The sequence below is a fragment of the Triturus cristatus genome, chromosome 3_2 (assembly GCF_964204655.1).
Source record: "Triturus cristatus chromosome 3_2, aTriCri1.1, whole genome shotgun sequence".
Lineage (NCBI taxonomy): Eukaryota > Metazoa > Chordata > Amphibia > Caudata > Salamandridae > Triturus > Triturus cristatus.
The window spans coordinates 372,912,745-372,984,833 of record NC_140584.1 but is presented as its reverse complement, the minus strand read 5'-3'; positions in this window follow the sequence as shown (position 1 = coordinate 372,984,833).

Genomic DNA, 72,089 nt, shown 5'->3' with positions numbered 1-72,089 from the left:
AATGCAAAGGTCTCACTTTCCCTGTTTGCACTCAGCGCACCTTAAAACTGGTGCACCGGGCACAAACAGGGAAAGTGTGCTGTATTGCATGGAATGCGCTGCCCCCAGGGCAGCCGCAAACTCGTGCTGTCCTGGGGGCAGTGCATTTAGGTGAAAAACAGAGCAGCTGCTTTGAAGCCACTCCGTGTTCCACTGTGCAGGGGGCAACCAGCCTGCACTTTTTGTAGGGTCCATGGGACACCCTTTCCCCCACCAGAGGGCTGCAATCAGGTGGTGCACTGACAGCGCACCCACTTTTAGGTCAGTGCGCCTCCTGGCAGCTTCTTTGCACAGAAAAGAATTCCCTCATTTGCATGCGGTTTCGCCCCCATGCAAATTAGAGAACGCCCTCCGAAGATAGCGTTGGCTTTTTTTGTGCACTAATACTACCAGTATTACGGAAGGGGTCGTCTGTAATGCCAAAGTGCCCCAGGGGCATGCACAGTGGGTGCAAATGCCCGTTGTACCCCCGGGCACTTCCATAATATGGCCTCTGGAGTAGCTAAATGAGCAAACACAAACTGACTGGAATGCAGCCTAAAGAAATTGCAACTAGCTCTGATTATTGCAAATATTACACCCATCACTTACATTTTTGTTTTTGTCTTTGCTTTCTTATATTGATTGGGCATACCATCATCCTGCAATTAAATTGGCTTGTCTTCAGTGTTGGAGAATTAATGATGATCACCGACAAACACACATGAAGGCAAACATAAACCTGGAAGTTCTTCGATGTAATCTGTGCAAAGTTTGAGACTGTCTCAAAAAGTATAATGTTCTTGATAAAGGCTCACTTGCATGGTATCATGCAGAGCATTATAGAACATAAAGGAAAGACAGAAGAGAAGCAGAAGAGTGAAAGGACTATAATGAATGCGATGATCTGCTTGCATTTGTTCAAGATCCTCTTTGATCTTCAAGGCACAGGATGCATGTAGAAACAAGGACAAAAGTTCAGATACAGAACAAAAGAATTTAAAATGAAGCAAATGAGGCTCATTCTAATTTTGTATCTGAAATACAGTGAACGCACTGGTGACAGTGGATACGGTGGTGTTTATACATTACATCAAACAGCAGAGTGAGTCTAAGTCATCCTTCAGCATTCCATAATGCCAGCTGTATTTGCATATTAAAGCATTACTTCTTACTTTCAAAAGTGGAAAGATAAAATCTTATTATATATGCATTTGGAACATCAACGGCCTAACTACCAAAACCGATGAACAAGAAGTTCAAATTATTTAAAAACCTTTGACATGTTCTTGCTCCAGGAGACCTGGGAAGAAAAACCCTTTGATCTCCAAGATTATACCTCCCAATTTATTCCAGCTATAAAGGGATCTGACTTCGGCCACCACTCGGGGCGACTAATGTTTCTAGCCTCAATAACTGTAATAGGAGAAATTTCTCCAGTAAAGGTTTATATTACCCCTCCAAGCTGCATCCAGGCTACCATAGTAATGCTCAAGTTCAATCAGACTCACCAGAAAGTAATAATAATTAATGTCTATGTGCATCCCAACTAAAAATTAAAGGCAGCCAAGGAGCTGGCTGTAGAACTAAAAAGAGTAACGGAAGAAGAGGACACAGTGCATATTATCTTGGCAGGCGATTTTAATTTGCACCACTTGGGGAATGGTCAAGATGAGGACTCAATGCAAGACTTAACTGTTGCCTGGGGAATTCCAACAGAGGGTCCTTCAAAAATTAACAAAACTACAAGATGCTCGAAGTACACCTGCTCCAGGAATTGGAACATCTAAATTTGAGAGCACTAAATGGCTGCTTCGAGGGGGAAAATTCAGCAGTCGCAGCATACCATTCATCCAAAGACTCCTCTCATTTAGACTTCACCTTCACAACCCTAACCTTGTTTAATAAAATCGCCTCCTTCAGGATAGGCAACAATGAACACAGCGACCTCTTGCCCCAAGAAGTGAGTCTTAAAGCAACATCAACCTTCTCATTAAAGGAGTGTTAAACAATCAGCTCCGAAGAAATTACAAAGCTAACGAATAAGGTGCAACCCCAGTAATATAGAGACAATATCAGCAACTACCAAAGGTTTATATAACCAAGAGAAGGGCATATTAGTCAAGCCATTAAATGCTTTGGTAAATTTCATCACGACCCTCATTGAAAAACTTGCAACCAAGACAGGGCCAAAGTCGAGTAAAACGGTGGTCACCTCAACAAGGATGGCGAATAGCCCAATTTCAAAAAAACTTAAGAACACCATAAACCAAACTTTAAGGCGACTCCGCAAATCACCACAAGACCTGAGCTTGCAATGCACCCTTCGAGAATCAAAGGCACTTATAAAGCGAAGGAAATGGAGAAAAAAAGAACTAAGGACGACAAACTTTGGGCGAAATTGCTTCATGATGCAAAACAAAATAACAGTGCCAAGTTTGGCACAGTCAATAGACTACGGCAGCCCAGCCATTCCGGTATAAACTCCAACATAACCGACACAGATAGGGTTGATTTATTTTTCAATCATTTCAACGATAATGTGCAAAACGTAGATGCCGCCTCTAAAACTCCGCAGAACGCAAGTGCTGGTGGTCCCAACAGGGAAGTAACAACTCACAATCCCGTAACTCTAGTGCAGAGCGATTCCCCTAGGATAATACAACAACAACAGGTGACAGAAACAGCATTAGGCACATACTGCTCATTACTTACAACAGAGGAGCGAAGTGGCCCATCAGCATTGCAGATAATGAAACAAATTGCCAGGGGCAGACCTGCAGGAGCTCCCAGCCCCAACGGCATACCCCCAATGTTGTATAAACATGACACGGAATTTTGGATTAAGGCACTACTCCCAGTTTTTGGGTATGTATCCAGCACAGCCATAATCCCAGAGTCCTGGAAAGGATCAATCATTAGCCCAATTTTTTAACAAGGCGAAAGGAGTGCTCTGAACAATTACATACTTATCGCCCTTATTGATATTGAGGCTAAATATTATTACGCTGGGACAATCCTGAATGAACTAGCTTCCTGGGCATCAGAAAATCGTATAATTCCACCAACGCAAACAGGGTTCTGCTAAGGGCTAGGCACCATAACCAATATTATGGCATTAACCTTGCTAATGTACACAGCTAGCAAGGGAAAATATCCCCTATTTCTCTGCTTTATAGACTATGCAGCAGCTTTTGACCACGTAAATCGCACCAAGCTCTGGCAAAAACTGGAAGTATGGGGGATACCCACACCTCTCTTAGATCAATTCAGGCAGTTGCACACCGATACTTGGATAAGGATAAAACTTGGTGCTGGGACACACATATCAAAACTAATCCCCTCTTCAAAGGGGTTAAAACAAGGGTGCATCCTGGCCCCATTGCTTTTTAACCTTTCCCTAGCGGACCTTCCAGGAGAACTCGACAGATGTGCATCCCACGCCCGAAGCTTGGAAAAATGATGCTGTCAAACCTGCTTTATGCGGACGATCTAGTGCTGATAAGCCGGACCCCCATTGGACTCCAACACCTCCTGGACACGACACATAGCTTCTCGCTACTGAATGCCTTAAAAATAAATCTAAAAAAATCTACAATTATGGCAGTAAATTACCATATGAAGAAAAACATCAACTGGTACCTTGACAGGCAGCACTTAGACCAGACAACAAGTTATAAATACCTTAGAATACTTTTAGATCATAAAAGCACTTTCAAACCGTAGTTGGAGTCCTTGCGGAGAAATGGAGTCATGACTTACTTAGCAATAAAGCCTCTGCAGAAAAAGCTGCAGGACTTAACATTTGACCCCCTGTTAAAGGTTCTGCAAGCCTTACTACAGCCATCAATAACTTACAGGAGTGAACCCATCAAAGGGAAAGATGCTGTAGTCCTGAACATAATGACAGCTAACTGCTACAGAGCAATTTTTAATCTTCCCAGATATGTTTCGCCGGCCCAAATACGATTGGAATTTGGGCTTCAAAAACAATCAGTGGAAAGAAGGGGTGCCTATATAAAATGTTGGCATAAAATCCGAAGAGCCGAAGAAGGGTCCCTAAACTTCCACCTCAGGCTTGAGCTGTTTCGCCTCGGAAAATCGCCAGCCAGAGTATATCTTTTAGACTCCATTAAACTCCTGGGACTGACAGATCTCTGGAGCACTTCAATGGAGCACCTTTCATTTACAAAAACAGTGACAAAGGCAACTCAATTTATATCTGCTGTAGGAGAGTAGGATCTGTTTCACATGGGTACCCCCACTTTTTGCTGGTGTTTCACTGTTTTTCGACCTTAGTCTGGCTGCGGCCCTGCTAATTAGGACCTAGCTGCTTCCTCTCTAAAATGGTTACCATGTACATTAGGTACATCTCTAATTGGATTCTGGAGTGCCTTATAAGCCCCTAGTATATGGTATACTATGTACCTAGGGCATAGCTACTTGAGAGGCCTACCAGGGGCTGAAGCATTTATTATGCCACCCCTGGGAAGCACTCCAAAATGACACCACAGGTCTGCTACTGCAGCCTGGGTAAGGTGGTGCATGCACCCCTTACTGTGGTATAGGCTACCTATATCACTACCATTGCACACACATATAAAACCTATAAGTCACTCCTATGGCACGCCTTAACAATCCTGAAGGCAGAGTGCTTGGTTTTTATGTGAGAGGGTGCCCCTGCATGAGCAGAGCCCCTCTGCAGCGTTCAGAATACCTCCTCTGATGCTGTTTGTGGTGCAGCCTGACCATATACTCTTAAGTGCATTATAACCTCGCGGTAAATGCCAACTTTGGACTGGCTGCACAGAAACATGTCGTGTTTGGTGTCAAACACTTTGGAATACTAGCCCCCTGTAGGAGAGTAGGATCTGCACTTATGTTGCCCCCACTTTTTTTCTGATGTATACACTGGTTTCTGGCTATAGTCTAGCTGGGTCCCTGCTAATCAGGGCCCCAGTCTCTCTGTTCGCCCTAAACAACTTGGTGTGCATATTAGATGCACTAGTGATTGGATACTGTGGTACCTTATGAACCCCTAGTTTATGGTACCTTAGGTATCTAGGGCATAGGTACTTCACAGGCCTACCAGGGGCTGAAGCATGTCTTATGCCACCCCTGGGAAGCATTCTCAATCTGACACCACAGGCCTGCTACTGCAGCCTGTGTGACGAGGAACAGCAATACCCAGGGACCGTGCACTATTGTCAAGTGCTAACCCTTCATGACGTCCTACGGACTTGTGCATTGGACCATTTATGGCCCAAGCCTCCAGCAGGTTTTGCAGCGAAAATCAGAGGCCTACCCCATCCCGAGTGACCGTGGGCTCCTGTGAAGCATTTTCTGAAGAGGCATCTTTGCGATCACTTGCCCATTAGCTAGTGGGTCCCCCGAAGACTTTCCAATCAACTCAAAGGGATCCCCTGGTTGCCACAGGCCTGCCCTCACTTACCCTTGCTGGGTGAGTCCCTCAGACCTTGCTGATCTGCACCATCGACTTTCTTCAGTCTACACAAGACTTGCAGTTGCCAAGGCTTGTTGGCTCCAATCCGGGTGCCGACACCGCCATCAGCCGCAGACGTTATGGGACACTCCTAATCCAGCTGCTGGTCATCGTCGACCTCTCCTGGACCTCATGAGCAAAGAGTCAAAACACCATCGACGACCTGAAATCACCAGACATCCGTGGTCAGCCATCTTCCTGGCCACCGGTCACTGGCAAGTGACTTTGAACACTGTCCCTTCAATTTTCAGGTCGACTCCATCTTGAATCCAACTTTGGATTCCACCGGACACTTCTTCAGTCGACGCAAGCAGCAAGTCTTCTTTGGTCTCCATAGAAAACAGCGACGCGACCCGACACCAAACGACACCTATGCACCCCGCTTCCCTGGGTGAGGTAAGTCATGCACTCCGGTGCCCTATTGTGTGTTGGCCCTCGAAGTACTTACCTTGTAAGTGGCTTGCTTGTAGGCTTCCTCGAAGTACCCTAGAACTTTAAAAATTCAACTGCGACTTGCACCATTATAATCAATAGGGAACCCGCGGCTGTGTTCACACACTGCACGTGTCTCCCGTGGGCCTGTTACTTACCTGCTAACACTGCAGTAGTGAAGCCCCAGTGATTCCCCAGGCCCTAGGCCTTGTTATTTTGCAAGTCGACATTCTGTTACCATTTTTTTAGTATACGGTCTGGCACGCCCCTAGGGCTCCAGCCATATTTGTGCTTAATTTATTGTGAAACGTTGACATTTGAATGTGTATCTGGCTTCCAATCTCATAAAGAGATTAGTAGAGTGTGTCTAGTAATAAATACATATATATTTGATTTATATACCTGTGTGATATCCTTTCATTTGGTAATTCAAGAGATTATAAGGTAAAACAAGCTGCTTTACATTCCTCTGAGACTTAGCCTGAAGGCTGCTCTCCACAGCTACCACTAGGATACCTTTCTTTAAAAGGTTGTCTTAAACCTATCTACCATAAGAGTCGAATTGGACTGGTGCAAGGTGGCCACTATAACTAGTGACCAGCATATGCCAGTCCAACTTCTCACACCCCACGACCAGTTCTGGTGGGGGGGTAGAATTCCACCCTTCAGAGAGACATGTTCACACTGGTCTGCCCGGTAAAGACTTTCTAAAGCCCTGGCATCACAAAATGGATGCCACTGCCACAGACATGGGTCTGGCCTCCTGCTGCAGACCGAAACGCCGGCAGGGGAGGCCTGGACAATAGGTTTCCTGTCCCAGGGCCCAGACAGGCAGATGTGTATTGGGGCTGGGAGGGAGCACTCTCTGGTGCTTTGAAGTCCTGCACTGGGGGCACACTTGGTGTCCCTGTGCATAGTCCAGTTCAAACCGGTTGCAGGGGCTACCTGCCCCTGCTCTGGCGCAAAACTGGACAAAGGAAATGGGTTTCACCACCCCTTTTTCCAAACCCTCCAATAGGTGGGTCCCTAGAGTATGTCCAACCCCCAAACTTAGTATAAGTATGGGAACCCAGTCCTTGAGACTTTGGATTAACCTGAATGAAACTCTGCAACATATATCCTGGACCTTCGACATTCTATTTCAACTAGAAGACTGAAGAAATCTCCCTTGGGGTCAAGGAGCGACTCCCCTGCGTGGCAGGCACCAAAAAAGCAAATGTCCGGTCTGCATCTCTGAAGCTCCCGCCGGACGCCGAAGTCTTTGCATCACCAGAGGTAAATTTACAGACTTCCCCGAGGTTACCCTGAGTCCACAGCAAAGCTGAGGCCCATGGCTATCATTGGTGACGTGGAACCGTGACCCCTGGACACCGTGATCTTTTGCCGGTCCATCATCTTCCTGGTCTTCCTCGAAGTTGTGCTTTGGGCACCCAGTAGCCGCAGCCTTGAGCACCTCTTGCACCAAATATATCTGTCCTTCACTCCATGAGTGACCCGTGGGCCAGTTTCAAGTGCGACCGCTCGAGGCTCATTTGCGATCGCTAGCCCGTTGGCTAGTGGGTCCCCACGAAGGCAACTCCTCTTCTGATTGTGCTTTCCTGGTTGCTCCAGATGTGCCCTAACTTACCCTTGCTGGGTGAGTCCCCCAGACCTTGCTGGTCTGCACCGACTTCCTTCTTCTATTTTCACGTGACTTGCTGTTGCCAAGGCTTGTTGGGTCCATTCTGGTTGCTGACACCGCAGCACTAGACAAACTTTTTGGGACAGCTCGAATCCAGCTCCTGGGTGTCGTCGACGCCTCCTGGACCTCGTGGCTGAAGAGTCAAGACACCCATCAACTCACCTGAAGCACCCGACATCTGTGGGCATTAGACTATCGTGCCCCTGGTCACTGGTAAGTGACCCAGAATCTGTCCCCTCTGCTTTCAGGTTCTTTCCATCCTCGATCCAGGCTTGGATCTCTTCGGACACTTCTCCTCTTCATGGCAGCAGCACTTCGTTGCCAGCTTCCATTGAAAACAGCGATGCGACCCGACACCAAAAGACACCTATGCACCTGGCTTCCCTGGGTGAGGTAACTCGAGAACTCTGGTGCTCCCGTGGGTGTTGGCCCTAGAAACCTCTAAGTCCAAAAGGGTTCGCTTATAGTCATCCTCTAAGTGTCCTTAAACTCTTAATTTTCAACTGCGACATTCCCCATAGAAGTTAACGGAGATTCGCGGCTGTGTTCTTACACTGCACACGTCCCCCGTGGGTTCCCTGTGTCACTTCCTTGGGTGGTTCCTTGTGGTCCAAGCACTTCTACAGGCTCTACGCCTTATGTCTAGTTCAGTTGTGGTTTTTATACCACTTTATTGGTATATGGTTTGGTACACCTCTAGGGCTCAAACGTGTATTTGTGCTTTTACTGTTGAATACTGACTTGTAACTTAAGTACTTCGAACTCCAGCCTCATAAACAGACTAGAGGGGTGTGTTTTATCTTAAATACATATATTTTAAATATATACCTGGTGTGGTTGTCCTTTCATTTGATCATTCAAGAGATTATAGACTGCTAAAACAAGCTGCTTTACATTCCTTCAAGACTTAGCCTGAAGGCTGCTCTCCATAGCTACCAGTAGGATAGCTTTCAATAAAGGTTGTCTTTAATCTATCACCATAAGGGGTTGTTTGGACTGATACAGGGTGCCCACTATAACTAGTGGACAGCATATATCAGGCCAACTTCTCACATCTGCCCTAGAGGATAAATAAACACTCGCCAAACAGGCACATGGCGGGGTAGTGCTCTATAACTATGAAGCCCTCAAACCCCAATCCTACTTTAAAATGGGAATAAAAATGGTAACCAAGGAAACATTTCTAAAGCTCCGTCTAGGTGTCGTTCCGATTACCCCGCTTCTACCCCCATGGGAAAGAAGAGGAGGTGAGCAGCTCTGTCGTCTGTGTGGACACGGCATTGAGGACCTTATTCACGTCATCTGTATGTGCCATATTCTAAGGGATATAAGGTGTACTTTATTAAGACCAATATATAAGCAGCACAGCATCAGGACTTGCAGGCAGGCAGTAGAGCTGTGCTTCAATCCATCTGTAGTACAACAAAACTGCCGGCTCAGAAACATTTTTGACACCGCTGCAAAGAGACTCAAAAACTCTTTGTCACTGGTCACGAGTCAACCTAACACAGTGGGACGGGGCATCATCTGGGACTTGTCCCGTAAAATCTTTTAAGCGTACTCTATGGCTGCACAAGCACTTTAAAACCGGCAATCAATCATTCGAAGTTCCTCTCACTAAGGCTAAAAACAGCACCCTATTGCTGTCCAGGCACTTTACATCAATGCACTGAGTACAGTAATAAGCACAGTGGAGGGCTAAAGATAGGTCGGCAGCTCAATTTGACAACTTATTCCACCCGAACTCTCTGACGTGCAAGCATTTCAGTGCTTTTGAGACTAAAAATCATGGGTGTTCTTTTTTATATGAGGATTTTAATACTATTTTATTTACAATACAAATGTGGATTTTTAACTCTGTTTTACTTATTGTACTATGAATAAGGAACTTCTATTTTTATATGTACTTAATATATCCAAAGGTTTTAATTAATCGTGCATAATAAAATTTACTTACTTATGTAATATCTTATTGAGGTAGCTAATGAATAAGTGAAGCAGAATAACCCCAAAAGCATATTACGGGACTTATATGTTTTCTTAGAGCCACCAATAGCAACGAACAACAGCTTTACTATCTCTTCCTCAAATGGAATCCCATGAACCTACTAGTTGGTTTCAGATCCAAATTTAAACTACCAACACATGGATCAGTAACCATAACCTAGACAAGATTCAGCCCCCCCCCCCCTTCCTTAGTGTTGGACAGGCCACACGAAGGGCTTGCTCCCTCCCCGCACGACAGGGCCCAAGCTCCGGCCCGCCAGGCGTGACCCACGAAAAGCACCTGCACCCCGTCTCCCGACGGAACTTCTGCCCTCGGACCTCCATGCATCACGGGCCTCAGCCCCACCGGCTTCCCCGGCCGGGTCAAGCCGCCATCTTGGGCCCTGCACCACGAGGCCGCGTGGCCTCCCCCCGACCCTAACCCTGGGCCTGGCCGGCCCCGACATCCCGGCACCACCATCCACCCAGGAGGTGAGCGGACCACTTGGCAGGTCAATGGGAGAACGAAGCGTCAAGAGCTCTTCCCCCGCCAGGTGCCGATCGCCTCCAGCTCCCCCAAGCGCTGACTCCACCCCCTGCTGGGTGTCTGGACACCTTCATCCCGGACCCTCCGACCTCCAAGTGCGAGGGTCCGGACATCAAAGGGCGCCTGCCCTATAACTGGAGCAGCTCCTGAGCAGGATGGCAGTTGTATTCTGGAGTCGAGAGACACCGAGAGAACTCAGCCTTGACGGACTACTGGCGCTGCCGTAGCCCTATCTTGCGAACTATCGTCCTGCCTGCTGGCGCTGCCGCGGCCTTCTGCAACATCCATCCTCGTCGGGACCTGCTGGCGCTGCCGCGGCCCGTTGTAACGACCATCCTCACCGGGACCTGCTGGCGCTGCCGCGGACCGTACATCGACCATCTTCACTGGGACCTGCTGGCGCTGCCGCGGACCGTGTATCGACCATCTCTACCGGGACCTGCTGGCGCTGCCGCGGCCCGTACCAGCTACACCACCAAGCTCGAGGATTGTGAGCTAACCATCATCTCATCCGAACTACCTGACTGGTAAACAGACTGTCCCGCTACCCCTTCCCTATCCTAAGAGACCTAAATCGAGGGGACCCCTGAGTCCAGACCTCCTTGTACTATTTCATCGTACCTTAAAAAGTGCATATAAAGAACGCTAAATCTTATCCTTGTGTGGTGTCTGTCTGTGGGGGGGAAGTTACTTGTCTGTACGATCGCTGGAGACGGCTCTCCCCGGAGACCTCTCCCCCTGACCTCGGCCGACCCTCCCGGTCCGTCTAACATTGGTGGCCAGCGGCGCGATCCGAATCAACGCGTAATCGTACAGAGAGTAGCTCACCCCACGACAAAACCACGATGTCAGTCAAAGATAGCGGGTCCACCGAAAAATTCCAAATGGATAAGTTAGAAGAATACAGCCACCGCGAACTGAAACAATTCTGCATGGAACTAGGCATTGCTACCACCGGCCTGAGTACCAAAGATGATTTGAAGCACGCCCTTGAGTCGTGGACAGAAACTGGGATCGCCGGGCCCTCCGACCGAAACAGTGTCGCACCAGAGGGGAACGCCACGGCTCCCGAGGAGCGGGGAACGGGCCTCTCGCAGGAGGAGATCCAGGAAAGAGAAAGAACCAGATTACACGAGTTGGAAATGGCACGGCTCAAGATGGACGGTGAACTCAAGTTAGCCGAGCAGAAACTAAATTTAGAGCATATGCGGCTCCGAGAAGAACGAGAAGAAAAGCAGAGACAGAGAGAGCTTGAGGAAAAAAGAATAACACTCGAACACGAACGCAAACTGGCGGAAATAGAACTCCGGAAACAGAATAAAGAACCGGGGGTGCCTGAGCGACCGCACACCCCGGGGCCAACCGAGAAAAAAGTACACATCCCCAAGGATGTTGTCCGCGAGTATGTCCGAGAAGACGACATACAACAGTGGTTCAAAGCCTACGAGATCGCCATGACCTCCCACCGGATCGACCGGAGTGATTGGGGAGCCGGACTATGGGGGAGGTTCGTCAACGAAGGTCGCGATGCCCTGCTACAGCTCCCAGATCACCAAATGTCGTCCTACGACCACATGAAGGCTGCCCTCCTCACCCGCTACGGCCTCACACCCGAGATGTACCGCCAGAGGTTCCGAGATTGCACCCGGATCCCGGGCACAACGTGGGTGGAGTACGTTAACTATTTCAGCCGTGCCTTCGAGGGTTGGATCAAGGGGAGCCATGTCACGACCTACGAGCAACTCTTTAACCTTATGGTATGGGAGCACCTGTCGAACAACTGTTTCGTCGAGCTCAGGCAGCACCTCCTCGACAGCAAGCTGACTGACCCCCGGCAGCTCGCCGCCGAAGCTGACCGATGGGAAAGCACCCGAGTGGGCCGGAGAGGGCCACACGAGCAGAACCGAAGCAACCAAGGCCAGCACCGTCCTCGGGGAGGAGGAGGAGGCCAGGGGCGAGGGAGAGACGCCTTGCCGGCAACACCCGTGGCCAGCACCCCGCCTCCGGCCGGCCGGGGCAACCCCCCGATGCGTCCTGGGTTCCGAGCCAACGTCACGTGCCACCGATGCCAGCGAGTCGGCCACTACGCCAATGACCCGAGCTGCCCGCAGAACCAAACACCCAAGCCCCGCCAGGTAGCTGCCGCCGCCCTGGGGGAAGAGCGATTATCGGAGGAACAGGAAGAGTATGAGCCGGCCCAGCAAGAGTGGGAACCGGCCGCCATGGTCCTGGCGTGCCTAGGGGGAAGAGACATGGTCCCGCGGGCTCCCCTACCCGCCAACACCAGGAAATACGGTCAGTGGGTGACCATTAATGGACATCGGGCCGAGGCCTTGCGTGACACAGGCGCCAGTGTAACGGCCGTCCGCTGTCACCTGGTGAAGCCCGAGCAGATCCTGCCGAACATTCTCTGCCCCGTCCGCTCATCCGACAATTCTGAAAGTATGTGTCAAATGGCCTGCGTCCCATTCGAATGGGGAGGGGTCTCCGGCCTGTTGAAGGTGACGGTCCGGGACGATGCCCCCGTGGACTGCCTCCTGGGGAATGACCTCGAAAGTTCCCCGTGGGCCACCGTCGAGAGAAGAGAGCACCTGGGGATGCTGGGCCTCCCGGACTGGGCCTGCATAACCACCCGGTCCATGGCCGCCCATGCCGTCCCCCGATCAGAAGAACCGGAATGGCCAGCGCCTCCGCCCCCGGTCGCCCCAGTAGAAGACAACGACGAGGCCAGCCCCCCAGAACCAACGACCGAAGGGGACGCGCAACCCCAGGACTTTCCCGGCCTGGCTCAGTGGCGTCGAGAAGGGGGGCCCACCCAAGAACAGTTCCGCCAGGAACAAAAGACCTGCCCCTCCCTCGAGGGACTCCGCCAACAAGCCAGCGCCCAGAACGCAGGGGACTCCACCGGATCTCACTGGGTCTACTGGGATAACGACCTGCTATACAGCGAACAAAGAATCGCAGAGCTAGGGGCCGGTCGAGTGCTGGTGGTACCTCTCCGCTTCAGAGACTTCCTACTCAACCTGGCCCACGATGTCCCCCTGGCTGGACACCTGGGCCAGGACAAAACTTACAGTCGCCTAGTGACCCACTTTTTCTGGCCGAAAATGAGGAACGACGTCCTGAACCACTGCCGGTCCTGCCCCACATGCCAAGCCAGCGGGAAGAGTGGTCGGAAGCTGAAAGCCCCTCTGCAACCCTTCCCTGTGGTCACCACCCCGTTCGAAAGGGTAGGAATAGACATTGTGGGGCCTCTGGACCTCCGCACGGCACAAGGACACAGGTTCATCCTGGTACTGGTAGACCATGCCACCCGCTACCCCGAGGCGGTGCCCCTACAGACCGTGACAGCTCCGGTGGTTGGCCGGGCCCTAATGGGGATCTTCTCCCGGGTGGGCTTCCCCCGAGAAGTCGTCAGCGACCGAGGCACGAACTTTATCTCCAAATACATGAAGTCCCTCTGGCAACAATGCGGGGTCACCTACAGATTCACGACCCCCTATCACCCCCAAGGGAACGGACTAGTGGAGCGTTTTAACCGCACTCTCAAGGGGATGATTGGGGGATTGGAAGAGCCCCTCCGTCGCCAGTGGGATGTACTACTCCCGTGCCTCCTCTTCGCCTACCGAGAAGTCCCCCAGAAGTCCCTCGGCTTTAGCCCTTTCGAACTCCTGTACGGGCACCCTGTGCGAGGGCCCCTCAGCCTAGTCAAGGAAGGTTGGGAGATGGCCCCCCTAAAGACCCCTCCAGACGTCTTCAAATACCTCCTGGCCCTACGCAATCAGACCCGGCGCTTCAGAGAGATGGCCAAGGCGAACCTCGAGGCCAGCCAGGAGGACATGAAGAGATGGTATGATCACAATGCCTCCTCCGTTGAGTTCGAGCCTGGTCAACAAGTGTGGGTGATGTCCCCCACCGAACCATGTGCCTTGCAAGATAAGTGGACGGGGCCCTTCAAAGTGGTCGAGCGCAAAAGCCCCGTCACTTACCTCATCGACATGGGGACCTCCCGAAACCCCCTTCGGGTCCTCCACACCAACCGACTCAAACCACACTTTGTGCGCTCAGAACTCAGCCTCCTGATGGCTACGGACAGTGGGGCAGAGGAAGACTCCGAACCCCTCCCGGATCTCCTGAAGACGCAGGAGAATGACGGCTCCGTGGACGGGGTCCGGCTCTCTGACGCCCTCACCTCGGAGCAACGCCGGGGCTGCCGAAACCTCCTGCTGCGGTTCGCTACACTGTTCTCCCTCACCCCCGGGGTCACCCCTTGGTGTTTGCACGACGTGGACACCGGGGACAGTCCCCCTATTCGACACCGGGCCTACCGCGTACCAGATCGGGTACGGGCCTGCATACAGGAGGAAGTGGCCAAAATGCTCACGATCGGGGTCATCGAGCCCTCGGATAGTCCCTGGGCCAGCCCGGTTGTATTGGTTCCCAAAGCCGCTGCCCCCGGCACCACACCTGAACTGAGATTCTGCGTCGACTACCGGGGCTTGAACGCTGTCACCCGGACCGACGCTCATCCAATCCCCCGAGCGGACGAACTGATCGACCGGCTGGGGGCCGCCCGCTACCTCAGTATCTTCGACCTAACAGCGGGCTACTGGCAGATCGGTCTCACACCCCGGGCTCAGGAACGGTCAGCCTTCTCTACCCCCGATGGCCACTACCAATTCAAGGTCATGCCCTTCGGCATGAAGAATGCCCCCGCCACGTTTCAACGCCTCGTGAACCAGGTCTTGGCGGGGCTCGAAGAGTTCAGCGCTGCCTACCTGGACGATATCGCTGTATACAGCCGCCACTGGTCCGACCACCTCCTCCACCTCCAAGAGGTCCTACAGGCCCTCCAGCGGGCCGGCCTCACAATTAAGGCCGGCAAATGCCAAATTGGCCAAGGGTCCGTGACCTACCTGGGGCACCAAGTGGGAAGCGGGCTGGTGGCCCCGCTGCAACTTAAGATTGCTGCCATCCAGTCCTGGCAGCCCCCCGTCACCCAGACCGAGGTCCGAGCCTTCTTGGGGCTCACCGGCTACTACCGGCAGTTCGTGAAGGACTACGGCAGCATCGTGGGGCCCCTCACGGGTCTCTCGTCCAAGAACCAACCAAAGCGGATTAACTGGACCCCCGATTGTCAAGCGGCCTTCGAGAAGCTGAAGGCCGCCCTGTGCACCGCCCCTGTGCTCCAAGCCCCCGATTACAGTCGGGAACTCGTGGTACAGACAGACGCCTCCGACCACGACATCGGGGCCGTTCTTTCTCAATTAAACCCCGAGGGTCATGACCAGCCGGTGGCCTTCATCAGTCGACGTCTCCTGGCCCGAGAACAGCGCTGGAGCACCATCGAGAGGGAGGCCTTCGCAGTGGTGTGGGCCCTCAAAAAGCTCCGGCCCTATCTCTTCGGTACCCACTTCCGGGTACAAACCGACCATCGACCCCTGCAGTGGCTGATGCAGATGCGGGGGGAGAACCCAAAACTATTGCGCTGGTCCATTTCCCTGCAGGGAATGGACTTCACCGTGGAGCACCGACCGGGCCAAGACCACGCCAACGCGGATGGCCTGTCACGATTTTTCCGCCTCGACGAGGAGAGTCCCCAAGAAGATGGGTGACTCTCCCCGCCTTCAGCTGGGGGGGACGCATGTTGGACAGGCCACACGAAGGGCTTGCTCCCTCCCCGCACGACAGGGCCCAAGCTCCGGCCCGCCAGGCGTGACCCACGAAAAGCACCTGCACCCCGTCTCCCGACGGAACTTCTGCCCTCGGCCCTCCATGCATCACGGGCCTCAGCCCCACCGGCTTCCCCGGCCGGGTCAAGCCGCCATCTTGGGCCCTGCACCACAAGGCCGCGTGGCCTCCCCCCGACCCTAACCCTGGGCCTGGCCGGCCCCGACATCCCGGCACCACTATCCACCCAGGAGGTGAGCGGACCACTTGGCAGGTCAATGGGAGAACGAAGCGTCAAGAGCTCTTCCCCCGCCAGGTGCCGATCGCCTCCAGCTCCCCCAAGCGCTGACTCCACCCCCTGCTGGGTGTCTGGACACCTTCATCCCGGACCCTCCGACCTCCAAGTGCGAGGGTCCGGACATCAAAGGGCGCCTGCCCTATAACTGGAGCAGCTCCGGAGCAGGATGGCAGTTGTATCCTGGAGTCGAGAGACACCGAGAGAACTCAGCCTTGACGGACTACTGGCGCTGCCGTAGCCCTATCTTGCGAACTATCGTTCTGCCTGCTGGCGCTGCCGCGGCCTTCTGCAACATCCATCCTCGTCGGGACCTGCTGGCGCTGCCGCGGCCCGTTGTAACGACCATCCTCACCGGGACCTGCTGGCGCTGCCGCGGACCGTACATCGACCATCTTCACTGGGACCTGCTGGCGCTGCCGCGGACCGTGTATCGACCATCTCTACCGGGACCTGCTGGCGCTGCCGCGGCCCGTACCAGCTACACCACCAAGCTCGAGGATTGTGAGCTAACCATCATCTCATCCGAACTACCTGACTGGTAAACAGACTGTCCCGCTACCCCTTCCCTATCCTAAGAGACCTAAATCGAGGGGACCCCTGAGTCCAGACCTCCTTGTACTATTTCATCGTACCTTAAAAAGTGCAGATAAAGAACGCTAAATCTTATCCTTGTGTGGTGTCTGTCTGTGGGGGGGAAGTTACTTGTCTGTACGATCGCTGGAGACGGCTCTCCCCGGAGACCTCTCCCCCTGACCTCGGCCGACCCTCCCGGTCCGTCTAACACTTAGGAATGCAAAATGAACCACACTGGTATATACATATATCATTTATCGTGTAGAATCAGGGGTTCAATTTTCATGATTTAAAATAATCAGCATAGAGACCAATGTCATCCATCAACTACCCCAATAAAGGTATGCCCCCACATACTTGGAGAATGCTCCTCTTCATCATGGTGAATCGCATATAACTGCCCCAAAGTGTCAGAGCTTGTACTGGCTTCCATATCACCTCACTATCCTTCTTCAGATCCTTCCACAGCAGGGACATTTGCTCTGGACTATGAGTGACACTTTCACTGCGCATTCTAATTTTTCCAAACTTTGAGGATTTAGATCCTGACCTCTTGGGAGAGTGGGAGGAGGGATTACATATGGCCTCATACAAGATGATGAACATTCTGATACGTAACTCAGAACAAAGAGTGAAGAAAATTAGAGAAGAAGTAATGACTCTAGAGATGGAAATAAATGAGTTCAATCTACCTGAGGTGTTACAAAAAAACTATGTGATCTTAAAGAAGGAATTAGCTATTTACCAACTCTATCTAAAGGGGAAGAAGCAGCAACAAATAGAAAGGGACCAAAATGATTATGAGCGAGGCCATATCTTTACGTTTGCACGCAAGTATGATGATGCAGTGGCCAAAAACGTCTCTGTACACCCAAATGAGATCAGGGTACCTGCTACTATCTCATCAATTAGCACTTCTATTTCCTCTATCTCCTCAGTTGATAGTGATCTGGGTGAAGGCCCGAGTACTACTACCCCTAAACCCAGTTTGACGTCAGATCTTTTGCGCGAAGTTCAGAGATACCGCCTAGGCAACAAAAAGAAAGCCTTTGGCGACGAACAAGGAGGGGTGGCATGAAACACCAGATCCGTCACAAAAGCAAGAATGGGAAACAACAAATAATGACAATAGATGAGACTGTGCACCACAATGTGGGCAGTATAGAAGGTGATTTTGAAATGAATGCTGTGAATATTGTGAATCTTTCATCCAGACAATTTAACGATCAAGAAACTGCAATTTTGTGTAAAGGTTTAAACTATTGTTTAACTGGGAAACATGCATTGGACAATGTAAATTTGGATTTATTTCGTTTTGTACGTAAATTGAAATTAAAAAAATATTTTTCAGAACATCCGCATGTCTGTCCTCAGATATTGAATAAACCATGTGATTCTGAATTTTCAATATCTGACATAAACACTTCTTATGTGATTGCAACACTACAAGATCAGGAAGGAATAGGAGAGCTAGTAGAACATGCACGTAATCTCGATATAATTGAGAACACAACTGTAGACAGTAGACTCAGGAGTACTTCAAAGTTTATACCTCCCAATTGTGGTAAAATGGTAATTGATGAATTTGCCCTAAGAGTCACACAGGATTTATATAATCTGATGGACTGCCATATCTCTAACACTGGGGTGCCGATTCCGATCCTGTAAAACCCGGGTACGAATGGTCGTACGGAGCGTTTTCTCCGTACGACTCGTACCCGGAAAATCCTCCTTACAAACCAGCAAGTACGAGTCGTACAGAAATACTATTTCCGTATGATTCGTACAAAAGTGCATGCGGCGAAAAAATACCCACAATTCCGATCCGGGACATCGCGTACGTGACGTCCGGACGGAGTCAGGCAGCGTTTTACGGACCAGCAAGTACGATTCGTGCCTACATCACTTCGCACGGACCATTTTTTACGGCAGCCAAAAACTGCCGGGAAATTGAGGACGAAGCGAAGAAGGAGCACCGGTACGCGACGGACAGCCATGGACCCCATCCTACGTGTCATCCCGGCCCTCCTAGCCTACGACCTGGTGCACAGAAACCCACGCAGATGCCGCAGAAGGTCAGAACAACACCCAGGGGCAAAAGGGGGGGGCCAGGGGAAGGAAACATAACCCTCACCCAAGTTAAATTGTAAATATGTCCTTTACATGCATGACCTCCTGGCTCTGGTCACTTCGGGGGGGGCATGTCCACCACTCCCTACGTACCGTCACAACGGAAGTGGACGTGGACGCGTACCCGTCACCACGACAATGGTGGTATGGACCGTACCCACGCTGTGGGGGCGTGGGTACGGCCCGTACCCCCATTGGAGTGGTGATGGAGGTGTACGCGCTGTACCCACACCCTCAGAGCGTGGGTATGGCGCGTACCCCTCCATCACCACTCCAATGGTGGTACGGGCCGTACACACGCCCCCACAGCATGGGTACGGCGCGTACACCTCCATCACCACAACAATGGTGGTACGGGCCGTACCCACGCCCCCACAGCGTGGGTACGGCTCGTACCACCATTGGAGTGGTGATGGAGGGGTACGCGCCGTACCCACGCCCTCAGAGCGTGGGTACGGCCCGTACCACCATTGGAGTGGTGATGGAGGGGTACGCGCCGTACCCATGCCCTCAGAGCGTGGGTACGGCCCGTACACCCTATGAATGCGGGGTTAGGGTCCGTCCCACCCGTACCCCTATGGCACCAGTACAGAATGGATACAAGGCGTACACATGCCACGAATGTTGGCATAGAGCCTGGTGCAGCATATAAGCAGTATATTGGTGTGTGTGTATGCACAGGACAGCAGTGTACTGCACCAAGGGGGCGGGTGGGTGGGTGGCTGTAGAGCACTCCCAGCAGTGGACAGAGACATGGGGGTGGGTGCCCAGGACTCCCAGCAGTGGACAGAGTCATGGGGAAGGGTGCAGAGGCCTCCCAGCAGTGCCCAGACATATGAGGGGTGGGTGCATATCACTCCCAGCAGTGCCCAGACATATGAGGGGTGGTTGCAGAGGCCTCCCAGCAGTGCCCAGACATATGAGTGGTGGGTGCATATCACTCCCAGCAGTGCCCAGACATATGAGGGGTGGGTGCAGAGGCCTCAAAGCAGTGCCCAGACATATGAGGGGTGGGTGCATATCACTCCCAGCAGTGCCCAGACATATGAGGGGTGGGTGCAGAGGCCTCCCAGCAGTGCCCAGACATATAAGGGGTGGGTGCAGAGGCCTCCCAGCAGTGCCCAGACATATGAGGGGTGGGTGCATATCACTCCCAGCAGTGCCCAGACATATGAGGGGTGGGTGCAGAGGCCTCCCAGCAGTGCCCAGACATATGAGGGGTGGGTGCATATCACTCCGAGCAGTGCCCAGACATATGAGGGGTGGGTGCAGAGGACTCCCAGCAGTGCCCAGACATATGAGGGGTGGGTGCATATCACTCCCAGCAGTGCCTAGACATATGAGGGGTGGGTGCATATCACTCCCAGCAGTGCCCAGACATATGAGGGGTGGGTGCAGAGGCCTTCCAGCAGTGCCCAGACATATGAGGGGTGGGTGCATATCACTCCCAGCACTGCCCAGACATATGAGGGGTGGGTGCAGAGGCCTCCCAGCAGTGCCCAGACATATGAGGGGTGGGTGAATATCACTCCCAGCAGTGCCCAGACATATGAGGGGTGGGTGCAGAGGCCTCACAGCAGTGCCCAGACATATGAGGGGTCGGTGCAGAGGCCTCCCAGCAGTGCCCAGACATATGAGGGGTGGGTGCATATCACTCCCATCAGTGCCCAGACATATGAGGGGTGGGTGCAGAGGACACCCAGCAGTGCCCAGACATATGAGGGGTGGGTGCAGAGGCCTCCCAGCAGTGCCCAGACATATGAGGGGTGGGTGCAGAGGCCTCCCAGCAGTGCCCAGACATATGAGGGGTGGGTGCATATCAATCCCAGCAGTGCCCAGACATATGAGGGGTGGGTGCAGAGGCCTCCCAGCAGTGTCCAGACATATGAGGGGTGGGTGCAGAGGCCTCCCAGCAGTGCCCAGACATATGAGGGGTGGGTGCATATCACTACCAGCAGTGCCCAGACATATGAGGGGTGGGTGCAGAGGACTCCCAGCAGTGCCCAGACATATGAGGGTTGGGTGCATATCACTCCCAGCAGTGCCCAGACATATGAGGGGTGGGTGCAGAGGCCTCCCAGCAGTGCCCAGACATATGAGGGGTGGGTGCATATCACTCCCAGCAGTGCCCAGATATATGAGGGGTGGGTGCATATCACTCCCAGCAGTGCACAGACATATGAGGGGTGGGTGCAGAGGCCTCCCAGCAGTGCCCAGACATATGAGGGGTGGGTGCAGAGGCATCCCTGCAGTGCCCAGACATATGAGGGGTGGGTGCATATCACTCCCAGCAGTGCCCAGACATATGAGGGGTGGGTGCAGAGGCCTCCCAGCAGTGCCCAGACATATGAGGTGTGGGTGCAGAGGCTTCCCAGCAGTGCCCAAACATATGAGGGGTGGGTGCATATCACGCCCAGCAGTGCCCAGACATATGAGGGCTGGGTGCAGAGGCCTCCCAGCAGTGCCCAGACATATGAGGGGTGGGTGCAGAGGCCTCCCAGCAGTGCCCAGACATATGAGGGGTGGGTGCATATCACTCCCAGCAGTGCCCAGACATATGAGGGGTGGGTGCAGAGGACTCCCAGCAGTGCCCAGACATATGAGGGTTGGGTGCATATCACTCCCAGCAGTGCCCAGACAAATGAGGGGTGGGTGCAGAGGCCTCCCAGCAGTGCCCAGACATATGAGGGGTGGGTGCATATCACTCCCAGCAGTGCCCAGACATATGAGGGGTGGATGCATATCACTCCCAGCAGTGCCCAGACATATGAGGGGTGGGTGCAGAGGCCTCCCAGCAGTGCCCAGACATGTGAGGGGTGGGTGCAGAGGCATCCCTGCAGTGCCCAGACATATGAGGGGTGGGTGCATATCACTCCCAGCAGTGCCCAGACATATGAGGGGTGGGTGCAGAGGCCTCCCAGCAGTGCCCAGACATATGAGGTGTGGGTGCAGAGGCTTCCCAGCAGTGCCCAAACATATGAGGGGTGGGTGCATATCACGCCCAGCAGTGCCCAGACATATGAGGGCTGGGTGCAGAGGCCTCCCAGCAGTGCCCAGACATATGAGGGGTGGGTGCAGAGGCCTCCCAGCAGTGCCCAGACATATGAGGGGTGGGTGCAGAGGCCTCTCAGCAGTGCCCAGACATATGAGGTGCAGATGCCTCCCAGCAGTGCCCAGACATATGAGGGGTGGGTGCATATCACTCCCAGCAGTGCTCAGACATATGAGGGGTGGGTGCAGAGGCCTCCCAGCAGTGCCCAGACATATGAGGGGTGGGTGCATATCACTCCCAGCAGTGGCCTGACATATACGGGGTGGGTGCATCATCCTCAGATGACCACAACTCCATGGGTCCATGAACGCATCCCCAATGTGCGACTATGTTGAGAGTGCCATATCAACACATCACTGACAGCAGTGTCACACTCCCATGAGGATGGGTGTCATTCCCCCACTGCATGACACACCACATGTGGGTGCGATGACAAATGACACATGCATACCCACCCCTGGCGGATGCAGCACAATACACACACTGAGATCATGTCACAAGACTGTATAGTTATGTGAAACCCACTAAACTAAGAGAGCCAAAGGGAACACACACTGTCACGCACTTTCCAGGACTGATAGGAATGTACAGGTGCTGGCACATCCACCAAGTTGTTGTCTCCCATGGAAGGAATAGGGTGGACTTCCCACAGATACAATGCCCACAATTGTCAGTCAGGTGACCAAATACCCTGCAGAACAAGTACCATGTGTGCTAGGCTGGGAGTACACACATGCATAGTGCGGAAAAGGGACCATTTCCCCATGGAGGCATGGCAACATACTCTATACACAAGTACAGTGACTACCAAGGATGGCACAGACGATGCAGCCGGACACATTGCTGAGCAGGCATGGACATAGTTGAAGGGATCCATCAGCCACCAAGGGAATGTAGACACAGGTCAGCACAACAATGGTGCAACTCCCTGCAGGGAAGATGTCAGGTGCCACAGAGGAAGGAACACTCCTTGGGACAATGTCTCAAAACACATAAAGCATACACGACCAAAGAATCATTGCAGAGACCTTGTGATGCCACGCAGATACCAGGGTCCACCCCATGAGCAGCAGACTACTACATTTCCCAGATACCCAACACATGATCACCACCCCAACTCATGGAGCATCAGCACCAACTTCAATACCTGAAAAGCAATTGTGTGCAAAGTAAAAACAAAATGCTTTATTCATCATGAAAACTAAAAGTAGAAAAGGACACTATTTACAAAGGCCATAGGCCAGTCCAGACACAAAGTCCTGGGGGGGGGACACATGGCCACGCGTCTCCCCTAGCTTGCCTGCACATTAGATACCTCTGGTTGATCGACTGGGGTGGGGGCATCATGTGGGGAAGGACCAGGCACCGCAGGGACAGGAGGGCGTAGGGCAGGTGTTGGGGGTGCAGGGACAGACGACTCCACCACTGGGGGTGGGGCAGCGCCAAAGGTGGAGGTCAGTATTGCGCTGCACACGTCCGCAAGCTCTTGCGGCATCTCCCCTGCACCCGAAGGAACCACAGGCCCCAAGGAGGGGGGGGGTCAGAGGGATGGGTTGCAGCGCTACTGGGGGAGGTGGTGGACAGGGGGGGGACTCAACTCCCCTACCCGTGGAGTGCCTTGCCCGTTTGCGCGCAGGTGAAACAGTGGGGCTGAGGCCCAGCACAGCCAAGTAGGTCTCCTTCTCAGACTGTGGGGCAGGGGAGCCGAGGGGAGTGACATTGGAGGGACTGGGGAGTGAGGCATGCGGACTCCAACTGTGGCTGCGTGTCTGCCTTTGTGCCCTAGACCCAGTGGGTGTGCCTTCTTCCCCCTGAGTGTGCGTGGCAGGAGGTGTGCGCTTGCCCTTCCCTGTTGATGTGCTGCCTGTGTCTGGTGTGGTGCCTGCCTGGGAAGGTGTGTGTGTGCTTGGGACAGGAATGGGAGTGGGAAGTGTGGATGGCGCAGGGGTAGGTGGGGGGAGCAAGCACTGCAGGAGACTCACTGCTGCCGTCAGTGATGAGTCCATGGACCTCAGCAACATCCGTTGGTCAGACATCGCTGATGACATGCCCTCCATGTACGACACCATCTGTGTCAGCAGTCTGGTGTGGCCATGGAGGACAGTCAGGATCGATGTCTGCCCAACCTGCAACTGCCGCTGAATGTCTAAAGACTTGGCAGTGAGGGCAGCAGGGGAGACAGGGGCAGGGGGTGCGGTGCCAGGCACAAAGGAGACACGTTGTTACCCTACACGGACAGAAGGGACCGGAACAACTGGGAGGGCGGTGATGGGAATGGAGGGGGCGGTGACAGTTGTAGTGCTGCTGCCAGCTGTTGGAGCAGCCTCCGCCCCCTCAGGGAGTTCAGCCTCGGTCCTGTCTGCGTCGTAGTCGGTGGTGGTACTACCCAGGTCCTCCGCCGCACTCCCCTCGCCCTCCGTGCCACTTGATGCTGCCGACTCGCCAGGAGTGGTGGCACTGGTGCTGGATCCCTCCTCCACGTCCGTGCAGGTGTCTCCCTCGGTGTCCCCCGATGATGCTGTGGGCAAGGTGAAGAGACAGGAAATAATCAGTCACCTGTGTACATCTGACACATGAGTCGAAATTAAATAGGTCACAGTGCATATCATGAAAAGCATCATGAGGAACATCTAGAATACCCAGCACATATGTAAGCCCTGCACTCCCCAGTTGGTTCACCCAACATGCCCCCTGAAATAATGAAAATCAGGACACCACAGCAAATAACTGGATATCCAATTATACAGCTATAGAATTATAGAAGCTAGTATCTGTGAACTGTGGAGCACAGGCAGACCATGACGGCATGCCACCTCCTGGTCACTGTGAACGAAATAGTATTGGTGCACCCAATGCCTAATAACACACGCCAATGCTGAAGGGGTCCCCACACTCATAGACCTGTGAGTACTGTAGAAAAGCAAAAGTAATACTATCTGATCCATTGGGAAGCACAAAACTTTACACAATTGACATATATGGAATGTGTGAATGTCCCACCTGTGGAACAGAACTAGGCCTGGGCGAAGCACTACGCTACGCTCGCGTAGTTTGCGAAGTTCGCGCTACTTCGCGCTACGCGAACTGCACGTAGCACAGTGCGAACACGCGTAGCGTAGTGTTGCGTAGTGCTGCGGTCATTTTTTGCTTGCTCGCGGTCCTCAACGTCAAGTTGGCGACCGCGAGCAAGCAAAATGACATCCTGGCGAGACTTTTTCCTTGTTCGCGATCGCGAGCATGGAAAATAAACCTCCCGGCGAGATTCCCAACGCGAGAAGGTCAGGTTTCTCATTGCGAGGGGTCGCGTATGCTCGCGACCGCTCGCGATGAGAAACTACCAGTTCGCGTTGAGAAAGCTGCAGCTCGAGTAAAAATCTACTCGAGCAGCAGAAAACTACAGCTCGCACTGTGCAAGATGCCATTTTCAATGATTGCACAGTGCCGGTTGCTTGTCCGCACTGTGCAATCATTGAAAACAACATCTTGCACAGTGCGAACATGTTACTTCGCAGTTCGCGAAGTGCTACGCGTAGCTCGCGTAGTGCGAACTTCACTTTGCGTAGCTTCGCGAAGTGCTACTTCGCGAACTACGCCCACCCTTAAACAGAACACACATGTGCATGAATATCAGAAATCCCACAAGGAGGTGCACACAAAACTACATTTACAGTTTTACACAGTCATTGCATGAGCTGCCCGCCTAATGCCAAGAAGCCAATGTTAAGAAGAAATGTGGTATCAGGAAGTACATATACATGGCACCACGGCGGTCGGGATGACTTGACACCGGTAAGTTGGCATCAGCAACAACCAAGGACTAACCCAAATGCTAACACACTGTGGGAACATGGATATGTATAATTCCTAAACAAATTTTGGACAGAAATGTGCCCATGTTCTAATTGTGCCAGCGTGTTCCACAAAAGTGTAAAAGTGGTACTTGTGCACGCCCTTGGGAGACATCTGTCATGCAGGCACATCATTGTCCTTCACAAAAATCAAAGTGAAGCATATAAACTATTGGGACATGTTGACAAGTGTAGTAAATGCAAGGGCACATGACTTCTTGAATAACAACTTAAAACATGCCACCTGTCACATGGCCATCCGTACCATGATGACACAGTTGGCAACACATCTGACACACTACCTGTCATGTGGAGTGGCACACATGTCCAGACACAGGACAATGCATTAGCAAATGGCCCTGAAATTTTGTTGGAATAAGGAGCACCTGTACTGAGGAGACACCCTGATGTGAATGAAGAATGTCCACACAGATGTCAGCACACACAGACCAAACCACATAGCATCTGGAGCACACACCCGTGCCAATAATGGATGAGCAGGAAACATGTTTTTTAACTTGTGACACATGCTGCAAAGCATAAACATGACACCCTGCACAACATGCCTGGGTCACTGCACGTTGAGTGCCTGTCCAGACAATCATCACACACTGGTCAGACCTGGCAAGGAGACATAAGGTTTGGACATGTAGTCCTTGCCCGCAAAAACACCCCATACCTGAGACAATGTGATTGAGACAGTTGAAGAAGTGACACCTCTCAATCTGTGTTTACTAAAAAGTGCATCAGGAAATCCTAAATGTACTCCACATCACCTCGTGAGGCTGCCAACACATATTTGTGACTAAAAACCTCAACAGATTGTTGTACATAGACACACAGGCACTGGCCAGTGTGAGGATGCAGACGCAAAATGGGGTCAGCCTGTACAATGGGCACATGTAGCACACTTTAGATAAATACAAATGAGGCCAGGGAACATAGCCACAGAGGCAAAACTATGCTGAACACATTGAGAATGGGCACAGTGTTGGATGACACACATGATACAGAGGCAAGGGTGTCTTAGGGTACTGTAGTGGGCACACTGCTCCATGGTCCTGGAATTATCTGACTGTAACATGAGCTACCATCCCGGCACTATGCATATCACCCACTCATGCACATCATGTCTGAGGCCACAACATCGGTCATGCATGCTGCAAGTCTGTTCATTTGAAACCTCACACTCCTATGTTGAGACTCAGCATCAGTGCCAACTGATATGGACCCCCAAATGACTGAACAGGACAGGGCACAGGCAAGGTAACAACACATGTCTCCGACCCCACCCCCACATGATGCAGACAGCAATGTGCACTTGGATTAACTGCCAGCCTAGATGACCATGTGCAATAGTGATTACACACAGACCAGGGAACACATGTCAAGGAGGGGAAAGGAGGAAGAACAGCAGCGGATGACTTTGGGGAACAGAAAATGCAGTGCACATATTAACCCTGGCAGTGTATCCATGCGACTGAGCACTTCCCAAAGCTGGTGACGCACAACAAACACACATGTACCTATCCCCTTGCTGCTGCTGCTTCGCCTGTAACCGCCTATCCATGTCAGGGAAGACCACCGCCAGGACACGCTTCATTTGGTGGGTCAGGCGCCGGCGCCCTTGGTTCTTGCCTTCTGGTGAGTCCCCCAGCAGGACACGGGCGATCCTTCTGCTCCAGCACCGGATGTCCTGCCAGCGTTTCCTCACCTGTGCCAGGCGCCGGCTGCGACCCTCCACGGAGATCACGGCCCTGACGGCCCGCTTCCATATCTTCCCCTTCTGTGAGGATGCCAAAGTGAGAATAGATCACTACACCTGCTCCATGTCACAGAGACACACATTAGAACATCTTTGATTTGTTGAACAGGGCATAGTATGCTGCAAAAAAATAGCACCTTTGTCATAGGGACATTGGCCTCTGTGTAAGGCCCAATGCACTACATGGCATTGGAAGTACACAGGTGGCATGAGGGGTGCGACACACTCCCTGATCATGGCACACACTGTACATCACAAGCAACACAAAGCTGATGGCCAGCACCTCCAAGCAGTCACATGCCCCAGGCCACTGACCCAACATCAGCAGACTACACAGACACACACAGGCACAGATCATTCACCTGCCAGTGGCAACAGCCGATACAAACCTCACTCTGCACATGTGCCACTTGCCTGGGGGGTGTCACAGGCGTGGGGCTAGCCCAGCAAGTCAGACACAGAGCACAGATCACTTCTCACATCAGATCGGTAGAGCTGTTGCCTCCTCCATGCAGCTGTGGTGCAACACTCCACATAGACACTCACCCACATGACAAGGAACATTCACACACATCAATGTCCAGATCATTTGGACACTCTCACCACAGCTTCACTCAACTCACACACATCTGTGGGTACAGTCACCTGTCACATGGGGGAACACTGAATCACCTCAGGACTATAGAACAAGAAGGGTCTAGAGGATTAGCTATGCTGAATGTGCCATGCAGCATGCAGTGAATGTCACAGTAAGCACAATGCAAGTGAGGAGTGCACACATGAACCACATCATGCTCTGCATGACAGACATGAGCCACCCCCCCCCCTGGGACCCACTCTAAACAACATTTCATGTCTCGCACACCTGGACACAATGCCAGAAGTGCCAGTCACAAAAAGATGGGGCACAGTCAAAGGTAGCGGAGTCAGCACTCACCTGCACCCCTGGGCTACCATACAGGCTGGGGAACTGTGGGAGGATGACGTCCAGCAACGCCTCATTCTCTTCCTGTATGAATGGCTGGGCCCTCTCCACAGTCCGCGACATGGTGCCAGAGGAATCACAAGAAGCAGCAGTGGTGTCGAATCAAAGGCTGTGCAGGCAAGTGCCCTCTCATGGGTTCTGGCTGACTTATATCTGCCTTGCTGGGCTATTTCAGTAACAGGAGTATTGGTCAGACTCATTTGCATCCTACGTTTCCTCCAATCCCTTTAAACATACACCAGTGACAGCATTAGCATTTTTTCAAATTTGCAGCATCATGTCAAGTCAACAACCACTTTGCAACAATGTATAATATGGCCAACTGCTTTTTCCAGGCCACATGATGGAAAAATTTGATCTTTAAACTGGGTATCCATGACAACCAGCATGCATGTAGGCCCTAATACTTGTCCCTTATGTGTCCCCATTGTAATTTTCAAATCCCCACACAGGTACGGTGCGTTTCACACGTACCCCTAGGGCACCACTACTCTAGTGATACGGCCGGTACCTGCGTGTGTACGGCCCATAGCACTATGGTGTATGCCTACGCCAACACTACCATAGTGCTACGGGCCGTACACATGCGGGTATGGCCCGTAGCACTATGGCGTACGCCTACGCCAACACTACCATAGTGCTACAGGCCGTAACCGCGTGTGTCATGTGTGATGGGGCACTATGTGGTGCACTTTCCCTTCACACCATGTGTGCATGTAGTTCAAACTTGTCAAGCACTGCATCACTGGCATGGCACAGTCACCAACACCCGCAACTGTCCCCTGATGCGAGGTACACGGATGATGACAGCTGACATCTCACTACCAGCATGCCATGATGTGACTATGTCATGTGTGTGTCATGTGTTCCCATGATCTTGCTGTGGTGTTCTGTCAACGGCATCTGCTGTAGCTGCATCCAACATGTGTCTGTGTGTAGATGCCCATGTCACACTATTACGCACACCAGGACACATGTGGAATAACACGTAACGTGTGTCTGTATGCATCGAACAGGGACTTGCGAGCTTAGGACATATCTGCGTAGTCTCAATGTCTGTGTGATCATTTTTGAAATGTACCCCTTCATGGCAAGGTGTGTGGTCTGTCCTTTTTCCATGACATGTGATCTGTGCATCTAGCTTGCCGGCAGCTGTTTGTATGAGATAACATCCTTCAAATGCACATATGTGGATGTATGTCACTCCTGTAATGTGTCTGGCTGTTCACTCACACTGGCCCACAGCTACTTTCATGGCATGTCATGTAGACTTTGACAATCCACGTTTGTAGCTGGCTTTTGGTAGGAGTTCTGGCTGGCATACATGTGCAGGATGTATTGCACAGGCCAGACTCTGTATGTAGCACATGTGTATTAGCTGTTGAACATGTGCTCAGTTCATTGACATTGGTGTAGTAATGTACTCAATCTTGGTTATTCCTTCCAAATTTCTGCAGGGCACCGCCTCTCCCCCGACCAATGCCAGACTTGGCTGCCATGAGGGATCGTGACTGCATACGCCGCTACAGATTCCCCCAACAGTTAATTGAGGACCTGACAAACATGCTGGCACCACACCTCCAACCGCGACACAGTTATCCGACTGCGCTGACCCCCAAGATGAAGGTGATGTCAGCCCTACATTTCTTTGCCACCGGTACGTTTCAATTCACCATAGCTGATGTGGGTGGCATGTCTCAGACCATGTTCAGCCGTGTCCTGCATGATGTTTTAGAAGCCATGTTGGAGCACCTGGATGAATTCATCCATTTTCCAACTCCTGAGCAGTTGACAGGTATCAAGGGTGAGTTCTATGCCCTGGGAGGGATGCCCCCTGTAATTGGGTCCATTGATGGGACACATGTGGCTTTGGTACCACCACAGGCACAGGAGGTAGCCTATCGAAACCGTAAACATTATCACTCCAGTAATGCCCTTGTGGTGTGTCTTGCTAACATGCTGATTTTCCCATGTCTGTGCATGTTTTCCAGGGTCAGCACACGATGCCTACATCATGAGGCGTAGCAGGGTGCCAAAAATGATGCTGCAGCTGCACAACGAACGAGCATGTCTTGTTGGTGGGTAGACTCTGTTTGTCCAGTATTCAGCGGTATCTTAGTATGTGACGGCATCTCCTGACCCACTTCTCTACATGATGTTTCCATGTAGGGGACACTGGCTATCCCAACATGACATGGCTGGTGACACCTCTCCGCAACCCGAGAACAGCTGCAGATCACCGTTACAGCAACGCCCATGGGCAGACCAGGCGAGTGATTGAGAGGATGTTTGGCCTCCTGAAGAGCTGATTCCGTTGCCTCCACAAGACCGGCGGGTCCCTCCCATATGCACCGGTGAAGGTCTGCAAAATCTTCCTCATGTGCTGCATGCTGCACAACATGGCCGTGGAGAAAGCTGTGCCACTCATACTGGATCCCGATGAACAGGAACATCCACCCGTGGAGGATGACGGCCTTGGTCACGAGGCAAGTGAGGAGGAGGAGGAGGAGGAGGACATCCGGAGTCAGCTCATACGCAACTTCTTCTCATAATGGTGAGTCCCTGGGTCTGAGTGTGCACGCTTGGAGCCTTGTGTGGCATGTGTTGCAATGTGTGTGTCCAGCTGACTGTATGGTAAGTGACTTTGAGGTGTGTGCTGATGTGTCACTCGAGTGCTGATGTCATTCCACTCATTTTAGCTGACACACTCATTTGACAACTAGCATGGTGTCAACCTTATTCATGTAGAGTACATGAACATGCATGCAGATGACTATGTTTTTCCTGACTTCTTGTGTGTCTCTCATCCCCAGGTAGTTGCGCATGCTGTTTGCTCGTGGAATCGTTGTGCTCCTGCTATTCCTCATGAGTAATGCAACATGTGCTGAATCAGCGTTACATGCACGGACATGGTGAAAAGTCTCCTTTGGATAAGGATTGCAGCAAGGCTTTTTGGGTGTGGTAGTTGTTTGTAATGTGTGGCCACTGCTCCTGTGCAGGTTTTGTTACTATGCATACATGTCGACCATGGGGCACATGACATGTAGCATGACTCACATGAATTGATAGTCACACTTCGTGACAGTCATCTGTTATGGGATTGTGGTTTATGATGAAGGCATCAATGTGTGTACAACTTCCCTCGGAAACATACGGGAGGCTACGGTGGACATATTGCGGGACATCCCCATAAGAGGCTCAATGGGGAATTGCAGCCTCTCCGTGTGCAGCAGGGGATGTTTGGCTCACCCCCTTCACTTGTGTGCCACTCCCATGGATTTACAGCATCTGTGGTGCGAAGGGGGTGTCCAGTGTAGGTCCCACATGTTAATCCAAAAGACCTGTGAGTCTGTTAATATTGATGCATTTCCATAGGTGTGAGCCTGAGTAATAAAGGTGTTCCTCAGCCTCCAAGGTGCCTCATCTCTGTCAATGCAGGTCTCTTGTCACTGTGCATGCGCCATCTCTGGCATGGTTGTCAAGGATTGTGCATATGAGTCTATGTGTAGATTAGCAACCTGCATGCTGTTCTACATGTATTTGATTCTCTATTGTGCATGAAGTCCATGGCTGTGTATGTGTTTTGGTATGTTGGTCCCCACAACGGGCCATCAACACCTTCTGGGGTGTGTTTCCTGTGCGCAGCTTGGCCTTCAGTTTCCAGATCCGGTGTCAGTCATCTTTGGGGATTGTGCATCCTTTGTCTCTGGGTGTGCCAATGAAAACCGGTCACTCTTCCTTGACATACACCTGTTGCAGTAGTCCTTTCTGACATCCTAGTCTTTGTGTGGAAATTGTGGCATAGTTCCCAGGACATGCCACCTGCTGTTGCTGCCACTGCAGCAAGGGCACACGAAGTTTCCTGATTTGGCAACACACACACATCAAAGATGCTCCTCCCTTCCTCCATCAACCCATTCATTTGGCTGTCATCAGCCTGTCTGTGCCACAGTTGCGGCCACGCAGTGCCAAAGGCTGGACTGTCTGCACATGCAACGTGCACATTGCATGACCCACATCACACTACAGTCTGATGTTGCAGCCACCCTCCAAGCAATGTACATCCACACATCTGCCTCCAGCTCTCAGGCATACACTAAGCACACACACAACACCTTTGCATGATGAGTGTGCAACTCCGACTGCCTACACAGCGCTGCCACGCCTTCCAGGCCCTGTCACACCCACCAGGTCATGTCCCTCCTACTCCCCACCGGCTCTGTACCCCGGCAAGGCCATGGGAGTGGGACTCAAGGCTTCTGCATGTAGTATGCTGTCGTTGCGAGGCACATGGCACAGGTATCATCTCTCAGCGTGTCAATCTACAATGTGTCCAGGACCCCCCTCTCCACCATCACATGCGCACACAACCTCATCATCAACTCGTATGCCATTGACAGCCAGGTGCTCCTCACCCTCACCAAGGACGCAGACATTGCTAGTTCCAATATTCTAGATTGCATGAGATCCATTGATGAATGGCAGAACAGCAGCCACCTGAGGCTGGACTTGTACAGGACTGAGGTCAACATCTGAGGATTGTCCCCTTACAGCTGGGTCAACTGCTTGTGTCCCACCCGCAGAAGCCCCACACAAGCACCCAGTGTCCATGCACACAAGATGGTGTGCATCATGGATTGCTTGCTCACATTTAAAATGGTAATCACCAGCATCTGTGCCTCAGACTGCAACACCCTCTGCATTATGCACATGATCTCCAGATAGATCCACTCCAAGGAAAGACGGACTATCCCCCAGGTCCACGACAACATCCGTGTCAAATACTGCCCTGCCCTCTACGGGGCAGTCACATCCAAACTCCAAGGACACTTGTCCACATCCAGGCTGCATCTGCACACCTCAGCTGCAACATCCCGCGCCCCAGCCACATCACCGTCCAGCAGAGATCACTGCAATGGATCACTGTGTGCTGCAGGATGACCTTCAGACTCCCCACCCACACTCAGGAGGCAGGCCACAACCCCGACCCAACACCAACCTTGTACCACTGTCATCCGAGAACCCGTAGTGCCATCTCCGTGCATCCAACCTTGACCTGGCCACCATTCTTCAGATCCACCATACTCCAGCATGCAGGACATAGTTCTCCCACCTGGGAACACATATCTGGGACTCCCTCCCCGGGAACCTCCAAATGAGGCATGACCTGTACGCCTTAATGATACTCTTCCAAATAAATCTGTACGCACAGTATTGCAAGCAACCCCTCAGCAGCTTGAGGCCATCACAGGTGAGTATTGTGCTCCATGTCTGCATTGACTGATAAATTGTGACCCATGTGTGTCCTGTACCAGACTCAGATCCCAGGGTATGGATGGCTGGAGTTAGTTCAACACTCAGGCATAGTTTGACATTTACACACACACATATGTTGTGGACTAATGCCAAATGACAGCAACATCTCATGAAAAAATTGTATTTTTATTTTTGGTGGGGTAAGTCTTTTAGTAGATGTACTAAGGTGCTCTACCGGGTGAATAGAATCCAAAGTTCACAGGGGGAGATGGCATCCTTGTCAGTTGTAGTCATCAGAGTCCAGACCACAGTGTTGGTCATCATTGGTCAGACTGTGACCAGCAAGTCCATGTGGCAGAGAATGTCATTGGGTGAGGTGCTGCTGTTGCGCCAGTGGGCCAGGTGCCACGCCAGGTGACCTGGGAGATGTGGATGGTCCGCTGACTCTCACGGTCTTTTCCGTGGACGACCCACCTTCCTTGAGGGGCCCTCAGATGCAGGCCTTGATGATGCTTGGGACGCTCCGTCGGATGAATCCTCCTCCTCCTCCCTCCCTGTGGCTGGTGCTGGTCTTCGCCTGGTGGCACAGGGAGGGTTTCCCATGTTGTCGGCGATCCGACGGAGTGAACGGCTCATGTCCGTTTGCACCGCCAGGAGCTCAGCCAGTCTTGCCTCCATCCGTCCTTGGTGTTTTTGTTGACTGGCATGTTGCTCGGCCTGCAGGTTCTTCATCTCGTCGAGGGTCCCCTTCATCTCTGTGAGGCTCGACACTACCTGGCTGATGCCCCTGGTGTAACGCCGGTATGTGTCCAGGATGTGGCGTATGTGTGACATACCGGTTCCCTCAGCTGGCTGGTCAGGTTCTCGCCTTCGTCTGCCTCCACTCCCACCACCCCTGCCCACACGAGCCTGGCCTGCCGTTGTGGGCACATCGGGTCTACGGGACCCCTGAGGGATGGCATTATCTGGGTTGTCTGCCTCCTCCTGGGTGCCCGGAGAACCTTGTCCCTCCTGGTCAGACTGGCTGTGTTGTTCAGTGCGAGCAGGGCTCCTGGGTGTCTCCTGGGATGTGGCAGGAATGGGGGTGGTGGTTGGCACAGGTGTACCTGACGCAGGTGCTGCAGGGGCTTGGGCACCAGAGGGGCCAGGTTGGTCGGGTCTTCCACGGAGTGGTATGAGTTGTTGCTGCCGGTGGGATCATCTTCACGCTGAGCCTGGGACTGTGATTGTTCCCCCCCCATTGTTGGGGGGAGGTCGATGACGTTGCCCTGTGTGTGAGAGAGAGACAATGTTAATGCTGTTTCATGCCACATCCATGTTTCATACATATTCAAGTTGTCACAGATCCTCCAGGTAGTTGGATGTGCCTAGCATTCCTCTCAATGTACACTTGGGGATGGGTATATTGCGGGGGACAGATTGGTATGTTCTCCTGAGTGTTTGGCCAGTAGAATTTTGGCTCGGATGCTTATTTGGCGATGCATTAGTCTTGTTGTGTCACATGTCCATTGTGAGAGTGGGTAAATCCGTTGCCTGCCCGGAGGGTGTGTGCTTGTGTGAGGGGGGTGTGTGACCGGGCCAGCTGTTGGGTGTAGTGTGATTTGTCATTGGGTCTCCCAGGTGATGTGTCTGTCCCCTCATGGTGCATGCTGGCATGACAGTGAGTTTGAGTGCCTGTGCTAGATATCTGAGCTTGTGTAGTTGGTGTTTGAGTGTACAGTGGTCACAGGAGGGCCTTGTGCTGCATACAGCAGGGCCAAGTGTCAGCTACCTTGTCAGTACTTTGTCAGTCCCTGTGCATTGGGCATGGTGCATGGGTGTGTACCTAGGCCATATGGGCTGAGGGCATTGGTGTCTGCTTCTGAGTTGCACAATGTGTTGTGTGAGCCCCACCCTCCCAGCATCCCGGACATCCAGTCTTGGGTTTGTGGTTGGTGTGGCCTGGGACATGGCATTGCCTTTATTTGTGAATGGGGCATGGAGATGTTAGTGGCATGAGCGTGGTTTTTGAGTGTGATTGTGTGCGGTGAGGGCTTGGGGGAAGTTGCGTGCATTTTGTGTATTTGTGGTGTGGATGGCATTCCCACATGTTACGTGAGTTGTTTGTGTACTCACCAGGCTCTGCGACTCCTTCGACTCTGTGTACTCCCACTGGTGGAAGCATGGCCATCACCTTCTCCTCCCAGGGATGGTAATGTACGGGTCTGCGGGGCAGCCCGCCTCCAGTGATGTTACTCTGGGCGTATTCCTCGTTCATTTTCCTCTTGACTGCCCTGCGCAGATCATACCACATGCCTTGGCATTCATGCCTGGTCCTTCGGATGGGCGCAACAGCATTCACCTTATCGACAATCCTCTGCCACAGGCTTGTTTCTTGGGCTATGCTGGTCTGTCTGACCAATGTTCCAAACAGCTGTGGCTCGACTCTGATGACTTCGTTGACGAGGAGGTCCAGCTCCGCCCTTGTGAACTTTGGATTCTTGTCTGTGGGCATGGTGTGGGGTGTGGGTGTGGATGGTTGTGGGTGTGTGGGTGTGAATGTGATGGTGTGTGTGTGTGTGAATGTGAAGAGGGGGTGTTTGTGAATGAGGTTATGTGAAGGTGTGTAAGTTAAGGTGTAGTTAAGGTGTCAGTAAGGTGCAGTTGTTTGTCTGTGGGGTCTGTCAGCAGTGGGTCTGTTGCAAAGGCTCATGGGTTGTGTGTGTGGGCCCTTTTTATTGGTCCATTTGTGGGTGTGGCTGGGTTTGAATTTGTGGTAGGTGTGTTATAAGAGGTTGTTGTGATTTAGGGCCTCTGTTTGCCTGTTTGGATGTGCCAGGTCAGTCATAGAGATGTATTTTGTCATGTTGACGTGTTTTGTGGTGTTGTGCGAGTCGAATTGACCCTCCTTGTGCTGTTTTACAGTGTCCTGGTTCTGTACAAGTATTTCTCGCGTAGGTAATGTCCGTACATATGCAATGCTGGGTGAGGGTGCTGGGGTACGGTTTTGGGGTACGGTGCATACAGGTACGGGGCTGGGGTAGGAGCCTGGGGTGTGTCGCGTACAGGTGGGGGCTGTGCTACGGTGTTGGGGTACGGTGCGTACAGGTGCGGGGCTGTGCTACGGTGTTGGGGTACGGTGCGTACAGGTGCGGGGCTGTGCTACAGTGTTGGGGTACAGTGTGCACTGGTGCGGGGATGTGCTACGGTGTTGGGGTACGGTGCGTACAGGTGCGGGGATGTGCTAGCGTGTTGGGGTACAGTGCGTACAGGTGCGGGGCTGTGCTACGGTGTTGGGGTATGGTGCGTACAGGTGCAGGGATGTGCTAGGGTGTTGGGGTACAATGTGTACAGGTGCAGGGTTGTGCTACGGTGTTGGGGTATGGTGCGTACAGGTACGGGGCTGGGCTACGGTGTTGGGGTATGGTGCGTACAGGTACGGGGCTGGGAGACGGGTCTGGGGTGCGGCATGTACAGGTGGGGGGCTGGGGTACAGTCCTGGGGTACGGGGCGTACCGGTGCGGGGCTGGGAGACAGGCCTGGGGTGCGGCGCGTACAGGTGCGGGGCTGTGCTACGGTGTTGGGGTACGGTGCGGAGGGGGGGTACGGTGCTGACATACGGAGGTACGCTGCTGACATGTGCGGGTGAGGGGGGCTGTACGACTCGTATCCGGGCACATGTTTACCCGTGTACATGTGTGCTACAGCGTTCGCTCCGTACAGGGCCTTTTACATGCGATTGTGTATTCGGACGGGCGGTACGGATCGTAGTTGTGCGCTCAGACTTCTGTTTTACAATTTGCACGTAAAAATGTCCGGCTCCCTATTGGACACTTTTCCCGACGCTATTCGGACGTAAAAATTTACGGCTCCCTCTCGGACCATTTTCCCGACGCAATTCGTATGTATTTTTCTCGTACGAATCGTACTTCGCAGTTTGTACGGTACTTGCATGATTCGTACGTGAAAATATACGGATACGAGTCGTACGCAATTTTTTTTACCCGGATCGGAATCGGCACCAAAGTGTGTACATCCCCATAATATCAGTAAGGCGGATAGAGCCTTTCTTCAGTCCATAAGTGATGATCCAGATTTGGTCATCCGTGAGGCAGAAAAAGGAGGCAATATTGTTATAATGAACTATCATGATTACACCCACCGCTGAGATAAATAGATAACTGAGTCAGACAGATGGCTATACGAAACTGCAGTCAAATCCAACAAAAACGATCAAGAGGAACATCAACGGAAGGTTAACTGATTGGCACGAGTCCTGACTAATAACAGACCTAAAATACAAATATATACTAGTCAATAACTCTAGGCATCCTTGTATTTACGTGCTTCCAAAGATCCACAAGGGGGGTTCTTTCCCCCCGGGTAGGCCTATAATATCGGGCAATGGTTGCCCGACTGAACATCTAGCTGAATATGTGGACACCTTTCTTCAGCCCCTTGTACAGAACCTCCCGTCCTATCTTAAAGATAGCAGGAAACTTCTCTGTAAGCTTGAGGATTTCGGCTGGGAAGAAGACATCTTTACGTTTGTAACTATGGACGTGGAGAGTTTGTATACGTGTATAGGGCTAGACAGTGGACTTAGAGCACTGAAATACTTTTTATTCAAACGCAATGAATGTCACTCAGAACATACCCAGATGCTACTAACGATGTCGGAAATGATTCTCAGACAGAATGCATTTATGCATGGGGATGACTGGTTCCTTCAAAAACAAGGAATGGCCATGGGCTCCAGGTTTGCTCCATCTTATGCTAACCTCTTTATGGGGTTGTATGAGCTGAAACATGCCTGGGGACCTGGTGCAAAAAACTGGATGGACAGTATCCTCTTCTATGTGCGTTACATAGACGACATCCTCTTGATATGGAAAGACAGCCTTGAATAACTTAACAGATACTTTCTTTATCTAAATGATAATGAATATAACATCAAGTTAACTCTCAGTACTTCAAAACATGAGATTACATTTTTGGACCTTAAGCTGTATTACAAAGGGTCATGTTATTCACAGTGACATGCACAGAAAACCAACATCTTGTAATAGTGTGTGATTAACTGCTCATGCAAAAAAAATCTATGTAGGGAGTAGTATAAGGAGGTTAAAAATCCGTATCCAAGAGCATGTTAGATGCATAAAAATGGGGATGTGAGGAATCCAGTGGCACAACACATTAGTGACACTCACCCAAATGATAGTGAAATTACATTTCATGCAATAGACAGTGTTGTGTCAATGCAAGAAGAGGTGATAGGACTTTACAACTGAGACAGATAGAAGCACGTTGGATCTGTAGACTTAGATCTGTAACCTTAGGTTTGAACATCAATAACAAATGTAATTATTTTTTATAAGATCATCAACTTCTCTTGGCCTACTGTGTTTTGATGCCTTTGGCCAATACAGAATTTCTGTCTCAAGGCTCTAGTTAAAGTGAGTTATTTTTCTGACACTTAGCTGAAAGTCTATTCCATGTTTTAAACTGAAAAAATTGTCAGGGACCTGTGGGCTCTTTATAATGCTGTAGAACATCATGAGAAGACGTGCATGAGTTGTTATTATGTTCAATCAAGTACGTATTTTGACCTGCATGTAGGAAATCATATTAGGTCTTTGTATTTCTTAGCTATGCAGGCTAGGCCAATCTTGATAAGACAACAAATGTCATATTGACTTAGATCATGAATATAATGTGACTTTTTTCAACGGTTATATTTAATATAGATCGGTTCCATAAATGCTGAAATTTTCTTTGTACTTGTCCACACAGTATAGGTCTGAAATAATTATGGTAGGACTAATTTCTGGAAACGATCGATAAGAAAGAAATCTGGACAATGATACCAAGGGGTCGACGATTCTTTCAAAATTATTCACCATGTGTTCAGTAAACAACCCGTGTTTAAAGATGGCGCGTGTGGGGTGTGGCCAAGATGGCGGCGAGGTAGGACGCAGGATTCGGAGCTCCTGCCCGCCGCCCGCCGAAAACAGCTTCTGAGAGCTTCAGGGAGACCCGTGGCCGTCTGCAGATCACGGCGAGGGGCTGCCCCGGGGACCCGCTGGCTCCGACTGGAGCGGGAGGCGGCCGCAGTTGGCTACGGCTGGAGACGGAGCTCTGAGAAGCGACCCGGCCTGCGGTGGCCGGTCCCCGGCGGAGGCTTCACCAACGCGGAGGCCCCGAGAGAGGCCTGCCGAGGACAGCTACCCCGATACCGGCCTCTGCCTGGGGACCTGATCGCGGGCTGCCCCCACCGGGCGTTGGAGACTGCGGAGGCCCGGGCGGTGAGGAGGGGCGGCCCTGGAAGGCGGCGTGGCTTCTGGGGCTCGCCGGGGCCTGTGCCCGGAGTCTTGCTGGCGCTGGAGCGGGACCCCTCTCTGTCCCGAGTGGTCGACGGGTGGACCGGTGCTGAGGGCTGCCCAGCACCGGGGAGAGCTGTGACTGGAGCGCCGGCGGCTGGACGCGGACCGGGACCGGCTGGGGCACTCTGCTGGCGGGATCCGGACCCAGTGATCTGCTCCCATGCGGGGCTCCGCTTGCTGCCGGGGTGACGGGGGCTCCTGGGGCGACGACGGCGGGGCCCTCGACCCCTTCCTGGAACTGAACGGCGAGACAGGCTGCGACGCCCGGGGAGTGTGGAGGCCTGCCTGTTCGCCCTATGCGCGTGGGCTCGCGGAGGCTGCCCGGAAGGCGGTGAGTCGAAAGAGCGCCGAGGCAGGAGCAAGGTGAGAGGCAGGGAGACCCGGTGGGTGCCCGGACCTGGAACATTGGGAGGTGACGACGGAGGTGAGCCCCGGGGGCTGAGGGTACCACCGGTGATCAACCAGCCAGTGACATAGACGGTGGGCCACGTTCGGGCATTGGCATGCGGGCGCACGTGGCTCCCCTTCCCCCGTGGCCTTTGCTGGGCGACGTGTCTACCCGATTGACACCCCCTCCGAGACCTTGCCACCAGACCCGCGGGGCGACGGCGGGAGATAGCCTGCGACTGGCTTGGGAACTTACCTGTCGTTACTAGTCTCCATCTCCCTGCGCTTCCTGATCCCCGGCGGCGGAATCGACGCGCCCCTCGGCGCTGGTCACTTCGTGGGACACTACGCTATGCCAGTATCCAAGGCGAGGAAATCAAAGCCTCTAAAGGACATATTTGGGCGCCCTCAGCCTGTCCCCAGCAATCCAGGCACGGATTCACAGATGGCGACCCTGCAGCGTTCTCCCGGCGCTGGGGAGGAGCCGGTCACCAAGGCGTTCATGGAATCTCTCTTCCAGACTCTGCGGGCTGACCTACAGACAGTGAAGGCTGACCTCACCGCAGAGATAAAAGACATCCGCAGGGATGTGGAGGAGGTGGGGGAGCGAGTGGCGGCGTTGGAGGAGAGGAGCGACGCCACTGTGTCAGACATGAACACGATCCAACAAGAAATCCTCCGCCTGCGAGACCAGCAGCTAGATGTTCAGACCCACCTCGAGGACCTGGAGAATAGGTCCCGCAGGCATAACATCCGGATTCGTGGAGTGAAACCCGCGGACGACAACGCGGACCTCCATGCCTTCGTCGTGGGCCTCTTCCGCCACATCCTGGCAGCGCCGGATGACGCAGAGATCGTCCTGGACAGGGCACATAGGGTCGGTCCACCCCGGGCATCCAACAGCCCCCCAGCGGACATACTGGTGTGTGTCCAAGACTTTAAAACCAAAGAAGCTATCCTCGCGAAAGCAAGGACCCTCCACCCCGTCTCTTATAAGGGGCACTCTCCGGTGCTCTACCAGGATCTAGCCCTGATCACTTTGCAACGCTGACGACAGTTCCGCCCTGTCACGGATCATCTCCGGCAGCGGGGCATTCCATACTCGTGGGGGCACCCATTCCGCATCATCTTCCGCCTCGATGGCAAACTTCACTAGCTACGTTCGCTCTCCGAGGCCTGCGGAGTGCTGGACTTAGTGCCACCGGACGGGGAGGAGGACAGTCGAGCTGCGGACTCGGAGCCGGGGCCCTCGGAGTCAGGATGGCGGCGACAGGGAGGGCGCAGACGGGGCTGGAAGCCTAACAAAACAGACATAGCTAAGAGTCAGCGGGACGCTCTGGCCTCGGCGACGGACGCGCTGGCCGGGCTGCCTTCGGGGGCTGAGTGAGCACTGGCCACTTGTAGCTCCACGCACTTGACCCAGGGGTCTCCGGTGGGAGGCGGGCGGCGGAGGGCACCGATACTCTCCCTCTTGGTCACACTATGGTCCCCACATTGACGCCCTCCTGGCTTTGCCGAGGTGACGAACAATCTTACCAGATCATGACTTTGTTGTTGGGTCTTGCTAATGTTGTTATTATTGATATATTTGTTTTGCAAGGGGTTTTGGGTTTTTTCTTTCGGTATGGGTTCCCTCGTCCGCTCTCCCCTGTTGCACCCCGCCAGATGCTGCACAAGGTCTTAGAGGGTTTCAGTGGCCACCCACACTTGCTTAGGATAGTTAGCGTCCTTCAGCGATTCCGCCTTGCTCACTGGACCGTAGATGCCGCACACCCCCCTTAAGGTTCTTACGGTTAATGTGCGGGGGCTGAATAATCCCGTCAAACGAAAGGCAGTCCTTAGTTACCTGGAACATTCGAAAGCGGACATATGCCTTCTACAGAAAACTCATCTACTGGCTAAGGACCACCACAGATTGAAATCCCGAGCCTTCCCAACACAGATGTTTTCCTCGGCCAACTCCAAGACAGCTGGGGTGGCCATTTTGGTTTCCCGCTCCTTCACAGGCAGGGTCTTACACAAAGGGGCGGAGATCAGGGGTCGACTCCTCACCTATCAATTCTTACTGGGGGGGGTGACTCTGGATGTTGGTTCCATCTATGCACCTAATGAAGGGCAGATTGCATTCCTCCTCAATGCTCTTGACGACGCGGCCGCCGCTTCGGGCCGCTGTCTGCTGCTGGGCGGTGATCTTAATATTGTCTTTGACAACGCACTGGACCGGTCCGGTCAGAGAACTGGTCAGGCGGGTGACCTCTCAGCTGCCGGGCGAGCTCGTCTCCGTGATCTGGGGCTGTCGGACCTGTGGCGCCACTTTCACCCGTCTAGTCGAGGCTACTCCTTCTACTCCGGGGCACACAAAACGTATGCACGCTTAGACTACTTCCTTAGTTCCTCATCACTTCAGGCCCACGCATTGAGCACTGACATCCTACCGGCCTCCCTCTCCGATCACTCCCCAGTTCTGGCCACCTTCCAGCTCCCGCCATCCCTGCAGCCTCTCCGACATTGGCGCCTGCGCGATACACTGCTACACCACCCCTCGACTATTGAACAGCTCCAGAAAGCCATCTCGAACTTCCTCACTCTCAATGCTAATCCGGATACGACTCTAGCGACACAGTGGTTGGCATTGAAGGCTGTCCTGAGGGGGGAATTTATAGCCATCTCCTCTGCCCAGAACCGCGAACGCAGCCGCAAACGGGCGGAACTTTCCCAACACGTCTCAGAGCTTGAACAAATGCATCAGAGGACCGGCGCTTCCCGGGCCTGGCGGTAGCTCTGCATAAAAAGAAAGCAGCTTGCTGCCTTGGATCAGGACAGGGCCGAGTTCGCCGCGATCAGGCTTCGACACGCATACTACACGGGAGGGGATAGGTGCGGCTGCCTGCTGGCGAACAAACTGCGGGAGACCAGACAAAAGCAGGGAGTCCGCGAGATCCGGACATTAGAGGGGGAACCTGTAACTGACGCCGCCGATATAGCAGAGGCATTCCGCGACTTCTATGCGGGCCTCTATTCCGGGGAGCCCCTGGAGACTCAGGCCTGCGCTGATTACATAGCGGGGGCCCACATGCCTTCCCTGCCCTCTGTGCAGGAGGATCTCTTGGAGAGGCATATCCGGATAGAGGAGGTTGTCTCGGCGATCTCACGCCTTAAGTTGGGTAAATCGCCGGGCCCAGACGGCTACACAGCTGCCTTTTATAAGACCTTTTGCAACCACGTAGCCCCTTTCCTGACGAGTTTATTCAACACCTTCGACCAAGCGGGAGCTATCCCGAGTGAAATGCTAGAGGCCGCGATAGTCGTTATCCCCAAATCTGGGAAGGATCGGACAGCTTGCAGCGCGTACAGACCCATCTCCCTGTTGAACATAGACATTAAATTGTACACTAGCATTCTCGCGGCCCGACTGGCGCCGCATATGGCCTACCTGGTTGGACCGGATCAGGCGGGCTTTATTCCACAGCGGCAGACAAGCGACAACACTAAGCGCATCTTGCATCTGAACGAAAAGGCGTCTCGTACGCAAGGAGAATACATGCTCTTGGCCATTGACGCAGAGAAGGCCTTCGACAGGGTGCACTGGCCATACCTCGAGATGGTTCTGGAGAGTGCGGGGCTTGGGGAGAAGCTACGTACCAGGATCTTAAACTGCTACCGCTCCCCCATGGCGACGGTCCGGGTGAATGGCTATACTTCCTCCCGCTTCCCCATTGGGAGGGGTACTAGGCAGGGGTGCCCCTTGTCACCCCTCCTGTTCGCGCTCTATATGGAACCTCTGGCTTTAAGGGTGCGGAGGCATCCCCTCATCACGGGGATTAAATTTGGAGGCGACACCCATACCATTAGTCTCTACGCGGATGATATACTGCTTTTCCTATCCAATCCAATATCAGCTCTGCGCGCTCTTTTCATCGAACTGTACAGCTTTGCGCGGGGATCAGGGTTCAAAATCAATTTGGAGAAATCCATAGCACTTAACGTCTCGCTCTCCTCCCACACCCTGGCCCATATCCAGGCAGAGCACACCCTGAGCTGGGCAGCTGCCTCGATTCCCTATTTAGGCATTCACCTAGCCCCGACCCTTCAGGCCACCGCGGACCTTAATTACTCTAATCTCCGCTCCCGCATCCGATCAGAACTGCGCAGATGGAAAACTTATACGCTCTCTTGGCTAGGCAGGATTGTACCTCTTCCAAACTCTTCCCCTCCGCCCACCGTCCGGCTGGATCCAACAGACTCAGACGGACCTGGCGCGCTTTATCTGGCATGGCCGTAAGCCCCGATTTCGACATGCAGTAGCAACTCTCCCGACGGAGCGGGGGGGGGGGTGGGGGTGCCCGACCTTCAACTATACTACCATGCTGCTCAGCTTAGATACTTAGTGGAATGGCACCAATTGGAATCAGAGAAACACTGACTGTTTCAAGACCAAGCGGTGGCGGCCAGACCGCTGCAGGGCATCCCCTTCCTTCGTAAGCAGCATAGACCACCCAATCTCTACGCCTCCTATATCACGAGCACGGTGCTGGAATCCTGGGATCGCACTAACCTTGCCCACCGTCTGACCTCCTTTCGGTCACCGCTCACCCCAATCTTCGACAATCCAGAGTTTCGCCCTGGCGCGGACGCCCAGGCCTTTCGCGCCTGCCGCTCCTCCTCTTGTAGGTCCCTGGGTTATCTTTTCGATTTTGACGGCATAATCACATTTCAGCAACTCAAGGAGCATTATGGCCTCCCGGAATCGGAGCGCATGCCATATTTACAAGTCCGACACTGGGCACTCCACCAACAGGTTAGGCCCCAGGCACAGCGTCTCCTGACCCCTTATGAAAAATGGCTGATGACGCGCACGTCCAATAAGAAAATAATCTCTGACCTCTACAAAATGCTTCTGGACTCCACCGCACACACATATAACGCAGGCCGGGCTCGGTGGGAAAGGGACCTGGGCAGATCCTTAAGCCACAAGGAATAGGACGGTATCTACCATAGAGCGCGGCACTCTGCATACCACATGGGTCTCACGGAGACTCTGACCAAAATTGCCACTTACTGGTATTATACGCCAGAGCGCTTGCATCGCTTTGACCCTCGCCGGAGCGCGCTGTGTTGGAGGAACTGTGGAGAAGTGGGCACCCTAGAACACGTTCTATGGAGCTGTACCTGTATACAACCATACTGGTCCCAGGTTCTGGATGAAATTGACCTGCACTTCGAGACAGAACTACCGCGCTTCCCCGCGGACATTCTTTTGGGCTTGCCCAACCCGTTGACGTACCCACTCAAATCCCGGAGGGGCAGGCTGATGGCCATCGCCTTAGGCGCAGCGACACAAAACATATTGATACACTGGCGCTCAGCCCAGCTCCCGACACACTCTGGATGGCTCCAGAGACTCTGGGGGGTGTTGGGTATGGAGAAACTCACACTCACTTTAGTTGGCAGAGGATCCGAATTCCCAGAGTTATGGAGGCCCTTCCTCACCCTACTGGTGTCTGAATTCCGTGAGCTGACCTGTCCCCGCTATCTGCGGTTACTGCGCCTAGCAGATACGCAGATCCCGAAAGCCACTTCCCAGAAGCGCCGCAAGCGGCGGCGTTGATCCTTTAGAGGCTGCCCTCACTTGACCAGTTATAGCGGACGAGGGAAAGGGAGGGGGGAGGTAGCATTGGGGTTTTGTATGATTTTACTATTTTTATAATTTTTTGTCCTCGGTTTATGTTTACCACCCGTAGTTTTGCTAAGCTTAGCAACCCAGTTGCCTCATTGGTATTGTGCCTCTAGAATCGAGGGTGGTTGTTGTTCAATGTTTGCTTGAAATCAATAAAGAGATTTAAACCATAAAGATGGCGCGTGAATTACAAAAATCAGACTGATAGGCAGGCTTTATGATCATCGTACGCACAACTTATTAAAACAAGCGTGTTCGGATCACTGTTTAAAACATGGATACACTGCATTTTGTATCGAGATCCCTGTAAGCATATGTACACGTTTTAATGCTTACACTATGTGATTATAATATATAATCGAAGACGTTACAGCCCATTCAAAGATGGTGCCGTTTTTGGCATCTCATATGCGTCATTTCCGGCACAACTTTCTTTACCGATGTGGGACTAATTTTACTAATTGGTTAGTTAACCAATTTGTTAAGTATATAGAAGAGCGTGGTTTTCTGTGTCTCTTTGAGATCTTTTTCAAACCAGATGACCGCATGGAGACGAGCGTTATATTCGCTGTGAGTATTTTGGGTGTCTGTGGGTATGCATAGCGAAGGCTATGACGAAAGGACTGTGCAGTATACTGTGGCCTTTAACTGATTGCGAGCAGTAGAGGATTATTTATAACAAGTTATTTAACCTATAATATATAATGTGTGGCATTATGCATGTCTGAACTTGGCGTGTTTTAAAATGGCTGCCACAATGGTTCTCTGGGCTCTATACATGTAGGGCACATGGGTGTGTAATCCTCGAGCTTTTTCACTCTGCACATCTGAAGGATGATTTTTGTGGCTTTGATTATCCTCTACAAGAGCCCATATTTACCTATGACATCTGTACATAGTATAAGCACCATTCAGTTGGTAGGAGATAATACGCGGTATCTTTTCGTTAACAAGAAATAGTATTGACCATAATTTGGGTAACACTTGCGCCATCTTATAGTGATGAGATTGTGAATAACTGAGATTCGCACGTCATATGTGTGTATTATATTAGCTAAATAAGTAAGCACGAATATGCGGTAATTATCGCTAGAAATAAAATGAAGGGATGTCGACTTTCTTTTTTTATTAAAAAATTGATATGATATGGGATATCAGTGAGTTGATAATACTTTGGATGAACACCCCTACTATGACCCTTTAAGATTTTTTACGTACTGACAAAAGGGTTTACGTTTTAGCCACAAGCAATATCGGAGCTATGCTCTTGAAGAGAAGTAGATCGATAATTAATTCTTGTGGTGTACTAATTTCGGGACGGTGATGATGTCTCTTACAAATGCTTTATCCACACTTCTCTTTTTTATGATACACCTATCTAAACCATGAGCCTTTTGAACTGACATGATACCTATACTTAAATATTCGTAGTTTTCAAGTAAGTCTTTCGATCTGTACCTTGTGATGGTCATCTGTCTAAATAGCTCAAAATGGAGTATAGGCCACATAACGAAGTACGGGTATGTTATTGATCATAATAAGAATGTATAAAAAACCTTTACTATTGTATATTAGAACAATAATACTGTAAGTTATGTTAGATTAATGATACTCTGTGAAATGTTGTGGTGAATATATACATATGTGTACCTTTCACATTTTTCTATAGATCTTTTTGAGTTCTATACTTCGACAACAACTTTATGAACGAGTACCTTTTCACATTTCAAGGTATGTGCACTTTTTTCCAAGTTGATTAATTTAAGATGTAACACATCTGAACAAATGGGTTTGACTAAATGTAATCTTTATATTTGATATCTCCTCCCTTCTCTTTAATTGTGCAGGGAACTGAGAATTTGAGTAGTTTCTGTACATACCTAAGTTCAAGTTAGATGATATACACTTTCAAAAACTATCTTTTTAACATGTTCTATGCAAAAGTGTTTTCCCAATGTAATTAAATGATCTCTGCGTCCGTGCCAATAATGATCTGGTTCTTATGTTTTAAATGTTTGTATTCAATGTTGTAAATAGCATTTGTTTATGTACTTTTTTAGCCCTGAAGAAGTTCGATTGAGGACGAAACGCGTTGGTGGTTTCGAAATTTTAAAGGAAAATGAATAAAGAATGAACTTTAACAACTCAAGACCTTTCGGACTTTTTCTCTTGGGAAAACAATTTATGAATGTAAATTTACTTCATTATGAACATGGTCTAATAATGACTTATATATGTATCTAACACATAGTAGTGTGCGGGGCTATTCTGCTTTTACTTGTGCTTACACTTTCAATTGCAATCTCTGACAAGGATGATACAACACTCATACTTCCTTGGGAATCTGCATGATCACCCACCTTCACCAACCAGACAAGACTCTTGCAATTGGCACAGCACAGTTTTAACTCAATCTTGTGTTGGTATCTTTACAGCTTTCGAAGTTAAAGGCTAAGTAATTTCTGAAAATTCCTCAATGGTGAGGATACATAAGTAGCCATTCTAGGGGCTCAGATATGGTGTCATTTGTCATCTTTAAATCACACTTGGCAAATGACCTGATAGCTCTTAAATTGTAATCTTTTGTGGACAGCACATGCATGCAATCGGACGACACAAAACCTATAGGGACACAAAGTCTCACAGGCAGAATAGCAATTGACATGCTGACTCTATAAATAGGTGTGTCTGCCTTTTTTTTACTCTGAAACAAGGTATCTCATGGGGTTATTCTTCTAAAAAGCAACATTTTGCCATTCATAATTTCACTATAATAGGTGACTTGCTATTATTCTCCATTTCTGTTGTGGGTGCCCTTTTTACATGGCCACCCCCACACTTTTTCTCCAAATTCTGATGAATGTGACTTTGAAAGTGCACTGGGGCCTGCTAACCAGGCTCCATGCCAATGCTCTCTCCTTAAAATATGATGAATATGAATTGGAAAATCCAACTGGCAAGGACGTTGACCCCCTTGTATGTCCCTGGTAAGTGGCACAAGTGGTACCCAGGGCATGGATGTTAGAGGGGTCACCAGGGCCTGTAGCACTGATTGTGCCACCCTGAGTGATCCAAGTCAAGAGATGATAGCAAAACAAACTGCAATTGGCAAGGTCACAGCACTATTTTAATATATGCCAGTCACAAATAAGGTAGGCCTCCTGAGCCCAGGGCGCAGGGTGCATTATATTAAAGGTGTGGACATTTAAGTGTAATCTTATATGGCCCAATAGTAGCCTCCTTCCATTAGGGACTTCTATAAGTGTTCAGGGGCCATAGACCCACATGGGCTGCCATCCAAGGACCCCCAGTTTGCAGCTCTATTATGGTCCCACTGAAAAGTGTCATGTTTGGTATCAAACAGTTTGTCTCATCAAAACCTTTTTCTGATTTAATATTTAATGTAACATGCTCCCAGGTGGCTACCTTAGAGGTTGCCCTCCTGTTTGTCCCAGTCTTTCCTGTGCCCTGGCTTACTGCAGCTGCTCCTGAGCCTGCAACTGCTGCTGCCAAGTCAGGAATTTGACCCCCTACCAGGAGGTGAGAACACTCTCAGGAGGCAGAAACAAAGGCCTGCACGCATGGGAAGTTTCACCTCCCCCTGGCAGGATGGCTAGAGAAGTGACACAGCAGGGAGGTGATCTTCAAAGCCCTCACCGCTTCTGATATGCAACGTGACTTCCTCCCAGAGGAGGAAAAAACCAACCCACTGATCCAGGCACATTTTTAATCCAGGCAGCCTGTAAGTAGGTAATCAGGAGGCATATTACCCCAGAAGGCTAACCACAACCCTAAAATGGGATTTGCGGTCTGTACAGCCGACTAAGGGTTCCGCCATTTTTAAAAGTGGCAGATTAGAGGCTTCTGGGTAGAAAAGGTGACACCCTTCAAAGAATGTGGTCACCTCGGGTGGATTAGCCACTGAGGCTAATAGTCCATTGACTACCTGCAGCCACACCCCTAATACCCCTCAATCTAGGGTTTAAGAGGCTCCCCTAGCACCAGATCCTGAGATCTGATCGACTTGTAACAAAGGACAAAAAAGTGACCCGAGTCTGTGACTTCAGGATCTGCACAAAGCAAAGACGTGGTACTCCACAATTGCGGCAAGTACCCTTCAATTGAATGACTGCGATTTGTCCTGGTCCTGGAACCCCTCTGCAAGCCAAAGGCAGCTTCAGAACTCCCTTGGGCTATAGGGCCAAGTTCCCTGCAGCCCACAGGAAAGACACGCTCACAGAACCGAAGAATCAGGGGCCCTCAGGCCTGCCGGGTGTTCCGCCAATAGTAAAGGGTCTAGTACATTGTGGAAAATGTAGTCCTGACCTCCAGCAAGCTTAAAGTGGCCACTCTTTTCCCATGGACTCTAGGACGTTGAAACAACCCAAGGTTAGGTTTGCTGTGACCGATGCTTATTGGTGGCCAACCCAGCTACCACTACCTTTACTCAACGCTGTGCCTCAAGGGAACTTCAGAACACCTTCAACCTGATGCCCCAGTGACCCCGTTGTTGAGCTTTTGCACTCCTTCCCCCACTAGCGCCATCTAAGCAGCAAAATCAGCACCCAAGACTCCTGCATTCAGCACCAGGGACAGCCAGCACCACTCTGCTCCCGGGACTTACGAGCCAGTTAAAATTCAACTAACTGTCGGGCCCTGGTCCTGGGACCCACATCGCCTTGCCACTCAGTGGTTTCCACTGAACTTTACCTGCAAGTGATCGACTATCATTAGTGCGTTTTCCCATTGACCGTAACATTATCATTTTGCAAGAGTGAAAGGCACTGATTTATTTTTCCTTTTAAAATCCATAACTCTGGTTATACTCATCCGATTGTCTTCATTTTGGTGTCCAAATTAATATAAAAACGTGCTTTATTTTTATAAATGTGTGTCTGATTTTCTTTCGAGTTGAGTCAATTCATTATCGTCCATGTTGGTAATCTGAAATGCTTAACACATGTTCCTCTGGTAAAGCCCGACTGCTCTGTGCCACACTACCAGGAATGAGCTAGGGATTTATTAGTGTGAATGCAAAGGACATATTTGGGGTAACGTGACAGTATTACATAGTAAGGCCTATTAAGAATCACTACATAATACCCCACTTTCCTACAACTCCTCTACCTGTTTGTGTTATGTTATCTGTATTTTTATACCACGTTCATCACCTCCAGGGTATCCAGTCATTTGTGGTAGATGGGTAAGGTCAATCTCGGTGGGCTTATTTCAAGAGCCAGGTCTTCAGCTTCTTGTGGAATTCAAGAAGGAAGGAGGAGGCTTGGATGTGTTAAGTGAGGTTGTTTTAGGCTTTAGGAGCCAGGTATGAGAAAACACGACTCCCGATCTCCTTTTGTGTATTTGTGGGGTGTGTGCTACTACGAGTCTGGTAGAGCGGAGGTGTCTGAAAGAAGGTGGAGATTAAACTGGCTGTTCAGGTAGGCTGGGACAGTGTTTCAGAGATCTTTGTAGGTGTGGGTGAGGAGTTTGAAGTGTGTGCGCTTGTGTTTTGGGAGTCACTGAAGTTCATTAACGGGAGATGTGAAGTGGACTCAACGTATGAGCTTGAGTAAACATCTACCTGCTGCATTCTGTATGGTATGAAGTCTTCTTATGAGCTGATTGGATTATGGAAACACTCTATTCGCAGGAATAACCAATTTGCTAGTGATGAAGGCTTGGATGACTGTGTCCTGGTGCTGTGTTTGGTACCCATTTGAAAATCTTCTACAGTATCCTCATGGTGCTGAAGAAAGAGGAGGCAACTGCACTTACTTGGGTGGCCATGTTCAGTTTGCTGACCATAATGAATCAGAGGCTTCTTGCTTGTGAACTGGACGTTGGGTAGGACCAAAATCCATAGGCTACCAGGTAGAGTCCCATGGTGAGATGCCTTTCCCAAATACCACCACTTCAATCTGAGGCAGTTGACTTCATCCAGGAGGCCACTTTGGTATTGCATACAGTGAACTTGTTCCTGGTGTTGGGTATTTTGGTCGTTAAGGGGCATTATCAGTTGTGAGTTGTCTGCATATATGAGTATGTTTATGTGAGAGTCCAGATGACAACTGCCAGTGGAGTTATGTATATGATGAAGAGTATCAGGCAGAGTGAGGAACCCTGTGGGACTCTGCAAATGAGTTCCCATATTTCAGAGGAGTAGGGTGGCATTTGACAGTTTGGGTTCTTCTGGGGAGGAAGGCCAAGATCCAGTCGAGGGAGTTTCCCTGAATGTCTGGCTTGTGGAGTCATAGGTTCAGAATGGGATGGGGTTGAAGACTGCTGATAGTTCTAGGAGGATGAGGACTGCAGTTTCCCCATGTTAAGGATCATCTGGATGTCATCTATTGCTGCTATGAGAGCAGTTTCCATGCTGTAAACGAAAACTTCAATGTGTAGCGTTGTGAAGCCGATTATTGGCGTGTGGTCAGAGATGAATTTGTTGACAGTTTTTTCCAGGACTTTGACTGGGCAAAGGAGGAGGAATATCAGTCAATAGCTGACAAGTTTGATCGTGTTAGCTGAGGTCTTCTTTAGGATGGCATTGATGGCTGCATGTTTCCATAGTTTCGGAAAGGTGGCTGTGCTGAAGGTGGTGTTGAAGATGACCGTGATTCCTCGTGATGTGAGTTGCTCCTTTGATGGAAGCATAATGGGGTATGGGTCCAAGGGGCCCCAGAGTGTATGGTCTTCATATTTGCTGTGGTTTGCTCTGCGCTGATGGTGTCCTACATTGATATTGTGCTTCCCTGTTTGTCACCAGGTGAAATTCAAGGTGTCTGATTGTGGGGTGAAGTTGCTGCATATTGTTGTGTTCTTGCTTCAGAAGAAGTTTAAGACATCTGTAAACAGGTCTTGAGTTGGGCTGGTGTTTCTGGGAGCTGGTGTGTGTGTGTGTCATGACTACAGACTTGGACTTGACGTGAGTCCATGTAGAGGCTTCGCAGGGACAATATGGACCAAAGTCTAGATAGCCAACCTTAAAAGTTGCCTGGAATGTTAGTCCTATACTCAAACTTAGGCTTACATCAAGTAAAATTGATTAGACCCAGGCAAGAGGGTCTTGATGTGCTGACACTGTCTGAGCACTGGAAGAATGCAGTTGAAGTGTAAGACAAGAATACATGGTAAGTGCCAGAATCTTTAGGCTGGTCACATCTAACTTTCCTCCCAAAATAACGCAACTCTCATTACCTGCGATCAGCTTCATCCATGTGCAAATTCTTTAGGGTTTGGACTTCTCTAGTGACTTACAGTGAGATCTAGTACTTGTGGTATTAGTCTCTCATGCTTCTGCATGGGTACTTCTCCGTGATGATCTAGAAACATACACATAACATTAGTTTAACTCATTTAACATTTGTGTTTTTTGCAAGGTATATAAAATTTAGTACAATTTACCTCCAGAGAGTCACCATAATCCTGATTCTAATCCTCAGTTCTGTTGGTGGTAGCTGTGATTGAGCGATGTGCAAAAAGGGGAGAGAGTGTGCTAATTTGCTTTCACATGATCGCATATACACTGACACTCTCAGACATACACACTTTCACACACATAAGCAAAGACTTAGCTAAAATATGATTTATGTAAAATGGCTCATGTGTCAATCCTATCCATAGCTCACAAAGGCACCGATCTTTGTGACATGGGTAGATCCAAGATACAGCCTTCCACTGGACTATCCATAGCTCCTCTTAGGACATGCCCACACTGATGTTACACATGAAGTTCACGGTCACAACAAGGCTGGCCACTCATAAACACAGGTGCAGAATAATGTTTTCCCCTTATAACATGATGGCATCCTGTGTCATAAGGGCTGTGTGACTGCAAAATCCTCATCATGAACATAGGGACACTACAATCTGAAGCAGATAAAAACATTTTGCTGTAGGGGCACACAGAGACACCATTCACAGCTTCATTGTCTCATGTCCAAATTATTTCACAAGTAATTCAAACTTGCTTCCACCTCAAAACTGCACACCATCATTTAACATGATTTTACCAAACAAAATAATACCGGGTAGGAATCCATATAATTCTCTCTAGCTGACCTACATGCTCTCAACTAAACAGTGTGTCCCTTGCTACACCACTACCTGTAGCCTGCTTCCTAGATTTTGTGGTGTGGGGGCAATTGGGCGCTTCTGCATTTCTTCAGCAACTGCTTATACCCTCACATATTAAATCACTCATGACATGTTCAATGATGACAGCAATGATAACATAACTGATGACATCTGAAATTACTTCATTTATAACAACACTGTGCATGACGAGAGCGCAAGTTATAGTTTCTTCATCCCACATGTTATATTTACCTCAAATAACAATAACTAGAGAACTGCTGTGGATTATTTTATATTTTAAAATGTAAGGTTCTAACTGACATTTTCACCTAGCTATAAGATCACTGTAACCTTTTTATTAATGTATTTATTTGTTTTTGTGGATGGCAAGCCAGGGTAGGAGGGGAAGGGGATTGAAATGAGATAGAAAGGGGAAAGGAAAGTGAAGAGAGAAGAGGAGAGAACATTGGAGCGGAAAAAATAGCTTGATGAAAGGGTAGAGATAAAAGCAGTGTTGTTAGGAAAGATAATGAAATGGATATGGGATATGTACTGAAGTCACAGAATATGCGGAATGCAGCTAAGGAAGGTAAAAAAAGGGTATACGGTATAATGGAGAGAAAAAGAGAGGCCCATGGATTGCAGAAGTAAAAGAATATAGGTGGAAGGAGATGTGAAGGGATAAGGGATGAATAGCCCGCTGAAGGGTAAGTGATTTTTAAAATTTTTATAGTGATCCACCCACTCCTTTCCCCCCCACCCTCCCCACTGCTGCTTCCAGGTAGCAGCCGCGATTGTCACACAGTAAAGCTCCGAGTCGACTGATGGTATTTAGTATGGATTTATTATAAAGCCAAGCTTATATAAATCAGTCGCAGAAGCATAGAATAAAAAAAGTTCAATGCCCAATTATACCCACCAAAACACCCTTCGAGAATTCCAGGTCATATATGTAAATATTTCTCATCTTCAAACAATCGATTTGGCAACTACACTCGAGATTTGTTTCCTTTGGCCCAGACAGTGAAATGTCTGTGAACTCCTCCTGACTCCATATTCCTCTCAGACAGTAGTCCTCCTTGTTAAATCTTCCAATCCTTGCCAAAAGATACATCTTTCGAATCTCGCTATCTCTTTCACAAAATGCACATTTCTTTTACAATGAGATCAAGCATCTACACCTGCAGAGGAAAGAAAAATATTGCATCCAAAGCAAGCATTCACGTTAATATTTAACATTGAGAAAATACAAAAGCATAAGGCCTTTGGTCAACTTTAGTAAGTCAAGCATAGCAGTGCATGTTTTAAACTCATGATTGCAAATACATGTACAGTTACAATATAGGTGTAGAGCGCTATTCGAATGGGCACATTTCCAGTTATATACTAAATGGAAAGCAATGCGCAAACATATAAGAAATACATTGTTGTTCAAACCACACAAATATAGATATATGTGAGAACTGCAACTTGTTGTTACTGTAAAGAAAATGTTACTATACACACTCATATAAATGTGAAGATTACACAGTAGATACACTTTCTGTAACTGTTCAAGTGCACTATCTTACGTCAATAAGGATATTTCACACGAGTACATAAGGCCATATTCATACAGATATGTTGCCTAATTAAACATGAAAGGGTAGAGCCAAAAATGATGCTGCTCCACTGTAGCCGAGAGTCCTCATGTTGCAAAAGTGCTGAAGGTCCCGGTAGCATTAAGTGAGGTTCCACAGGACAACAGCCATGCCTTAGGAGCTGGGCTGTTTCATGGTTGTCTAGGACCCTACTGGCCACCATGCAAGCAATGACTTTTATCAGAAGCGATGCAGTACTTTAACCGGATACTACAGACACTTCTCTGCAAGAGTGCTTCCTTCCTGTAATTGGGGAATAGTGGTACTTCTCAGTAGTGCAGTGCTTCAGCACTGTAATCAGAGAGACCAGCCACTTCTTAGGAGAGCTGCTGACCTATAACTGAATGGATGAGAAGATAATTAAAGGGCATGGAGGGGAAAGGAAGAGTGGGTGAAAGTGGAAGAGATCAAAAGGGTAGAAAATAGTGGAGGAAATGGAATAGAGTGACTAGGAGGGGGAAGTAAAAAGGGTATTGAGGGGGATGGGAAGAGAAGGAGCAAAACAGAGAAGATGGGCTGAGAGGAAAAGAGAGTGGGCTGAGAAAGGAAAGGAATCAAAGAGAGGAGTTCAGAGCAGAAAAAAATGGATGGATGAGTCGGTACAAAAAAAATAAGGTTTGCTTTATTTGACTGTAATTTAAACTGTGCCAAAAGATTTAGCGTGTGTCTTTGAGATCTTGAGTGGGGGCTTTCGAGTACCCAGTGGAAACCTGGAGGGACTGCAGTGTGATCCAAATTGCTCAGGGACCAGCAACAGAAAAAGCCACAGCAAATTAGCATTGTCAGGAGCAGCAAATGAGTGCTAGAAACTCTCATTTAATACTAACTTCACTTACAGAGCCGGCTCATTTAGCATTCACTTACAGAGCAGGATCGTTTATCGCCCAGAATGCCAGGATCCCCTGCACCTCTATGAGCAACATACCATTGCCCTTGTGTGCAGACTGTTGTTTTCCTTTCCAGACTTTGGGATGTTCCAGCACCACTAATCGCCCCCCCCATCCCCCCTAGCCCCAGACACTAGCCCAGCAACAGTTCTTTTGCAGGAGCCATGAGAGCTGCAAGGACTGAGGCACCAGGTGGCCTGGCCCAAGGGCAGGAGAAAGATAAAGGAGTATGTATCTGCAATTAACCTTAATTTCCGGGGCACAAAGACAGTCTTCCACCACTACGTCCATCACTATGTCCAAAGGACGTTATTCACTATAGTATGATTGGTATGACACTCCTCTCTTACCATTCTCAAATTCACTTCATGTCTGCCAATTTAAGCACTCTAAAGACCTCTTTTTCAAAGTGACTGGTGCTGTTTAATCCGATGCCAGTGTTTGTGCCATACCTCCAATGTGTTAAAATCAATATCAGTGTATGTATGTTGCCACACAAAGCTACAATCGCTATTGATCACCAACTACACAGCATGTGTAAGTAGATATGAAGGGGCAGATTTACAAGCCCCTTGCGTCATCTTTGTGCTGCAGTTGCGTCACTTTTTGTGACGCAGCAGCAGAGTAAAAATGCGGCCCATATACAATGTGACGCATCTAGGGAGATGCGTCACGTTGTAAAGCCCTGCGTCACATTATACCTGCGGCATGTATAATGTATGCAGGGTGGGCGTTCCAACGCGAAAAAAGCCTTGTAGAAGTGACGCAGTGAAATCTACAAGATTTCACTGCACCACTTCTAGAACATCACTGCGTCAAATTCTTATCCCTGCTTGAATCAGGCGTAAGGAGTGACGCAGCACAATGAGGATAGGCCTCCCCCTGCAATGCTGGAGTTGTGTCATGCTTGCGACACGACTCCAGCTATGCGTGACTTTTGCGTCAGAATTTCTGACGCATCTGTCAATCATTGCGCTATGGTGCGCTGTATTGTACGGCGCATCCATAGTGTCGCAAGGGTTTCTCAGGGTGGCGCAGTGAAAGTGACGCATCTTCACAGATGCGTCACATTCTTGTAAACCTGCCCTGAAATGTCATGGACTGCTCCTAAATCTTGACTAACTACCCAGCAAGTCAATACCTGAAGAGGGCTTGCACAAACAAGCCAATGCCGTAGAGGGCTTGCACAAACAAGTCAATGCCTGAAGAGAGCTTGCACAAATAAGTCAATAACAGAAGAGGGCTGCTCCAAGACTCCTTTCTGTATGATATGACTGTTGGGAACCTTGTATTTTGTGTGCTGAAATCAGGTCTTGACAGACAGCTAAAGCTGCCTGTGGTTAGACCTAAAAATACAAATCGAGGTGCACATGAGGTGCATAGATTCTTTGCATCAGCTTCAAAATGTGCTCCAATTATAGACAACATATGTGTTCAAACCTTACTTTGATATCTTACAATAGGTCACTTGGAATAAGTTAGTTTATGGCAGAAAATGTGTGTCTAGAACCAGAAAGCACTGTCTGTTGGAGTTATTTAACAGTACTCTCTCGTCCAACAGCTGTGGTGGTAAACCCAATGCACACCCTTTCGCAGCACAGAACACACCAGGTAAAGCAACCTCAAAGTAGAGTTATCCTTGCAGACTACTATACTAAAATGTGTAAATGGCACCCATGCCAAATAAACAAGGAAAGTGCGTGCAGCTTCCTTTTAGTAACTAAGATTCCATCCAAATAGAGAAAACAAAATTGTGATTAGTGATGCACTGAGCTTAGAAGTTGAGAGCTTTGCTTCAAGTCTGGATTTGGGTGAAGCTAAATTCAAGAACAAATTAAACTACTAATTTCAGAAATAACAGAAAAAAAGAGAGAGATTGGTCTATTTGGGATAATGTATCCTCAACTGACCATTATAAAAATATTGCAAGTTACTGAAGAAGTCTCTTAACTATGCAGAGGCACAAGAAGAAAGGCAGAGTGCATTTATGAGGTCACAGAAGTGCAAGGTGACTTGCAACATCAGTTTTAATGTGCAGTTGTGGTTATGTTCCTCTGTATAATAACTGGGTCTTTGTATTTTCTTACTGAAGGAGGCAAGATGGCAGCAAAGTTTCTCGAATGAGAACTCAACTGTCTGGAAGAGTGTTTCTTGGTCAGGAGAAACTCCTTAGCTAGAGACCCTACATAAAATTCTGCGCCACCTTCCTCAGAATGGCACACCTTTGATCGTTGCTGTAGTGTTGGCTTTTGGCACTGTGGAGGTGACTTATTAATGATTGTGTAGTTCTTTCCTTGAAGGGGCATGGGACTCTGGCTGTTCACTGGCTTTAGGAACTTAGTGGAAAGCAGAAGAAGATGAGAGGGTGTGACCTACCTGTTCATTAATCCAGCTCAGCAGGCCTGTCCTCGACATCCTTATCAGAAAGATAGGCAATGGCAATTGCGTGGGCGGGGGCACGCGTGTCCTACTTGAAAGAAACAAAACAAAATACTGCATATATCGACTGCAGTGATGCAGGGACCAACTGCGTCTAAAGCTGAGGAAGGGAAAAGAGGGGAGCCCCCTGAATTTGCCAATAAGGGTAATAAATAGGATTTGTCAAGCCCACCACCTTCCCTGTCTGTGGGAACAGAGGCAGAGACATGAGTGAGTTAAATATCTACCAACAGAAGAAGGATGAGAGCCCAAAACAAAGTGAGATGATGGTGTTGAAGATCTATGATGTCCGTCTCACTTGTAATAGGCATTTATTTTTACAGGGGAGTTCTGAAACATGCCAGTGATAAGAAAATAAATCACTGACTTTTACGTATTGTATATTAAATCACTGCACAGAGGGGTTGCCATCTCCTGTACCTCCAGTGAGTTATATCGTACTGAAAAAGTATTACCAGAAGTAATTTCTCCTGGTCAAGGTACATGGGGGCATATTAGCAAGGGCTGGCGATATAATGATCACCGCTTTAGCGTCCATTTTTGGGCGAAAAGGGGCGATAATTATATCGCAATATCATCAAGGACACGCTAGCGTGTGTTTCCTTGATGTAGAGCCCGTTTTTTCACAGCCTCGCCTCGCATCGCTAATGAGATGCAAAAGAGGCGTGGCTGTGAAAACAACACATGTTAATATCATGAAGGTAGCTTCGCGATATTAACAAGGAGGTGCAGCGATAAAAAAAATCGCGCTACCTCAGCCTGAACTCAGGAATTTAACACCTGTTAAATTCCTGACTAAGGCATACTTTTAATGGGATATGGATTATGCTGATAGGACCACAGGGTCCTATCAGCAATGTTATCGCTGTTTTCGATGGAACATCGCTGGAAAACCAGTGATGTTCCATTGAAAACACCGCTATCGCTGAAATATTATAGCCATAGCGCTATGCGTTGTAAATATAGCGTTATCATGGTGATAATATTCAGCGATAGCTGGCGATAATTTTTCTATCGCTATGAACGGCCAGCGATAATTATCGCTGGCTGTTGATAATATGCCCCATGGTATTAAGGGCTCAGTGGGTCTCTTGTTATTCTGCAGTACTAGAGACCTCCACTGCCACCAGTTCTCAGAAACTATCCCACACAACATGTATCCCTTGTTGGGTTTTGCTGTCATTATTTCCCAGTACTCTGCCCGCAAGGAATCAGACTTTGGCCGCAGATTTGTGCCCGACCTTCCTTAAAGCAGGGGAGCACAGGCATTGGCAGCAGGCCACTATTACACTGCCAATCAAACTGGGGGATGTTGGGGTGGCACATTTATGGCGGAGTAGTCTATGGGGCCAAAAGAAATGATAATATCACACCCATAATGATTTATCTTTGCTGGCTTCCCATTGAAGCTAGGTCCATCTACAAGACTGCCTGCATCCCCCATAAAGCCTTACACACATCCACCCCTCGCTTTCTGGCCAACAAACTCAAAATTGCAGGCGGTTCTAGACCTTCTCGCATTGCTGAAAATGTTTAGCTCGAACCTAAACTTTCAAAAAGGAAACACTCATGGTGCAATCCTTCTCAGGCAATGTGACTAGAATTTGGAACTCACTACCTCCTTCCAGACTTTCAAAACAGAGCTTAAAATCTCTTCTCTTCCCAGGTCATGACCCTGACTGCCACATGTCACTCACGAGTGTTCAATTTTTGTAAAGATCTATTCTGTACGTGTATCACCCTATTCGCGTTACCTTTTCATATCCTATAGTCTTGAGTGTATCTTTCACCACGAGTACCTATAAGCAATTGTACCTACTTCCATGCTACTCTCATTCCTTATGTCATTTACTTCCTTCTTTTTTAAAGCGCTCTTGTTTGTGCTATATAAAAATGCAGAAATAAATACATAAATGCTGTGGGATTTCATTTCATATTTCATTGCAGTTGGCAGTAAAGGCAGGGTGTCTGTTTAGCTGGTATGGATGCATGTAAATTGCCTTAGGCCCCTCTTAAAGTGTTTCTGCTGCACAAGAAGGCATATCTTCCGATAATTAGCTTAAGTGCCCATTCAAAGCGAAAACCCTTGAAGATAAATCCGGTGTTTATTGTACACAATCAGCCATTTAACAGCGCCTACATGATACAATTGCAGAGAAAAATAATTAATAGTCACCATCATCAGATCCTCTAAACTAAGTTAATCTCTTTCTGAAGTGCTTTCTGAGTCATTAATTCCTAATAAGTTGAAAAGTATGCGATGTGTTTTGGATATGAATGCTTTATGGCATCAGAAACAATTCACCATCCAAATTACCAGCGATAAATCAATTTCAGTGGTGCCGACGTATTTTTAATAATGATAAATGTAAAATTTATGGCCAGCGCTTAAGTTCACTTCAAGTTTTTATGATTTATGGGTGTGTTGAACATGAGTGGGCACTGGCGGCTGAATAAATGGCACTCTCACCTCTAGACTGTGCAAACGAGAGAGTTTTCAAAGGCAAACACTAAAGTCGGTGTGCTCCTGGTCTGGGTACCTGTGCCACTTGCACCAATGTGTCCTACAGACAATAGCACTGATTCCAAAGGAGAGGTGTGCTCTGCTATGTGGACATAATCTGCATCTTACATTTGAGCATCTTAATAGAGTACTTCAGACACATTTTTCAACCACAAGTTGATGAAATAAGACTGTAAAACGTTTCTAAAAAATGTGTTATACTGTCAAAAAGCCTGCAATTTGCAAAAACAAAGAGGCATATTATCAAGGGACATAACGCCGCTTTTTCGGCACATGGCGACGAACAAGCGGCGAGCTATTTATCGCACAATCATCAAGGCGGCGCTAACATGTATTAGTGCATGATAGCTGGCGTTTCCGTGACGCTTTGCATCTTAGCGATATACATCGCTAATTAGATGCAAAGTAGGCATTCCTGCCATGAAACAACATGAAAGATGTCACTGACATGACATCGCAGTATTTACAAGGCGGCCCCAGAACCGCGTTGCGATTTGAAAGTCCGCGCAAACCACGGTTATCGCCGGATTCATACGCCTGCTTGAAAGTTGACTTAGCCATGTTTCCTATGGGAGGTGGATCGTCTGGTTACGTCCACACTGCCCTATTATCAATCTTTTCATTAGCGTGTGAAATCATCGCTGGATTTCACACGCTAATGAGGATTATCGCCGTCTATCGCTGGTTTGTACATTGCCAGTTGTTAATACGGCGCTAACACGGAGATGTAAACCTGCGATAGACGGCGATAATCAAATTCACGCTAAGCGCGACTTGCGATATTTACCGCTACTTTGCGAGTCTGGAAAGGAGTGTGTAAAGCGCGGAGACTATAATTGTGGTCTATAACCGATTCGCCAGCCGGGGAGGGAATTGATTGGCAAATAGGGACAGCTTCCTCTTTGGGTACCATGACTGTCTTGCGGGGTTCGGGCAGTGATCCATGGGCCACCGCGTGCCCTTCCCCCTCTCCCTCCCACCCCCGAAAGCTTTCCTAGCTTTTTAGCGCTAAACCAGACCAATTTAAAGGTCATGGGTTGTTCTGTTTAAAAAAAAAAAAATCATAAGAAAAAACAAAGGGGCATATTAACAAGCCAGGCGATAAAATTATCGCCGCTTTAGCGGCAGAAAACTGCCGCTAAAACGGCGATAATGGGCTTGATAATATGCTCTATGGAATTCCAATTGAAACCCATGTTAGATGTGAAGGACGTCTAACATGGGCTTCAATTGGAATTCCATAGAGCATATTATCAAGCCCATTATCGCCGTTTTAGCGGCAGTTTTCTGCCGCTAAAGCGGCATAATTTTATTGCCTGGCTTGTTAATATGCCCCTAAGAGAGTGAGGTCTTCTATCCCTTGCTGGCCTTGGCCTACATTCCTGTGCTAGTAAGCATTTTTATGGGATCACAGAATGTCTTATGCTTTAGTCACCCACATTTGTAATGTAACTGACTAGTGCATGAGCCCTTCCACAAAAAGAAATCCAAGTTGCAAACACACAAACTTTATTGAAATCTGGTCTTTAGTCAGGGCTTTTTGGAATTATGCGATTCTATGGGGGCTGTGCTTTCCGCAAAATGGATTTTTAGCACTTGCAACATAACCCAACAATTTATACATGATTTGAAGATTTTAACTAAAAAAATTAGGGGCATATCAACAACATCCGGCGATAATTATCTCTAAGCGCACTTAGTGCTAGGATAATTAACGCCGGCTAGCGTTGATTTTTATCGCTGAGATAGCGTGCTATTAGCAACGCTTATCTCAATAGCGATAAAAATCCTCACGCTAAGTGGCTAACGTGAGATTATCGCTGGAAACCCAGCGATAATCTCACATTAGCTTGTTGATAGGGACAGACAAACTTAGCCATGATATCCTCCTTCCATAGGATATCATGGCTAAGTCAGAAAAATACCAGACGTAAAAAAGCAGCGTTAACCACAGTTATCGCTGCTTTTTTTGTCTCTAACAGGGTTAGCGATATTCTTGATAATAGGAGAAATGTCGCTTAGCGACATTTCTCCTATTATTTTACTCTGGAACGCCCCCTTTGCATCTCATTAGAGATGCAAGGGGAAGCGTAGAGTAAATGGGTGCTAACATGCAAATTTGCATGTTAGCACCCTGTTGTTGATAGGCTGCTAGTTTTATCTCTGCTTTTTTGGCTTTTAAAGCCAAAAAATCAGAGATAAAGCCCTTGTTGATATGCCCCTAAGTTCTTACTAAAACGGATCAAAAGTTACTAAAAACCCTATCAAATGTTTTGCCGTGCATTGGCAGGCCTTTATTAGTGAGGCGAAATCAATTCCCAAACAGTGCAATTATGTGTAACAATCCCAAAATAGTGAATAAATACTGCTTCACCATGTGCCTCATTGCACTGCACGACCTGCCCTTTTGTTGCTGAATTATTTAGTCAATTCCACTGCATAATTTGGTCCCTCCATTTAAGAACCATTCAAGTGTCCTAAAATAAGAAATACAACCTATTTCCTAAAATATAGCTTTTCTGTTCAGAAATATGACATTCATATCTCTCAACGCTCTGCACAAGTAATTAAAATTCCCATTACCCTCATACTCCTCGTGACACTTCATCGTTCAGACACCTGAATCAAACTGATGGGCCCCTCCTGAGAGCTGGAACGATCTAATAAAATTACGTTTTTTACGAAGGCAGTTTGAGCAAGTGTGGCAGAATGGCTTCGATAATTCACCCCAACATCACAGACATCACAAATAGCGATTAAAGGGAGCAGTTTGGGGAACTGATACAAAACGCAATAATACCTTGCTTAAAGAAACTCTCTGCAGACCCCAGCTAAGACCCTCATAAACTGCCACGTGATCCCAAAGCTGCCATGCTCACGCAAGATCTTGGAGAGAAATGTCAGAAAATAAGATGGGCTGTCCAAACAAAGGCTCCTCATACACATCCCCCAGCTTCAAACTCACAGGAGGAACTGATGCCATACTCGGATACATCTGGGAGGACATCTTCAACAGCCTGAGTGTGGTTAGCCTAAAGGTCCCTTAAATAGATATAACTCTCTCAAAGTCATCAATAAGACCATATATACATGCACCCGTCCATCAGGAAAAGTGTAACCTATGTGGTAGCAGAGGATATGGATCTTTCACTGGATTAGATCTCCACGTCCATGCACCCCTTCGCTTAGGCCAATGAGCGTCAAAATACAAGCATAACTGAACATGACAATAGACCTGATTTCAATCATTACAACTGTGAATTCAATAAAAAGTTTTGTGCAACTGGCAAAAAGCTGTGTTGGGAAGATGTCGCTAAACATCTGCAGCTGATGTTTCAAACATAGGTCCATGGGACTGAATCCATCTCAGATTTAAAGAAAAAAAAGAGATTGTGGGGCATATGTGCAAGAATTGCCGCAAAGCAGTTTTTATGCTGTTTAGCGGCAATTCTTTTACTGCTGTTGATTGCTGAATCCTAACGCTATGTTTGTGATGTATTTACAATACGTCACTGTGTGGCGTTAGGATCAGTTAGCGGCAGCGATAAATGCCGCCAACTCTAGCGTCAAGGCAATAAAAAAATTCATGACATGTTATCGTGAAAAAAGTGCCGGACAGCCAAATAGCGGTAAAAAAGTTCATGCTAGTCAGCCCAATGTCACTTTTCAGCACCTAGCGGCATAGCTTACAAATACACCTGTAAGAAAAAAACCGAAAAAAAACACCAGAATGCAGAGTAGAGCATCCAGAACCAAGTTCAGCACAGGTCAACAACCTCCTCCCAGCCCTCCTCCCCCAACAGCCAGGATGACCAGCCAAAGTCCCAGGGGAAGAAGAAATGCAGACTCAGGGCCTCATTTATGAAAAGTGGTGCATCGATGGGAAAAAACAGTGATGCGTCACTTTTTATTGTGCCATCCTTGTGACACCATGGATGCGCCGTATTTTCCACAATACAGTGCAGCCCTGTTTTTCCCCCAGCGCCAGAACCCTTGCACCATAGTGCAAGGGTGCCTGCACGGTGGGGAATGAATGTTTATGTGCAAGAAGGCGTCCCTTCCTCGTCTACAGACCCCCCTAGCCACCGCCCACCCTTCACGGATGCAATCGTAGACCTTGTCGCACCCCAGGCTCTCAAATCCACTGATTGCATCCTACTCGGAGGCCTCAATTTCCACCTGGTCAACCCCAGTGACCGGAACACAGCATCCCTGCTAGAGAACCTCGACAACATCAAACTTAAGCAGCTTGACCCCGTTGTCTCAGTCAGTGGGAACTTCACGTATAGCCACACCACGAACTCCTCTGGACTGACCACCAATGCGTAAATCTCTCCTTTGCCACACCCACCGCTCACCACCACCCTCATTACCCCCCCGTTGGAGCTGGAACAAGGCCACCAAAGAACGTCTCGTCAACTTCCTCAGCACGACCACTCCACCAATACCATCAAACACCAAAACTGCAGCGCACAACCTTCACCGCTGAATGTCCAACTGCGCAGACACTCTGGCACCCCTAAAGAAGAGACCAGGCAAGCAACACTACAAGAAAGCCAGCTGGTTCACTCCCGCCCTCCATGAGTCCAGACGCACCTGCAGACGACTCAAGAAGAGATGGAGGAACAACATAACCCTGGAAAACCCACACAACCTTAAAATACGCTGTCAACGCACACCACATACTCCTCTAAATCACAAAGAAAACAGGCTTCCAAGACAGAATCAGCGCAAACGCACACAACAGCAAAGAACTCTCTGCCTTCATTAGGGAGTTCACCAGGCCCAACAGAGATACCACAGATGTCATGCCCTCTCAAGACCTCTGCAACAAACTCAGTACCTTCTTCCACCGCAAGATCTGGCAGATCTACGACAGCTTCAACAACCAAGACCCAGCCACTATGCCCACCACTACCACACGCAACCATGCTGCACACCAACAGATTCTGCTCAACTGGACTCCGCTGACCACAGACGACACACTCAAGACTATGAAGAGCATCTACTCAGGAGCCCTATCGGATCCCTGCCCGTACCACATATTCCATAGAGCAGCCGCCTCCATTGCCACCCAGCTTCGCCGCACCATCAACTGCCCCATTGCAACCACCACCTTCTCCAATGACTGGAAACATGGCGAGATCAACCCCCTGCTGAAGAAACCGTCCGCCAACCCGACAGTCCTCAAGAATGGCAGACCCATCTCCCTCTTTCAGTTCCCAGCCAAGGTCATTGAGAAGGCCATCAGCGCCCAACCCTCCGAGAACCACATCCTGAACACCTCCCAATCCAGCTTCCGAAGCAACCACAGCACCGAGACAGCAGTCCTCGCCGCCACCGACGACATCAGCTCCCTCCTTGACCAGGACAAAACCACAACTCTCATCGAGTGGACCTCTTGGCTGCCTTCGACACTGTCTCCAACCGCACCCTAATCACGAGACTCCACGATGCTGGTATCTGTGACAAGGCACTGGATTCACTCCCTGTCCGGCCTAACACAGTGATTCAGACTACCCCTGTTTCTCTCAGTACCTACAGAGATCAACTGCAGAGTGCCCCAGGGCTCCTCCCTGAGCCCAACCCTGTTCAACGTCTACATGGTCCCCCTATAAGCCATTGTCAGAAGCAATGGACTCAACATCGTCTCCTACACAGATGACACCAAGCTGATCATATCCCTCACCAATGAACCCACAGCCGCCAGAATCAACTTTCACAACAGAATGAAGGCGTTGCTACCTGGATGAAAGACAGCTGACTCAAGCTCAACTTGGGCAAGACTGAAGTACTCGTCCTGGGATCTACCACCTGAGCCTGGGGCGACTCCTGGTGGCCTGCCGTACTTGGAGCCCCTCCCACTCCTACGGACCACGCATACAATCTCGGCATCATACTGGACTCCACGCCCACAATGAATCACCAAATCAATGCAGTATCCTTTTCCTGCTTCTACACACTCCGCCTGCTTTGAAAGAAATTTAGATGGAACCCCACAGAATCCAGAAAGACGGTCACTCATGCACTCATCACCAGCAGACTTGACTACGGCAAAGCACTCCATGCCTGTGTCACCCAGAAACAGCTCAGGAAACAACAGAATGTCCAAAACGCCACAGCCAAACTGGTCCTCGACATCCACCAGCGCAGCCACATCACAAAACACCTCCGCCAGCTCCACTGGCTCCCAAGCAACAAGAGAATAACCTTCAAGCTCCTCACACACACCTACAAGGCTCTCCACAATGCAGGACCAGTATATCTGAACCACCACCTCCCAACATACCCTGGCCTCTGCCCCACAGATCCACAAGACCAGAACCGGAGGAAGTTCCTTCTCCTACCTTGCCGCCAAGACCTATAACACCCTGCCTATCCACCTCAGGCAATCTGCGTTGTTGATCCAATTAGGAAGGACCTCAAGACCTGGCCCTTCGATGGAAACCTCCACGTCCAGATGGATCAGCAGCCCTCCCCCACCCCCAGCACCTTGAGGCCCTCACGTGTGTGTAGCCGCACTATATAAACGCCTGATTGATTGATTTATTCCTGCACAAAATCAATAAGCCGCGCATTGCAGATAGCCTTGCACCATAGTGCACGGGTGCCTGCGTTAGCGCATGGCAGCCAATTGTGCACCAGCGCTGGGGAAAAGGGAAGGAATACACCGTATCTTACAGATACAGTGTATTCTTGCCCTTTTCTTTGTGGTGCTGCCCTGCGCCAAAACCTCATAAATGAGGCCCCCGTTATGCACATGTGTTAACGTCAATTTTAAGAAATGGCGATAAGAAACTGCAGCTAATGTGACTTAGCTGCAGTTTTTCTTTTTTAGCGACGTTCAAGGAAATCCTTGTAAATATTGCGTTGTGTGTTTTGCAGGAGTCTTTTCATGCAAACGCCTACCGTGCATCTCATTTTTGGTAAGTCTCGCTAAAAACAAAGTGACGCTGTGAAAAATCGGCGTTAACGCTTAAAAAATGCCGCTTACTAAGCTTTGCGGCAACTTGTAATTATGGGGATAAAAAAAGCCACCCTAGCATAAAAAACTTAACGCTACAGCAGCGTTAACTCCTTGTAAATATGTCCCTATGTATTTGAGTTCTATTTAGATTTGTTGAATTCAAAAGTATTTTAGGTGTGCATCCTTAAATTCTGCTGTGGGTCCAATTCACCTAGATTTTTGTTGGACACCTTGAGTCCAATGTACTTTCATCCCTTCCTGATTTTCAAAGCAAAGTCAAAAGAAGAAAACCAAAGAGGAAGGGCTTTTAGTGCAGAAGATCCTCTGCTCTAGAACAACCCTCTTTTTGTGCAATCCTTTGTCCTAATGGTGAACATATGATATGACTCCAACTTGTCAATAAGGGTATTCCCCTCATCAAAACCATACCTGCTATCCCTAAAGGGTACATATCATGCCATCATCTGGAGGAAGTTTCTAAGACCAACCACAAGGCTTCGGAACACCACCTTAGACAATCTACTGACTACAAATACCAGTCAACAATAGATTCTCCATGAACAAAGGACAGTACTATATTTGTGTGAGGAGAAAAACATGTCAGAAAAACGTAAAGCAAAGGAAATGCTTCTGGGCCTGACAGTTCATTTGCAGGCCCTGAAACTGGAATTGAACTTGTCACTACATTCAGATCTCAGATGGTCCACCTCAGAAATAAACCAAAATCTGTGCTATGTTTCAAATGTTGGATGAACATATGACCACGTCTGGAGACACTTTCCACAATCTCATTATCATGCTCAATGTGGCACACTATGTCACAAAACCATCTCACTCGAGATATCACATCCTTATGGTGGGTTTTTGGTCCTACTACATCCACTGCAAACTGCCAATAACCTTGGATTGTACCATAGATCTTGTCATCTTCGTCACACTGCTTTATGCTCATCCAATAAAATGAGGTCAATAAAAGCCCCAAAAACAAACCCTATGCTTTCCAAAGGTGTCTTCATTGGCAACCTACAATGCAAACTTATCTTATACACTACCACCACCACTCTGCCTTCTTCAATTAAAAATGCATATAATATGTTAGGACATCAATAGTGCCCATCCACATCCATCAACACTATACTGTTGCTGAATATCCCACTGTACTCATCTTTCAATATCCTCCCTCACCAACACCCTTGCATCCCTCACAAAGCCTACTCCAATGAAGATAATGTCCTAGTTTTGGCCATGAAAGCTCTGACTAGAAAAACTCTCTTAATCCTGCTCACCATTGTCAATCCTCCATCACCCAAAGAAACTTCCCAGCAGCCCTCAGGACTTCCAAAGAATCACACTTCTGATAAAGCCGACCCTAGACACTTGACCTCACCAAACCAGTGCATCACCCATCTGCTCTTCATTGTTAAGATCATCAAAATAGTTGCCTAAGTACAACTCAATTCCGATCATCTTCATGATTACTGATCAAGATTCAGATTATGCTTCAACACTGAAACAGCCACCATTCCATGAGTAAATGATACCTTTCCTACCATAGATACTGTTGACTCATACTTCCTAATAGTTCTGGACCTCTCCGCTTCCTTTGACACTAATACCTATTAACCAGATTCACACTATGATGTCTTGATTGAGATTTTCTGCAAGGTCCTCCATCAATTGACATCTGATCAATGTGACTCCATTGGAACGTGGACCGGAAATAGGGGCCAAGTTAGGACCGCTGAGCAAAGCCCATTAAATCCTGGTTTGCAGAGCGTTGCGAGATCTTATATCGAGAATGAATCACGCAGCGGCTCTTCTGAGGAAGCTGCATTGCTACAATAAGAAGTCCTGCATTGTCATCAAGGAGGCTGCCGACGAGGGGCTTGCAAGACAAAGACCTGCATTCAAGGTATGCTGATGGTGTGTCGTGCAGCTGCATTTCCAAAGAAGCTGCAGGCTGCGTCTTCATAGAGGATTCCACCGACAAGGGGTTTGTGATGTGAAGGCCTGCATCAAGGATGTCTCATGCAATTGCGGTTCTGAGGAAGTTGTGGGCTGCGATATGAGGTTTTGCATTGGGCATGTGTTGCACAGAGGTAGTTCTGATGCGGCTGCAAGGAGATACATCACGCTACATCAGTTCTGCTCACAGGACCACAACTGGGCTGGCATAGCCCCGTCAGGCCCATTTCCAAGGGTCCAGGACTGGGGTGGCACCACTTGGGGGTAGCATTCACAACCGACAGAGTATAGGCACTGAGCTCAAGGTAATTTGAGCTTTTTATGTTCCTGAGGCTCTGATCAGGGGGATAGTCAACTAGCCCACCATGAAGTCACTCTGGTGGTCTTGGTTTCAAGATGCAGGTCTCATCCTTCTCACTCAGGCAGCATGGCAGCAGAGAAACAGAGTGGCAGTCTTTCTTGCAGAGTTACTTAACAGTCCCTCTGAGTCTTCCACAGGTCCAGAGGCAATCTGAAGGGTTAGGCCTGAGGGTCCAATATTTATACCTGGTGCAAGCTTTGAAGTAAGAGATGGTTCTGGAGGCATCCCCCCTCAGAGGTGTTTGGAATTTCCTGCCTTCCTACCCTTCCCCTAGCTTGTCTGAGAGTACAAAAGACTAGTGTCAGGCCCTTTGTGATGGTGCTCAGGCAGAGGCTTTGTGATGTGCAAGTGTGGTAGGTGACAAATCCTCAGCCTCATCAAGTCAGAGATGTCCCATCCTGCCAACACCCATTCCCTCTTTGTCTTGCTGTCTGGGAGTAATACACAACAACCAACTGCCAGCTACACTTAGTGGGGAAACATCGTTTACAATGCGGGGATTACATCGCGATGCCATTACATCGCCTTTTTTTACAACGCAAGTCGTTACAACGACTTGCGCTAGATGGCGCTCTAGGACAAGGAATAGTATAATTTACTATCCAACACCTTCCCTACTGTACGTAGACTGGAGTTGGAATAGTAAATTATACTACTCCTAAGTCCAGCGCCCTCCAACGCAAGTCGTTGTAATGACTTGCGTTGTCAAAACCGCGATGTAATGTACCGCGATGTAAATGTATGCGTTGTAACGTCATACATTCCACTTAGTGGCGTGGCCCAGGATGCAGGCTGCAGGCACCACATAGTTAGGGCCAGAAAATGTCAGCTTTTTAAAAGTGTCACTTTCAGAATTGTGACGTAAAATCTAACTTTACCATTAAAGAATGTTTTGAATTGGGGGCGTGGCTTGGCCGGCTGCAAGATGGCCGCACTCTAAGTGGGCTCTGCCAGCCAAGCTCAATATCCGACAAAAATCCTGCAGACAACGGTCTTTTCACAAGCTACAACTGGCGTACCCCGTCTAACTCTCACCTGCGACATCGCCCGGTGCTCCTCCTGC